The sequence below is a fragment of the Erigeron canadensis genome, chromosome 3, assembly GCF_010389155.1.
Source record: "Erigeron canadensis isolate Cc75 chromosome 3, C_canadensis_v1, whole genome shotgun sequence".
NCBI lineage: Eukaryota > Viridiplantae > Streptophyta > Magnoliopsida > Asterales > Asteraceae > Erigeron > Erigeron canadensis.
Genome location: NC_057763.1, coordinates 16399604 through 16471692, shown reverse-complemented (window position 1 = coordinate 16471692; position 72089 = coordinate 16399604). Strand labels below are relative to the sequence as shown.

The window sequence follows — 72089 nt, the reverse complement described above, 5'->3', positions numbered from 1 at the left end:
ACAGGTAGATCTTCAAAACCTTTTGAAAAAAAAGTCTCTCAGTTTACTAGTTACTCTTTACAAAAGGGTAAGAAGTACGCTAAGAAACCAAATTTTGATGGAACACTACTTTAGTGGATTTTCTATCCTTCGAGGATAATTCAGCACACATTTCTCAAGCCAAATCTCAGTTGACTAAATCTAAATGGAAACCGATTTCTAAAGATAAGTCAGTTGAGTCAAAATCATTCAAATATTCATTTTCTGAGCTTTTTGATCTTGCACCAAAACCTGTGACAACAGTTGTGCAAAAAGTGAATGATTTTGCTTCGAAAAATAACTTTTCAAATCAATCTCCCAAGACTAACAAGTTTCCAAAGAAATCAAATGATTTTTCACTGTTGCTTCCACGAAAACTCTTTTCAACTAAACCACTGGATTTTAGTTCTCCGTGGAATGGAACGTCAGTTCATCAAATCGATGAGACTTACATTTGGTCTTTTAACAAGTCAAAAACCACTGAACCCAATCTCAATTGGGTTCCAAAAGTGATTTCCAAGTGATTTGATGAATAAGTAGCTTATGCACACATCAGTGTATAACCCGTGCTAAAACTATTTTTGTAATTTCTTTATGTTTAGAAAAATACAAAAATATTTTCATTTTCTTAACTTTTTTAAAAATCCAAAAATTTATTTATTTTTCTTATTTTCGGAAAAAACCAAAAATATTTTCTCTTTTCATCATTTTTATATATCTTTTCTTTTAGTTACTCACAAAATATTAGGATGAGATGCAAGGCATCGAAAGCCTTTGTGTACTGTCTTGGTAGTCTCATTTTTAATATTTGTGAACAACTTACAATCATTTTACTCACCCTTTATATGCAAAACAATTTGTTCAAATGATGCATATATTTAGGGGGAGTTTGTTTATAAAACCAAAGCTTCCAAGTGTTCAAACTCTTTTGTCATATTATTAAACACTTTGGATGAGTTTTAAACCATTTTCAATCATCTCTATTAAAGTTCGGTGTTAGATTTGCACACGAGAATTTAGGCCACTCATAAAAACTCCATGATCTTGTCATCGCCGATGAGATCTAACCCCGGAGTTAAATTCTCAATTCTAGATTGTGAGGGTATATGAGTGTGATGATGTTTGTGCAAATAGGATATGAGGGAGTAGTCGAAAAGTGAGAGGTTACGGTGAAAAAGATGATATGAGAAAGGGCTAAAAGAAATAAAAAGCCCTCCCTAAAATTCTCAAAAATCCGGGTCAACACGTTTCTATCGGATTTCATTTGTTGCTTTCTTGATATTGAAGAAGACTTCATGGACCCAGTGAAGCAATGCACATCTTTTCCTCCAGTGAAGCAATGCACATCTTTTCCTAACCACTCAAGTATTTCTTAACAAATACTTGTTTTATTCTCACGGAGATTTTCACAATTCTATTGACTCTTCATTTGGAAGATGTTGATATTGAAAAAAGGGAGACACTCTGCTCCGGTCCCCGACTTCATTTGATCACTATTGAGTCTAGAGCGTTCTTGATATATATTTCATTTGACTAGGACACAATGATTCATTATATGTCTTTGTGACATTGCATAACTTTGTGATATTTCCGGAGCATTCGTAGTGATATCATATTTTTGATATTCCACAATGATCGAATGGAAATCCTACCAATGCTAACATCTTTTCCAACGTTAAACCTAGGTCCCACATTTTCATTTTATGAATTTGTTGAGTAAACGAGAAGCCTATGTGACCTCGGATTTATTTCCCAAAAGTCTTTGAGGATAGTAAGACATGGTTATCGAACGCCTTTGTGACACTGACCATGAATTACATTCTTTAGAGCAATCTATCGGATGAAAAGCCATAGATCGAATCATTTAGAGATAAGTTTTGTGCATTTCTCAATGATAATGGGAAGTCCTAAAAATAGTAATCGTATTTTTTAGGCCACACCATTAATCCTTTTGATTTTTGGTTGTGATAACGGATCATTTTTATCCGGATTTCATTTCTCTTCGCACAAACACAAAGAACACAAACATAAGGGGGAGAAATGATTATATGATGAAACCGTTTCTCATTTTCATTATTGTATGATGAAACCGTTTATGCTATCAATCATTATTGTATGATGAAACCGTTTCTCATTTTCATCATAAGGGGGATAAATGATTATATGATTGATAGATAGAGTTCATGGACATAGGTAGAATTTGATTGGCAGAATTTGTTCGAGGATGATTGTTGTGTTTGGATGTTCAAAGGATCGTTAGTTTAAGTGAAGAGAGTGAATAATTATTGTGCTAAGTTGAGAGATTATTTTGAGAAAGTTAAGGGATTGATTCTAGATCAAGGATATTTAAGATTTTAGTTATTGAAAGTATATGGTCGATTATGGAAAGATTTGTTGGATAAATAACCATTGTTTGATGATTACAAGAGTTTGAGTTGGAATAATGTTTTGAGAAAAGACAAAAAGTTTGAGATTAGTTGGAGATTGTATTTTTTGTTGATTATTGGATAGTTAAGTTCGTTTAAAGTGTTGATAAGATTCATAGTTTGAAGAGAATGTTCATTTGAGGGGGAGCAAGAGAAAACTCATGAATTATTAAACATGCTCCGAAATGATTGTTTGAGGGGGAGCAATAAATCTGAAGATAATTCGTTTATTTGATAGAAATGCTCCAAGATAGATGTTCGTTTCATGGGGAGCAAAATTGTTTGATCAAAGACAAGTTAGATCAAGAATTCAAGGATAAAATGCTCCATGATGATTGTGATTCAGGGACAAGTTAGATCAAGAATTGAAGTCTCATAGTCAAATCAAATTTCCGTGTTCCAAAACCAAGCTTCCGCAATGCCAAAAGAATTTAAAGTCAAACCAAGCTTCCGCAATGCCAAAAGAATTCAAGATAATCAAGCTTCCGCAATCCAAAAGAACTCAGTCAAAACCAAGCTTCCGCATGTTACTCAAAGATTCAACATACTTCTCCAAGCAACATCAAGTTGAAATCAACATTCAAAAGTTCAAGTTGTGAAAGCTCAAAAGCTACAAAGATTTCAAAGATGCTTCCAAGTATTCAAAGTTGCAAGAGAAGATCAAGCTTTAGAAAGTCATCGTCAAGAATTTAAGACAATGAGAAAGCTTCAAAGTCCAATCAACATTGGAGATTTTCAACAAATGGGTTCATCATGTTTATTTAAAAACCAAAGACGATGCAACATTTACAATTCAACACCAGGGGGGAGATTGTTAGAATTATAAATGTGGTGTTAAATTGTAAATTTCCATTAGTGGAAGGAGTATTAGTGATTATAGTGAGATTAGTATAAATACTCCTTAGTTATTTTGTAATAAGCCTTTAGACAATAATTCCATACTTCCTTCTCTCTAAGTTACTTTCTCTTTCTAACTTCTCCTTCAACCTCCCATCACCCTCACACACTCAAACACACACATAACCCTAATTCCCCCATTAAACCTACACTTAAGCTCAAATTATAATCATTACAAGAAGAGTTATGTTGGCCAACACCCCCAATGTGGCAAGTGTAATCTGCACCATCTGGCAACTTCACCATGTAAAACTTGTTTCAACTGTCAAAAGTTTGGTCATCTTGCAAGAGATTGTAGAGCACCACGAGTTCAAGCAGCACCACTGAATGTTGTACCATTGAATGTCATCCCACCTAATGCCAGAAACCCTCAACGCAACCTAGGGGATTGTTATGAGTGTGGGAGCATTGACCACTACCGTAACCTATGTCCCCGACTTAACCGTCAGCCAACCCCAGCAGCAGCGAACCCTAACCAGCTTCAAATTGCCGGTCCACCTCCACCAAGAGCAAACCAAGGACAACAAGCCAGAGATCGGGTCTTTGCCTTAAATGCTGTGGAAGCTGCTAATGATCCTAACGTTGTTACTGGTACATTTCTTCTAAACGATCATGATGCTACTGTGTTATTCGATTCTGGAGCCGACTATAGTTTCGTGTCTACTAACTTTTTGTGTAACTTAAATGTTCCAACATGTTACTTGCATACTTATTATGAGATAGAGGTAGCTAGTGGTCAACTGGCTAGACTAGATCGTGTAGTGCCTAAATGTATTCTTACTCTTGAGGGCTATTCGTTTTACATTGACTTGATTCCGTTTGGAATGGGTAGCTTTGACGTTATCGTTGGGATGGATTGGTTGTCCCGTGTTGATGCATCTATTGTTTGTCGCGCAAAATTCTTAGAATACCTATGAGTGATGGGCATGTACTAGAGATTCATGGTGAGCGAACCGAAACCATTGACCGACATCTTATAAGTGCTACCGAAAAAGTAGTCAAGCTAGCTGAAATTCATATCTTGCATGATTTCTCCGATGTTTTTCCTGATGATGTGGTGGGATTACCCCCACCTAGACAAGTCGAGTTTCACATTGATCTTATACCTAACGCTATGCCAGTAGCTAAGTCACTGTACCATTTGGCTCCTTCCGAAATGCAAGAACTAGCGACACAATTGCAAGAATTATAAGATAAAGGATTCATCTGACCGAGTTTTTCGCCTTGGGGCACACCTTTATTATTTGTTAAAAAGAAGGACGGGTCCTTTCGCATGTGCATTGATTATCGCGAGTTAACCAAACTAACGATCAAGAATCTATATCCATTGTCGCGCATTGACGAGCTATTCGATCAGTTGCAAGGCGCTAAGTACTTCTCGAAGATTGATCTTCGTTCGGGTTACCATCAGCTGAGAGTACGTGAAGAAGACATTCCAAAGACAACTTTTAGAACGAGATATGGGCACTTCACATTTTTAGTGATGCCCTTCGGATTGACGAACGCGCCTGCTATTTTCATGGATCTCATGAACCGTGTATGTAAGCCTTATTTAGATCAGTTTATTACTGTATTCATCGATGACATCCTCATCTACTCAAAGACCAAGAAAGAGCACGAAGTACATTTGAGGCAAGCGTTAGAGCTTTTGAGAACTGAAAAGTTGTACCGAAAGTTTTCAAAATGTGAATTTTGGTTGGAAGAGGTGAAGTTTTTGGGTCATGTAGTTAATAAGGATGGAATAAAGGTTGATCCCAGCAAGATAGAAGCAATGGAGCATTGGAAAGGCCGGAGACACCAATAGAGATCAGACAGTTCCTTGGATTAGCTGGCTACTACCGACGATTCATCGAAAACTTCTCAAAGATCACACAACCCCTAACGTTGTTGACACACAAGGATATAAGTTTTGATTGGGGCGAGAAACAAGAAGAAGCTTTCAGACTATTGAAGGAGAAGTTATGTCATGCGCCGATCTTAAGTCATCCTAACAGATCTGATGACTTTATTGTTTCTTGTGACGCGTCGGGACAAGGATTAGGGTGTGTATTTATGCAGAGAGGAAAGGTTATTGCATATGATTCTCGACAGCTGAAGATCTATGAGAAGAATTACACGACTCACGATTTGGAGTTAGGAGCTATTGTATTTGCGCTAAAGTGTTTGAGACATTACCTATATGGGACGAAGAGTGTGATATACACAGATCATAAGAGCCTTCAACAAATTTTTAATCAGAAAGATCTTAACATGCGTCAGAGATGATGGTTAGAGTTGTTTAGCGATTATGACTGCGAAATCCGTTATCATCCAGGGAAGGCAAACGTGGTAGCTGATGCCTTGAGTAGGAAGGAAAGAGTCAGACCAAGACGTACGGATTAGAGTTATGAGCATGGGAACTTGCAACAGATTGACTGCGTACTGGTTACTTGCTTTCTGATATCTTTTGTAGCTTGATCTGGTTGCTAGCAGTCAGGTGAGTTTCGTAGCCCCTCTTTTAATATGTTTTGGGGTGGAAGGATACTCGTACCTTTGTGTCTATCATCATTTATGGCTATTTGACTGTATTGTATGATGTGCACTGTGATACTTGATACTTGACACTTGACACTTGATACTTATGTTGGAGTTTGAGATGCTTGATACTTCATACTTATGGTGGAGTTGGAGGCACCAGATACTTGATACTTGATACTTGCACCTTAGGCCTGGTATACCGTAAGTGCTGGTGGCATAGAGATACTTGATTCTTGCTATCATAAGTAAGTTGATAGCCATATTGTTGTGTGGATCTTGATGATATTTCAACCTGGCACCATACTTGATACTTGTTTACAAAACCTACGAACTCACCAACCATTGTGTTGACGCTTTTGAGTATCTTTTCAGGTGAACATGTGAACCGCATTAGAGGTGGCTAAGGAGCATAGCATGGTGACCTATAGCAGACCAGACTAGCGTTTTGGAGCTGCATATCTTATGTTTTGTTATGTTTGCTATATGTTTAGACTATGACATTATGCCTAAGTGTTAATCCCCTGTGTGGGAGTTTTATCTATGTTTTTATTTAAATCTTGATTTTATGTTGGATATGTATGTTTGAATTCTATGAAATGTGTGTTAATTAAGTATTCATGTAGCTACTCTACGTAATATCCATGACGTGTGTACTATGCGTCGCATCCCGAGTTTTCCGCCTTAGTCTGGGTGTGACAGGTACTAACATACGGTATAGGGGTGTCTAGTGTGCGATCGCAGAGGGGTTTTACTTTAAAATAATAATAATTATATTATTAATAATATTATTGGAAGCTTTGCGCAAAGGTACATGTTTCAATTCTCTCTTTGTTAATTAATTTGATTACATATTTGTTTCGATTCTTTCGTTGCGCATACTCTTGATTATATGTTTGATTATATGCATACAATCTAACAGTGGTATGACGAGCCACATATAATTAAAGGAGTTTTTTCTTATTTTCTTTTTAATTAAAAACAATTTTAATTAAATAAAACTAGGGTTTTGTTTAATTAATTTGACCTAATTCAATGGTGGATTGACACCCTCAAGCAAGTTTTGAGTTAATGTGAATTGACATGATTTATGTGTTATAAATTGCATGTATGTGTATCTTTTTATTTAAAGTTGTTAAATAAAAGGTAAAATCACAAGTGATTCATGCAAGATTACTTGTGATTATTACCACTATATAAAGATATAAATTGCAAAGCATGATAGTCCAATAATTAGGGTTTATTGTGTGACTATGTGAATTTTTCGTGTGATTTTCCTGGTTTACGACAGTTCACTAAAAACTTCATATCTTTTAATATATAAAGAGTTGGAAACTAAATGTTGGACTGTAGATAGTCGACACATAGGGCTACAACTTTGTAGTTCTGGTCGAAAGCTGAATCGGACCAGAAACAGGTCTAAATAGGTCGTGAAGCTGCTGAAAATTTCCAGTCAGCATGTTTATGTGTTATTACTTGGTAATTAAGTTGTTTAAAGGCTTACGCAATCAAGGTAACTTGATGTATGTGGTCCTCTTCTTCGGAAGGGGGATCCGGGTTTAAACATATGCATGAACCATAGCGACCATGTTTACGTGGCCCACCTTAACTTGTTAAGTAGTTCGGTAATTAGTAAGTTTATTAATTTTTGTTTGTTTATAAGTTGTATAAAGGTGATGCAAAAATTGTTTTCTTGGAAAAATATAAACTTGACTAAGAACTATCGAAATAGAGATTTCATTAATAAAATTGGAGTCTTACAATCTTGAGATACACCGGTTCGCCCATTTGTACAAACTCTAAGAGAGGTATAAGCCGGAGTGCGTTAGCCTTCTAAAAGGGCGAGTTTTTAATTGCGTTCATCGCAAACCTTTGCCCTTGCGCTTCTTTGTGCGTTCAAATGGAGCTACCGAGCTCTCTTGTGTTGTTAAGACTATAAAAATGATTTTATTAAAACATTATGTTATGAAGATTATGCATGAGTCTTCATACATAAACTTTTGATTCACATCAAATGCATTACCCGGTCAAAGTAAAGTAATTTCCACCCACTTTGATTAGAACACTTGCCAATCTTTTCGCTCCTACGTGAAACCGTAGGCAAATTGCATCTCTTCAAGGTAGATTACCACTCCGTTGTGAGACCAGCGGTCGACTATCTACATGTTCTTAATTGGGCGACTTAAAACGAGTTAAGAGGTGAGATCCTTAACCCGTGACATAAGATGGGACAAAACATGTTTATAAAACACTTAATACCCATTTAAAGTGTTGTTGTAAGTCCCATAACTCTAGGAGTTGCATGAATGCAATTATCGATCCTGGATTACCTTTTGAGTACCGTCATTTCTAGCAGATCAACTGATGAAATGATTATATGTCAATTGGATCCTAGCCTTAATGAAAGTAATTGTTAGATGAATTTAACAAGGGTAAATTACATTTCTTAAGGAGTATTATCGTAAATACCAATAATTGAACTTTTGTCTATTTTGTAAATGACAACAAATCCTGAACAAAACATACACCAATTGGCTTTCAGGTCGAGGCTAGAAAGGAAAAGACAATCTGGAACCAACTTCAATGACTAGTTTAGTCAGCTAAGAATAGTTCTAAGAACTGAAAATAAATATCAAGTCCTTGAAGAGCAGAGACCCGTTGTTCCGAGAGAGAATGCTTCAACTAGAGAGTTGGCTGCATACAATGCTGGGTACGATAGACATAATGAGGTTGCATGTTTGATGTTGGGAAGCATGAATGCCGACCTTCAAAACCAATTTGAAAATTATTTTCCTTGTGATATGATTAACGAGCTCAAGTCTTTGTACAAAAAACAAGTCGGGGTGGAGTTTTTTGACCTAGTTGATACACTTCATGACTTACGGCAGGAGCGAGGAGCACCGGTTAGTCTTCATATCCTCATGATGAAGAGGTATTTTGAGCAATTGGAAAGGTTGTACTATGCTTATCATCTGCCTATTACTATTAGTATGAACCTAAAAATGGGATTTTGTAGCGCTTCGTGCGCAATCATAATATGCATAGCATGAGTAAAACCATAGCTGAACTTCATGCCATATTAAATGAGTATGAGAAAGAGCTTCCAAGGAAATCTGCTACACCCCAAGTTCTTATGATCAAGGGGGAAAGGTTCAGAAAGCAAAACAATCGTAAGCTAAGGGCAAGAACTTAGGTAAGAGAAAACAAGGTATGTTAGTCTCAAAACCTTTAAAGGCCCTTTCGGCAAAAAGAGCATACAGCTAAAGTATCTAGCTGAGTTGAATGCGAAGAAGAAGCAAGTTGGTTCGGCCAGTGCTTCAAGTATCTTCAAAATTGAATTATATGTGTTATACATTGTCATCTTGTTTAAATTTTGTCAAGAAACGCATTTAAAGTCTTCAATGAAAAGAGATCTTACAATCAAATGATGAATCATTTGATAAATGTGTGTATTTGACATTATTGTTAGCAAGAAACATATTGAAAGTTTTCAAGTAAAGAGATCTTACAATCAAATGATGAATTGTTTAATAAATGCATGTTTTTGGAATTGTCATTAGCAAGAAAAGCATTAAAAGACTTCAATATGAATGAATCATTTGGCAAATGCAATTCTTGAGGTTTTCGGCAAAAAAAATAAATAAATAAAAATAAAAAATGACAAGAATACCTTTTCCGCGTAAAATCGGAGAGGGATAAGGAACTACTTAGACTAATACACTCGGATGTATGTGGCCCATTTAGGCTTGTGTCAAGGAAAGGTACTATCTACTTCATCATTTTTATGAATGATTTTATTATGGTTATGTTTGCTTGCTTAAACATAAACATGATGTCTTTAAAACATTCAAGGTGTTTAAAAATGAAGTAAGAAATCAACTCGGTAAAACCATCAAGATTCTTCATTCGGATCGAGGTGGGAAAAACTTAAGCAATAGTTTAAGGATCAACTAAAAGCTTGTAGATTTATCCAAGAGCTTTCTCCTTTACATGGGTATATCTGAAAGGAGAAATCGAACCTTGTTGAACACGGTGAGATAAACGATGAACCTTAAGACTTTCCCATTTCATTTTGGGATTATGCTCTAAAGATTGTAGCATGCATTCTCAATATGGTTCCAACCAAGAGGGTTGACAAGACACCGCATGAATTGTGGTGTTAAGTGCATCTTTGTAGGATACCCAAAGGAAACGATGAGTTACTACTACTTTCCTACGGAAAACACTGTCAAGGTACTTCGATTTGCTGAGTTCCTTGAAAGGAAACTCATATCTCAAAAAGACAGTGGGAGGATTGTTGAACTTGATGAGGCTCAAGAAGATGTGTCAACTTCTGAAAGCACTAGAAATCTTCAACTTGGGGGGGGGGGAATGTTCAAAGAGATGAATCTCAAAGTGAACTACAAGTTGAAGATGAAGCGAATCCAATTCGTAGGTCCTCAAGGACAATACATGCTCGTGAAATATTAAACCTTATGGTTGAATCTGAAGAATATGTATTAGGAGATTTGAATGAACCTTCTAATTTCAAAGTTTCATTATTAGATCCGGAGTCTGACAAATGGCTTGAAGTTACGAATGTGGAAATGAAATCCATGAAAGATAATCAAGTTTAGAGCTTGGTTGATCTTCCACCAAATGGTAGAACCGTTGGGTGTAAATGGATCTTCAAGAAGAAGACCGACATGGATGGAAATGTAAACACCTATAAAGCTCGCCTTGTGGCAAAAGGTTATACTCAAGTTATGGAGTTGATTATGAGGAAACCTTTTCTCGCGTTGCGTACATTAGAGCTATTAGGAACCATAACGGCGTACTATGACTACGAGATATGGCAAATGGATGTCAAAACCGCTTTCCTGAAAGTTTTTTCTAGAGGAGGAAGTGTATATGGTACAACCAGAAGGTTTTGTCGATCCGAAAGATCCTGACAAAGCATGCAAACTTCAAAGGTCCATTTATGGATTGAAGCAAGCATCAAGGAGTTGGAATAAAAGGTTTGATGAGGAAATCAAAAAGTTTGGTTTTGCTCAAAATCCTGATGAGCCATGTGTATATCGTAGAGCTAGTGAGAGTAATGTTACTTACCCTGTCTTGTATGTCGATGACATATTGATAATCACATTCCACTGTTGAAAGACGTTAAATCTTATCTTGGAAAGTGTTTCGCTATAAAAGACTTGGGTGAAGCGGCATTCATACTTGGAATCAAGATCTATAGAGATAGAAGTAAACGGTTGATTGGATTAAGTCAAAGTGCTTATATAGATAAGATATTGAGGAGATTCAAGATGGAAAATTCTAAGTGTGGGAATTTGCCGATGCAAGAAGGACTTGATTTATCTAGCAAGAACGGTGCTTCTACACCTTAAGAGGTGGAGCGTATGAAAAGAATTCCTTATGCTTCGGCGGTGGGTTCTATCATGTATGCGGTAAGATGCACTAGACCTGACATTACGTTCGCTCAAAATTTTATTAGCCAGTATTAGCAAAATCGCGGAGAGGATCAGTGGACTGCTGTGAAAAATATTCTTAAGTACATATGGGCTACTAAAGACTTATTCTTGGTGTATGGTTGAAATCCCGATCTAAAATTCAATGGTAATAGAATTTGTGATGTTGGATTTCAGGACTAATAAAGATGTTTTCAAAATGTTAGTCGGGATACGTCTTCGTTTTAAATGAAGACATGGTGGAATGCTTTGAGCTAAAAGCAAACCACAGATTCTATGTATGTGACAAAGTATTGAGTATATTGTCGTCTAAGAGATGACGACATGAAGGTTGTCTGTATTAGAAAGTTTATTTTTGGATTTTAACATGATAATCTTCAAATAACACACCTATGGATCTGTACTGTGATAATTCGGGAGAAATTGTCATTGCCAATGAACTTGGGTTCAAAAAGATGTCAGACATTACCAAAGGAGATATCGTTACGTTCGTGAGCAAATCGAATCGCGTGAAATCGAATTACTCAATGTTCACACAGATTATAACTTAGCGGATCCTTTTACAAAGGCATTGTCGAAGGGAAATCTCAATAAGCATGCCGAAGGCATTGGTCTTAGATATTGCTAGTTATATCATGTAAATCTGTGATTGGTATTTGGATAATGGGATGTTAAACAATTGTTATTTTAATAAATGAATTTTTATACGCAGCATAAGTAATTTCATTTTATAATAATTGTGTCCTATATTTGCATGTTTAGATCCATGAATATTAGTTGAATATTCTAAATGTCCATTGTCGATTAATTATATGAAAATATGATTAAAGTAAGACAATTGTGAGAGATTGGTGAAAATATTTAAGGAAATATTTTGAAGATTGTTGAGTCCCAATGTTAACTGTAAATTTGGTAATGACAAATCTGATATATAAACACTTAGAAATCTTTTGGTTCTTGTAATCTGACAGGTCAAAGTAAGCTGACACAACTTGCGATCTGTAACTGACCCAGATCATGCTTCATACTTTGTAAATGTTTATCTTATGGAAGCAAGTGTTGTTCAAGTTGCATCAAATTGTTATAGCATTCAATCCAAGTCGAAGAGGAGGATTGAAGATAGAAGAACAAGCTGGTAGTGGAAGTCAGCTTGGACTTAGCAGCCTGCTTGGGAACACTTAGACAGATTTGCTCTTGACAAACGAGCAATCTGTGTCTGACAATCAAGTGAAGATTACAGCCTGGATTTGTTGATAAGGACATATGACGTGACTAGGAAGGTTCCTAGAATCCGGGTTGGTGACAGAAATACATATGCGTGTCCATATTCTTATTGGAGGATCAAAATGACGTGCTGCAGGTTTTGGGGACCACAAGTATAATGAAGGCACGATCAAATATTCCTTTGATCATCCAACAGAAATTAAAAATATGTGGCTTATTTGGATACCAAGAGAAGAATGGCTTTCCCCTATAAAAGTCACATTCCTTGTATGTATATGTGTAGCATTGCTCAGTATCATTCTTCATACAAGTTCTTTCTGCTCTTACACACAGCTTAATCTGTAGGAAGTCAGCTTGGGTTGCTTCTCTTGAGCAAGAACTTCTTGATTGTTGTTTGTCATTTCAAGGGTTGTTTAGATATTTGTAGGTTATCTTGTTTCCACAACAACCTTGTAATACTTTGTATAGATTTAATCTTAATAAAGGATTACATTTGAAAACCACAATCTGTCTTCAAGAATGGTTGATTACTGCTTTAGTGTCTTATTGATTCTTGTCTCCTATATTATACATATCGCAATCTGAGTCTTTAATACATATTTTTTAAAGTGGGTTAAGAATTAAGGAAAAGTTGTATTCACCCCCTCTACAACTCTTTGTGTTTATTATACTTTGGTATATTGATACACTTCTGGGACATAATAAGTGGTATCAAAGCAGGGGTTAAGAATTAACTTGACTTGATCCTTGCTTATTTTCCTTAAGTAAAGCATAATGTCATCCTATGTTGATAATGGTTCTTCTACCCGACCACCTATGTTTGATAAATATCATTTTAGTAGGTGGAAAGGTCGTATGTCTTTGTTCCTTGAATACATCGATAACAATATGCCTGACATCCTGACAGATGGTTCTTACATTCCTACACAGACCCTTGTTGTAGATGCAGTGGTCAGAGATGGTCAACCAACCAATTCTACCACAATTAAAACCATTGTTAAGGATAAGGCAGATTGGGGGGATGAGGATAGGAAACTTGCAAACTTGGATGTGAAGGCACGTAACTTCATTTTCCAATCTGTGCCTAAAGACATTTACCATTCTATTAAAGTGTGTTCAACTGCTAAGAAAATGTGGGGTACTTTGACTGTCATGTTTGAGGGTTGCTCTACCTCAATGGAATCCACCATTACTACTCTCACTAGGAGGTATGAGAGATTTTTCTCTTTGAGAAATGAATCCTTGACTGACACTGATACCCGCTTTAATGCTTTGGTTAATAATCTAGCTGCTGTTGGTATAACTAAGAAAAATGAATTTTTGAAAAGCAAATTTGATATCGTACCAAACTCACATGATATTCAAAAGGTGAATATTGGACAACACTTAACGAATTATCATTTTATGGATCAACGTCATTAAATGAAATTCGTGAAATGGTTACTTTATTTATCCTTAGACTTGAGATGGAAGTGAGTTATGCATGTGTGGATTGCATTTCTAGGTATAGTTCTAACTGTCCTGAACAAGGTAGTAATAAAGAGCTATTTTCAGCAATGTTAAGAAACGACTTGGCCAGACACTTGTAGTCAATACAGGACTTGTAGTCAACAAAGGGATATTAAAGACTAAATCATTTCAAATTGGCAATTTAAGAAATTATTCTTAAATATTTACGGGAGCATTGACGTGTTGCTAGACGCTAACCAATGTTATTGCCTTTATGATAACATGCTCAAGTGGGAGCTGTTGGTATGTGATCACGTTATAATAATCGCATGTCTGGAAATAATTTAAGCCTACGGGGTCACACAAAATGATATAGTAACTCTATATTATTAATTAATATATATTAAAGTAATATATTAATTAATTTGATCACAAAATGATTAATAAACTAAATTAAAAGTATAATAGTGTTTATTTATTAAAAGGAGAAAGGCTTATGTGATAATTAGAAAATTAGTGTTAGACCCTAATTCCCTAATAAAGAGGGCCGGTTTTGAAAAGGCTTTTGAGGTATTGATTAACTTGGTCACCAAGCTATTAAACCCTAATTAATTCCCTATAGGTTAATTCTATAGGGTTTATTCATTACTTCACATAATAAAAAACCTTTTCTTTTTCCTCTTTAATCTATTCGACCGAAACCCTTTTTAAGGGTGTTCGGTTTGATTCCACTGAAACATATATACGTAACTACATAATTAATGCTATGCATTAATTGTAGTTTGTATTTGTTAGACGGATTCATATGGGTTTCGGATTATGGAGCTTTCGAATAAAGGGTGATATACAAAGGGGTTTGTTGATTATGATCGGGTACTAGCATACGGTATAAGAGTGTTTAGTGTGCAATTGTAGATAGGTTTTACTTTAAATTAATAATAATTATATTATTAATAATATTATTGGAAGCTTTGCACAAAGGTACACGTTTCGATTCTCTCTTTGTTAATTAATTTGATTACATATCTGTTTCGATTCTTCCGTTACGCATACTCGTAATTATATGCTTACATTCTAACAAAGATAGTGTGCCAAATGACGAAACAAGCTATTGGATATCATTAGATTCTTCTTAGTTTTTCCTGAATCAGGTTGCAAATTTAACTTGAGCAGATCCCCAATTAGGAACAATAAACTAGTAGCTTTAATGTCAAAAGCTGCTGCACATACCTTGAGATCTTTCAACCGAGAGAAAGGAATATTTGAGTTGATAACTCAAAAAGAAAGAAATGTACAAGTAGTTAATTTGGAACAAAAGAAGTGCACGTGTGGTAAATGGGAGATTTATAAGTATCTTTGTTCTCACGTCTTAAGTGCATGTGCCAAACTCTCTATGAACAGTTGGCAATATGTTGATAGATGTTATTCTATTGCCGAGTATTGTTCTACTTGGGAATCTGAGTTTTCACCGCTATCTCACGAAGAATATTGTCGTGCTTATCATCTATTATAAAATTGCTTCCAAACTCGAATCTAAAGGATAATAAGAAGGGTCGTCCTCGTTCAACAAGGTTACGAAATGGAATGGACATTAAAGAAGCTAAAAATGCCAATCTTTGTGGAATTTCAGAAAAAGTGGCCCTAATCAAAAAACATGTCCTTCTAAACCTAAGAGAATGGATACTAATCTCTAAAACGTGCCAAGGTGATAAATTAGTTCTTTCAATATCATTCTATTACTCTTTTATTATTCTTTTATAAATTGCTAAATGATTAGTTAGATGGCATGATGATATTTTTTTATAAATCGAGTTTAATGGACTTTTTAAATGTTTCAGATATGCACTGTGATTCTACTTTAAATATTATTCTTTAAATATTTTTTGACAGTTTAAGTGCTTGAAATCAATACATTATATGTCCTTTTGGTATCTTTCAAAAAATGCAACTCAATATGGATATCATGTACTTGCTCAGTAGCATGTTCCATTTGCTTTAAATTTTGTAAATGTCTCTGTAAATGTTACATTTTACTTGAATCAAGCAGCTTAATTTTCTATCATGGTTATGTGGTCTTTGAACACCTATTTGGTAATTATTTTTGAACACACAACTCTTGTTTGGTAAATACTTTTAGAACTTCATTTATTTGGTAAATACTTTTTGAAAATACTACAGTTTGGTAATTTACTCCAATAAACTATGGGAACAATCTTATTCCATCTAGTCATGACATTCCGGATGAAAGCAGAAAAACATCAATAACTTTCACAGTAAAAGACAGATTTTTGAGGGACTATGCCCATCTATCCTCGACATTTGAGAATCTGAAACCATGGACCTCCAGCATGAGATCCTCAAACTCTTCCCTTTCTTGCTAATCTCTGACTTGTCTTCTCCTAATCAAAGACGATAGATAAACTGAACCATCATTTCTCAAATGGTCCGACACTTGTTCAATGACTCCAACGCAAAAGTCTAGGATACTTATTAACGGGATTGTGGGAATCCAGCCATTCATCCGACCAAATATATGTTGAACTTCCCCTGCCTGAACCTCATGTAAACAACGGAGAAGAAAGAATATTGATATTTTGTATCACTTTACCTGCATTTGGGAATCTTCTGCTAAGGGTAAATAAGGTGCTTTGTAACTTTAGAAAGACTGATATTTCAAGAATAACAAATGGTTATCACCACACTGCACCGAACATATTCAATATAAAGTAAAATAAAATGATAGAAGCACACCTTTTTTATTTCATATACCTTATTAGCAAAATGAAAAGCCAGAACAATTGTACTATCTACCATCACTCAAAAACCTCTCAACAGTCCTAGTGCAAGTAATATCCACAAAACATATGTATACATCTACTGTACAATTATGAGCTACACCCGAAGACTGATAACAGATACAACTTTTGTCTTGTGAAATCAGGTCAGCATGTCATCGTTCTGTATAGAGAAGAGTTTGGTAGGCCCTCTTTCGGTTTCCATATAATGTGGTCTAGTTTAGCACAAAAATCCTTGTAGAACTGCCATCAACACCAAAAGAATGGTTGATAAGATCCACATATCAAGTGGGGCAAGAATAATTTGCTCAAACTAAGAAAATGAAGTAACTTGCCTTGTGGTATTCTAGAGTATCACCGGCAGCCTTCCGAACATCAACCATGAAAAGGGATGGTGCAACTTCATAGACCTTGATTAGAAAGTTCCAATGTGTTGGGATCAATAAATAAACAAACATAGAAATAAGAAGAAAAAAAAAACATGGGTGTGTTAGTTTGCCTTATACCTACAAAGTGTTACAAAGATACAATAAAGATTCATCAGGGTAACCTTTTACCCAAAAGATACAATAAGATTCATACACAATGCTCTCATAAACACATGAAGACTGTTGGAATATTTGTAAATCAAAAATTGCAATAAAAAAAACCGGAGAAAATAGGAAGTTGGCTCAGCTGTAATAGTTGGTCTTGAACACTAATCAAAATGATAAAATAAATAAATATATAGAAACCAGAAGACCATGCCTCAATGCAAAGGAACAAAAAAAATCAAAAAGATTCAGAGTTTAAAATTAAATCTACCTCCAAAACAACAGCAAATTGTCCACCCCGATTCACAGATGCTCCCTCAAGCCTAGTCTGGGGTCATAATAAATTATTGAGTTGGGAGTACAAAATACGATTACAACTTTCATACATAATTTGAACTTCCGTTGCTTGTTTAGCAGATTCCCACAGGAACATTATGACAATTCTGTAAACCAGCAATATGGGATGAAAGGGGGCCCTTTTCATGCACATAGCACACTCAATCTATGAGATTTTATAGCTTAATTTGGCTCAATTCAATTGATGTATGTATAACCCTACAATATAGGGCTCATTAAAGGTTTTATAACAATCGACAGATTAAAATTCGTTATTTATGGACTGACTTGGTACCTCAAGTATTTAACGTAACTTTCAGAAGCCTGGGTGTAAATTTCAATACGTCTGAAATGTGATTTAAGGTTCTGAATAAACATGGATATTAACAAATGTTGTCTGATAGTATGATTAAGATTGAATAGCCAACCACCGGGTAGGTATCCATTATGCACGGTACCGAGACTAATACATTAGCTATGACTATAAAAATTTCATGTATGTAAGAGTGCAGATGTACCTTGTAGCCACGCCTAAGGACCTTGAAACCGAATAGTTCTGCCACCACTGTAATTGCAGATATTATATCTTTAGCAGGCTTTCGTGAAACAAAACGAGTTTGTCTCTTTACATGATCCTGTAATGGGTCAAATAAACCACCTACATTACAAACTAATAATTAATCAGCAGCATTTGAGCTATTAAATGAAAGACAAAGACGCCAGACAATAATCATGATCACGACATGTAGTCAAGACGTTTAAATAAAGAGGCTAGAATCAATCCTGATGCGAGAACCATATACCCATATTAACTGCATATGCTAGTTGCATGTGTGAACCACAACCTATCGCATCACACATAATATTATGTTTCTAATAGCCTACGAGAAACTATTAGCTTCACCAAAGGGCCTTTATGCTAGTGGTACTCGTGGTGACCCATCAACCAATAGGTTATGGGTATTGGTGACAAAGTATGAATAACTGTCCAGTATATATCTGCCTCTTAAAAAAAAGGGTTACTAACTTTACACTTCCCAAGAATAAGAAGAAACTGCCAACGAAACATCCTAGCATGAAGATTGTTGCAGCTTTCATGGGAAGAAGGAAGCATTTTTATATAGATTAGGGTCAGAAATGGGAAGAGATTTATCACTGACATTTTAGACAACTCAAATGGCTCAAAAAAATAACGAATACTTTTGGAATGGTGAATTATTATTATTTCCCTTATTTATGATTGATTCCTCTTGTATCCTCAACTTTGAGCTGTTTATTGTTTTAATCTCACTTTTTTTGGCAATATATATCATAGACCTTTATTACCATAGTATTTTTAAACCATCAACTTTCAATCGAAATACATTTTAATACCTTGACCTTTTTAGCAACTTTCTAACAATCAAATTATTTAATTAGCATTTAAACCTAAAACTTAAAAAAAAAAAATTGGTTTCAACCAGCTCAAGAACGATTTTGCCATCTCAGGTAAGCAAAGTTTATCATATTAAATATTGCCACAAAAATTAAGTGATTAAAATGATAAACCTCAAAGTTCAAAGATTAAAACAATATTAACCCAATTATATATAGATGTGTTAAAACAATACTAACCCAATTATATATAGATGTGTCTGATTTGAATGGAGGTGAATTTCAGTGGAGAAAGCTGGACATGCCCGTCTTCAAAGGTGAAGAGGCATATGGTTGGCTTTATCACATGGAGAGGTACTTTGAGACTTCGACATTCAAAGAATCAAGATTATGGAAAAACTATGGCCAGCAATTTTGTGCATGGAGGGTTGGCCAGTGTCATGGTATAGGTAGAGTGCAAGGAATACACCTTTTTTGTTCACGGGGCAGTCTGAAAAGGTGACTTCTCGAATATGACAGTTTCTAACCATCAGTCAAGATGAAACAGCACAAGATATGTTACCTCCTTCCAAAAGTTGGCAGGACAACTGGTAGATGTCACTGAACCAGTATTAGAAGGTACGTACATCTGAAGTCTCAAAACAGAACTTTGATCCTTTGTTCGTGTTATGCAACCTAAGGGTTTAAATCATACTAATGATTACCGATTTCAATCGAGGCTAGCAAGATGTTTAAGAATGCTTCATGAGAGGAGGGTTACCATGCTGGCAAGTCAGCAACTAGTTTCTCGTCTAGCAACTAGTGGAACGGGTTCAACTGAAGTGCCTCCAACAAAGTAGAGAGGGAGTAATTCAACTTTACAACATGGTCAGTTCAACAAATTTTATAGATGCCAGATGGCTTAGAAGTGATCTAAAAGACATTAATTGGGTTTTATGAAAAATACGAATCATGTCATCGACAGAGTAGTAAAGCAGCTGATACGAACCAAAATAAAGGGGCTTAGTTACTACTCGTATTATACTTAAGATAATATCCAACTCCATCCAACAACGATATCATGGCCAAGGATGTACTACACAAAGATACATGTCATCGAGACAGTAGTAAAGCAGCATAATACGCTTATCAAATTGGCGTTCTGAATGAACCAACCCTCTCCCATACCAGATTGTAGAATGTACGAACCGTGTACCAGTTTCCGTTCCGCATACTGCAACGCACCACAATCCATGTGACTGTGAGGTGAACTCATGGAGTGACAGAGATCTACTGTTGACAACCTTATTCACAATTATTTCCTTCTGTTATTGGACACTCAAAATCTTGAACTGTAGTAATGACATTTTTTTTTGTTTGCAATCTTTCAGGTCTAAATGGTAATGGCGTATTTGTCTCATATCATGTTTATACTTATACTATGGTTGATATGCAAGTCATAAACTGAGTTGGATGTGTAACATATAAAAGTACTAAAGATATACCTGACGTCTATCAAACAGGGCAGATAGATTCAGTCCTTGAGAGAGGGTGATCATCTCAAATGCATTCATTGTTAAAGGGGCAATTTTCTCCTCAGATTTTTCCATCACATATTGATCCTACAAATTTAAGACCACCAGCAAAATACATATTCAATTGTCAAAGAATTTCAGCATACTACAAGGCAGTCAGGCCCACAGACAAGCTTGCTGTTTGAAGTTTTTATGATTAAGAAAAAAAAACAAAAACCAAGATAGTTCCTACCTCAATGTCCTCGAAAACTGCACGAACATCATCCAAACACACATCACATTCTTCTCCCTGGCTGATTGAAATATAGTTCATCTGGAACCACGGATGTTTCCTTATCCCATCAATCCGTATACGCTGTTTAAGATTATTAAATTAAAAATAAAAGAAAAAGCTTTGTGTTAGCAATCCAGCAAGACACTGTGGCCGCGCAGTGTGCTAATACATGGCAAGACAAAGAAGTGATAGCAACTTTCAGCTAAAAGAACATAAAAAAGTATCTAGTAGTTTCAACTATATGATGAGATAGAAATAAAATAAGAATTGGGTTGATTATTGTATTAAACAGATGAAAAAAAGAGGGAAACTGCTTAAATGAAAACCAATATAATTTACAGTTATATGAAATCAAAGGAGCACATATTCATTTAAGGTAATATTGCTAGTAAATGTAGCAAAACTTTGAGATGGAATGCTGTTACGATCAATGAACCTTGGGTTGTTCCAATATAATTCCCGTTTACCATGTAGATCCTTATCCCAAACAAACTATGTTAAGATAAAAAGCTCAAAACAGATAATTAAGCAGAAGCCACAACAATTGGCCAATTATGTAACTACTCTTGCCAACTTTGAGTTTGAGTAGATTATGATGTAAGGTGGACGTCAAAGATTTTAGGAAACAGTCTCTCTACGTTTCGGTAGAGGATGGCTGTCTATATCTTACCTCACCCATACCTTTGAGTAACATATCTGTGGGATTGGGTATTGTTTTTGTGGAGGTCAAAGATATTTTAGCAACTAGAATAGTAATGAGTACCGCACGTTATTGATGTTATTTAACATCAGCGATATCTATGAAAGCTACTGAAAGCAAAATACTACTAATGACTCATTTAATCCCAAAAGGAATCCACTTTAAACATTCAGAATTATCATTTCCACGCTTCTAAAAAATCCTGTACATATACGGCGGGGTGTGTAAGAATAGGGTATGAATCCACAAATACTGAATGAAAAGATTAAATACATTACAAGAATCCATAAAAAGAACATTGATGTAATTGGGAGTTTGGAACAAGTATCTTGCCAGAAAGTGAGCTGGCAATTCATATCTAGCTATTTGCAACTTGAAAAATTAAACAGATACTCACTGTTTTGGGGTTTGGATCAAGTATCTTGTCTATTAAAGACTTTGCACCAGAAGGGAACCAAAGCGGATATGAAAACTCGGCTGCACTGACCTGTGTTATGAGGAAAGACAAAAGGTAAGTAGTAGCAGATCTTGAACAGTATAAATCTGAGAACTCATAGTCAGAGTGGCTCAGGAACATGCAGACACAATGGATCTTAAGAGTTTCATCTACCATTCAAATAAAGTAATAAACACATCATATTTGTACAGATGATTTTCAATGTCAGGTTGCCTATAATAGATTATGGGCAAGATTAACATTACAATGTGATGTTGTTTTGCGTAGTGTGGTGCTTATTCAACATCCATTATACAAATTATTGATTCTACATCCCTGTATGAAAAGAAAATAATTTTGATGTGCGCTGAAGTCTGGGAAGTTAACCTTTTTATACAAAGTTGGAAGATCTGACTCCTCAAATGGAAGATATCCAGTCAATAGGACATAAAGGATGACTCCACATGACCAGATGTCAGCAGCAGCACCGTCATATCCACGCTTCCTTAATACCTAAACGTGAACTATGGTAAGGACTTTATTCAATGCATAGAGCGAGAATGATATATAAGCCTAAAGATAAGTGTAATCCATTAGATGTTTGACATGTAGCTTGCCATTTTTCTCTTTCCTCATCTTTGTCATTGATCATGCCATGTGTCGTCACCATATTCTTAGGCCTATTTTTAGGCAAACCAATTTGGCTTATCTATAATGTATTTCTCGTCAGAAATAACAAAACAAAGATGCATAGCAACTGATACATGGAGGGATCGAATTTATATACAAAACTTAAACGATATATGTTAGTTATTGCGAAAGCGGACTTAAGAAATAAAGGGGGCACTTTCTTATTATATTCTGATTAAGATTTCTTCAAGTGGGTTTACCTCTGGTGCAATGTAATTTGGGGTTCCACAAGTGGTATATAGAAGTTCAACACCCTGAAAATTAGTTTTTATATTAGAAAAAGAAGTGCCAAAAGAAGCAATATATACAGACCCTGTCAGCAGAACAATGCCTACTTCTTGTGACAGTGCACTGAGTCCAAAATCAGAAACCTTCAGCCTTTCTTCGGCATCAAGAAGAAGATTTTCTGGCTATATATGAAAGAACACCGTTAACAGTCAACAAAAACATGTAATATGAAATCCTCCTAGATACCATCAAAGATCTAGTCATGCCTTAATTTCTTCCCTACTCACCTTTAAATCCCTATGGTACACACCCTTGGAATGGCAATGGGAAACCGCATCAATAAGCTGTTGAAAGTATCCTCTAGCATCTTTCTCTGAGAGCTTTTGTTTGTGAACCTGGCAACCAAGCAAAAAGATTGTTCAGTTCTGCTACTTTATTGTGCTTTCTTGGCCATGTTACATAGTTATGAGTTATAACAATCAAGATGAAAGGGGAGGGGAATTTTAATTTGGATAAAAAAAATGTGTGAAAGATGTTAGGATATCTTGAGCCCTCTAAGATCTATTAGATGGAAAAGGAAAAATGCATGTGTCGCAACAGATTATTTTCCATTAATTGCATGAATGCTACATGTCTTGGGCACATGGGATAAGATATATTGAGATCAACCAACTTATATGAATAAACTACCATTATGTTTTCCACCTGCTAGTGAAAAACAGTCCCTTGACTAAGTGGACTAGCAACCACACATGAGCTTCTATGTCTATTCATTTTAAATCATCTGTGTATGATGCAACTTTAGGCTCACTATTTACTTTATAAAAACAGCTTTTTTTGTACAACTTTTTGGTTCCAGTTCAGGCTTGCACCATTGATGGAACGACAAAAGGGAATATCACGCAAACAACCTAAAGCCTGGCATCCCAAACTTGTAGAAGATAATGACACATAGTACGGAAATTGGATTTTTGTAAAAATTGGGAGAAACTGTACACCAAAGAGTATGTGTGGTAGTAAAAATATCTCAAGTGATTCAGGCAATCTTGAAATATTTATATGAATAATTTGTTACATAAGATTCAGCTAGGGTCATTAGACAATCATTTAGATTAGAAAGATCTTATTAGATATAGTGAACTCTCCGGAAAAAAAAGTGTAATCGGAATGGTTATAACTTTTAAGCTTTTTTGAAAGAATTAGGTTACATAGTGTGACTTTATTATTACTGTATGTGATGCCCACATTTAGAAAGAGTAACTGCTGTTTAACTATGTGAACACACTTTCACTCTCTTGGTCCCTGACTCCCTGCAAGGATAGACATTTCTATTCTTCTTCACATTCTTTTAGACAACCCTTTATAACCTTGGTCAACTTCGACTTCTCAACCAAGCTTCAGGCCCTCAACATAAGTATTTCAAGTAAAAGCCATAAGAATCACACACATCATTTCAATAAAGTAACTCAATAGACAACTTCCAAGGAAATAAATGATAGCATCTCTTCGGTAAAATGAGATAATTCACTTTTCAATAAGCCAAAACAAAGAAACTCAATAGTTACAATGCCAAGCTTAATGATTATTAAAAAGGGTAGGGTGTGGTTTGTGGGTTGAGGTATATGGGAACCATCAACATGCCAACTCACAACCCGTCAACCCAAAAACAAGACAACTATCACCCCTATCTGTAAGTAAGCATGCATAAGTATAATACGTATCTTGCGATAACTACTAATTACTTGATATGGATTAAGCAAGTAGATCCCGGTAATCACATATATCTACAAGGACAACCAAATGCAACATAGTCGAACAAGGAGAACAAATACTTTTAAAAGGAAATAAGAAAGTTCTTGATGATATAGATGCTCAAATGATAATATAGAAAATAGAATATAATGTAAGTGAATATTGATATGTATCCATGTACTAACAAAAGTAGACCTTACAATTCTGTCAAAAAGCTCCCCTCCAGAGACAAATTCCAGTATTATATATATCTTTGTATGGCTAGACAAGACCTAACAGAAAGAAAGGCTGTGTCACTTATATGTGCTTTAAAAATCATATCAAAATATTAATCTACTTGGAAAAATCAGTAACATACACAGAAACATTAATGTTCCAATGATTCGTACCATACCTCATGCAGTCTCACAATATTGGGATGTCTCACTATCTTCATTATGGAGATCTCCCTTTTAATCTGCAAAGCAACTTACGGATATGAATAAAATGAAATAATTAGACAAAAATAAATTACAAGCATCTTATTTGTTTAGCAAAAGTCTGCAAGATGTCAAGAATAAGATGGATCGTTCTCTTGCTCACTGGATAAATCTAGATACCTCTTCTTAATTTACCCACACTAATGAAGATACCCATTGAGTAGAGTCAAACGAAAGACCTCACACTTATGAGTTATCTTAATCAGTATCACTAGGCCACTCCATACTCTTATTAACAAAATGAGTTCTGGCAGTAAGAATCAACTTGAGACCATGATCATCATACAAACTCCAAATTTGAAGTATATAAATGTTATGTAGTTAAGGACCGAAATTTCGGTGTTTTGGTCAAGGACCGATATTTGAAATTTTAGAAATTTCGGTGGGACTTCAGTGGGATATTGGTAATATATTATCATGCAATATCTATATATATAATAAGAATTAATACTTAATAATACTTAATCAAAATATCAAAAGTCAAGCTTAAAACCCTAAAATGCTCTCCCCTCTTGGCGATTTTCGATCCCATGGCTGCCCTCTATTGATTCGATTTCTTATTCCTTGTTAATGTGTCCCTCTCCCTAGTTCTTGAGTCCTTTGGACTTCTGAATTCGGTGATGTGCATGTTAGAGGTGTAGTGTCGTTTCAATTTAGGGTTTTCTTTCCGTTTTTCTTTTGATTGCCGAAATCCTAAACGTTCTCTTCTTCTAATCTTTTAGCAACCTTTCCAGATCGCGGCTAATTGTTTAGTTCAGCTAGATCGCCGGCCATCTTGCTAACGGATTAAGGTTAAGTCGATTGTTTTAGGATTTCTTAGGGTTAGGGTTTCTCTTTGCTGACGTTTTTCTTGCATGGTATTATGGTAACCTGATTTATGAAGAGAGCTGGTTCAATTGATTTATCGGATTTACTTGGTACTTTTGATAGAATTAAGAGTAGAGCTTCTGATCGTATGAATATGGATGATGTCCATAAACCAGTTAGGGTTCCTACTTCTTCTAACCCTAATTCTGGAACTTTTTCTGATGAGGGAAAAGATAATGGGGATTTGAAGAAAGCTTCAACTAATGAAGCTGGTAATGATGAGTCGTATGCAAAGTCTGAGATTCCACCCATGCCTCCTCCTCCTTCGTATCAATCATTTGATCAGAATCAGAAGGGTACGGAGGAACTAAGCTCTGGTACTGGGTCTTATGCTTCGAAGTTGAAGAATGATACGTCTCATTCTTATGCTTCGACATTAAAGAAAAATAATATGCAGAAAAAAGTTAATTTTAGGTACATTGATACTGAAGCAGGTAAAGATGGGATAGATTTGGTGCTACCCATTGAGTCGGTAAAGGAAGTGAACAATAGGTTTCTCAATTCATTGTATGGTTATTTCCTTGGTACTCGACTGACATATCCTGCGGTGGAGAATTACGTGAAAAATGCCTGGGCCAAGTTCGGATTGAAGAAAGTAATGATGAATAGCGTTGGTTTCTTTTTCTTTCAATTTGAATCGGCAAATGGAATGAAACAAGTATTAGAAAAGGGTCCATGGATGATTCGCTCAACTCCTTTATTTTTGAATGAATGGACTCCTAATACTTGCTTGACTAAAAATGAGCTGAAAAAGGTCCCTGTTTGGGTGAAACTATACGATGTTCCTTTAGATGTTCCTTTAGCGGCATATACGGATGATGGATTGAGTATGTTAGCTTCGAAACTGGGGAGACCGATTCTCCTTGATTCGTATACCAGTCAAATGTGTTTGAGTTCGTGGGGGAGACATAGTTATGCTAGAGCTTTAATTGAGTCGGATGTTTCTCTTGAATGGAAGGATGAATTGGTTATTGGTATTCCTAGTTTGAATGGGGATGGTATAACAAAGGAGGTAGTAGGAGTGGAATGCGAATGGGACCCTCCTCATTGTCAACACTGTAAAATTTTTAGTCATGACGATCTAGGCTGTCCTTTACAAATAACAAAATTAAAGGAAGCAAAAGGTAAGGAAGTTCAGAATGATGATGGTTTTACTGTGGTTAATCGGAAAAAAGGGAAATCCAAGGAAAAACAGATTGGGGGTGTCAAGTTGAACAAGCCTAAGCCTAAATGGGTAAACAAACACAAGCAACAGAATCCTTCGGATCTTAAAAAGTCTCCTGTGAATGTTCCAAATCAGAATAAAGATAACTTGCATGCAAAAAAGGATGATCCGGGTACTTCAAATGTGAGCACTAGTAATTCTTTTGCTGCCTTTTCTGATATGGTGGATGATGTCCCTGGTGATAAGGGTGGGGGACCTAATTTTCAAGACTCCTGGTGATAATAGGGGTGGGGGTCCGAATTATCAGAAGGATCCTAACAGGCTTTTGATGTTCCTGATTCAGATGATGATGAAGTTGAAGATGGATTTGATGAATTCAAGCAATCATTTTCTTTTGGCACTACAGGGGCAAGCACTCCTGATTTAGGTGTGCCTAATGTATAATATTGCAACTTGGAATATTAGGGGGATGAACCAAACCCCCAAGCAAAAAGAGGTTCAACAGGTACTTATAGATAATCATTTGTCTGTATGTGCTATTTTGGAGTCGCATGTTGCGGCGTCTATGCTAACCAATGTGTGTAGTCGAGTTTTTCATAAATAGAGTTGGGTTTCTAACATGGCTGTGTGTGTGGAGTCCTAGAATTATTATTGGCTGGAATCCGGATGATGTTGACCTTATGGTTCTTTCTTAGTCAGATCAGGTCATTCATGCCCAAGTGTTTTTTAAAACTGATAATAAGAGTGTCTTTTGCTCATTTGTTTATGCACATAATAGATATGTTCAACGTAGAGAGCTTTGGGATAATTTATCTTTACATAAGAGATTTGTAGGGGATAATCCGTGGTGCTTAATTGGTGATTTCAATGCTACTTTAACTCTGAATGATCATGCTAGTGGTACCTCGGCTATGGATATTGCTATGAGGGAATTCAATGAGTGTGCAAGGGATATTGAAGTGGTTGATGTTAATAGAATTGGCCTTCAATTCACGTGGAATCAGAAACCACAGGGAAATCATGGTGTTTTGAAGAAACTGGATCGGATATTAGCTAATGTCAAATTTCAGAGTGTCTTTTCAGGTGTTGTTGCTATTTTTCAACCTTATAGGATTTTTGATCATGCTCATGCTTTTTTGAGGTTTCCTAAAGCTTCTAAGTATCGACCGAAGCCTTTTAAATTTTCCAATGTCTTGGTTCATCATGATAGATTTAAAGAAGTTGTTGCTGAAGGTTGGGCTCTTGAAGTTGTTGGCCACCCTATTTATAGAGTGGTGAGTAAGCTGAAGGCCCTTAAAAAACCTTTTCGCGAATTACTTTATAATAAAGGTAATCTGCATGAAAGAGTGAATAAACTAAGGGCGGATTTAGATGAAGTACAAATTGTTTTAGATCGTGATCCTTTTAATATTGAGCTTAGAAATGAAGCAGTTATGTGTCTTCAGGCGTTTAATGAAGCAGTTTTGGATGAAGAACGGTTTCTTAAGCAAAAGGCTAAAGTTGATTGGCTTAATGTTGGTGACTCGAATTCTGCTTATTTTCATCAAGTTGTTAAAGCAAGAACAGCTAGGAGTGGAATTGATGCAGTCATGGATTCTAAAGGAAATGTCAATGATGGAAATCAGGTCAATTCGGCTTTTCTTGATTATTATCTTAATTTTCTTGGTCAGGCTGGTGTAGTTAACTCTCTTGACACTTTGGATCTATTTGTTAATGTGCTATCTTCTGAGCAAGCTTTGGAAATGATAAAGCCGGTGTCTAGAGAGGAAATAAAGCAAGCCATGTTTTCTATGGGGGATGATAAGTCTCCAGGCCCTGATGGTTTTTCTGCATGTTTCTTTAAGCATGCGTGGGATATTCTTGGGGAGGAAGTGATTCTTGCGATTCAGGATTTTTTTGTTAGTGGAAAGCTGTTGAAGAAACTTAATCATACTGATATTGCACTTATTCCTAAGACTGATACTCCTTCAAATATTACTGATTATCGACCAATTTCTCTTTGTAATGTTCTGTTTAAGTGTATTACAAAGATAATTGCTAATCATATAAAGGATTCTCTGGCCAAGCTTGTTAGTGTCAATCAATCGGCATTTGTTCCAGATAGAAGAATCTCGGATAATATCCTCTTGACTCAGGAGCTCATGCATAACTATCATCTGGATAGAGGCCCTCCTCGTTGTGCTCTTAAAGTTGATATCCAGAAAGCTTATGACACTGTTAACTGGGACTTCCTAAAGCATATTCTGATTTGTTTTGGATTCCCGGAGCAAATAGTTGGGTGGATTATGGAATGTGTTACTACAACCTCTTTTTCTCTTAATATAAATGGTGTTCTTCACGGTTTTTTTAAAGGAAGAAGAGGTTTGCGTCAAGGAGATCCGTTATCTCCATATTTGTTTACCTTGGTCATGGAGATGCTCACGTTGATCTTGCAACGAAAAGTGAGACAATCGGAGGATTTTTCCTATCATCATCATTGCCGTGAACATAAGGTTATTAACTTGTGTTTTGCTGACGATTTGTTTATATTTATGCAGGGTGATGTTAATTCTGCAAAAGTCATCATGGAGGCTTTGGAGGAATTTAAGCTTGTTTCAGGTCTTGTACCTAGTCTCCCTAGGAGCACGGCTTATTTCTGTAATGTATTGAATCATGTTAAATTGGCTATTTTGAGCATTCTTCCTTTTGAAGAAGGTACTCTACCTGTTAAATACTTAGGGGTACCACTTATCTCGTCCCGATTAATGATTAGGGACTGCAAAGTTTTGGTTGACCGTGTAAAGAAAAGGGTGGGAGACTGGAAAACTAAGTTCTTATCTTTTGCAGGAAGGCTTCAATTGATTTCGTTAGTGATTTCTTCTATGCATGTCTATTGGGCCTCAGTTTTTCTCCTTCCTTCGAGTACTTTAAGTGACATTGAGCAAATTATGCGAGGTTTTCTGTGGTGTCAAGGTGATCTTCAAAAAGGTAAAGCTAAAGTTGCCTGGGAGATTGTTTGTTTGCCTAAAGAGGAAGGTGGTCTAGGTCTTCGCAACTTGAATCAGTTTAATATTGCCTTGCTTTCTTCTCATATCAGGCATTTGTTGTCTCGTAAAGAGTCGCTTTGGGTTAAATGGATTCATACTTATAAATTACGAGGTAAGAATTCTTGGCAGGTTCTTGGAGTTGGCGGAAACTACTTCAGTGTAGAAATGTCCTAAGGCGGTTTTTTGGTTTTAAATAAGGAATGGAAGATTGGCATCGGCCTGGTTTGATAATTGGCATCAGTTTGACCCTTTAATATCCTATGTTTCTCCATGGCAAATTGCTAATGCAGGATTTGGATTGGATGCTACTGTGCGAGATATTATTCAAGAAGGAGTGTGGAAATGGCCAGATTCGTGGAATGCCCGACTGCCCAACTTACAGCCTCCTGTGATGCAAGAACATGTCTGTGACTTGGTGGTTTGGAGGGACGCTAATGGTGCTACTCATGAGTTTTCTGTTGCTCGTGTTTGGGAATCAATTCGGCACTCTTCTCCAAAGGTAGACTGGTTTCATTTGGTGTAGTTCAATCAGCGTATTCCTAAGCATGCCTTCATTTTGTGGTTGGTGTTCAAACAAAAGCTTAAAACACAGGATATGCTGAGTTCTTGGGATGTCCATTCGCTATCGGTCCTTCCTCAAGTTTGTGTATTTTGTGGGCTGCAACCGGATTCCCATAGTCATTTATTTTTTGAGTGCTCATTCTCTTTACAGGTATGAAATGAGGTGTGAATTAAGGTTGGCCAGGCTAATCAGTCAGGTATTTGGAATGATATTAAAAATGAAATCCTTCCTGTTGCTAAGAAAAAGTCCATGTTTAGTGTGGTCGCCAAACTGGTACTTGTAGCTTCTGTTTACTATATATGGCGAGAAAGGAATGCACAGATCTTTAAAAAGAAACGAAGGTCATGCAAAGAAATTGCTACATGTATTGTTTCTACTGTTCGATTGAAGCTTGCTACTTGCAGATACAAGAGGACAAGACAAGTGGAGCATTTTCTCACTTCATGGGATCTTCCATTTTCATTAACTAAGTCTTTGTAATTTTTTTGATTGCGTCTAAATTTTTCTGTTTTTCTGAACAATTGAAAGTGGCATGTCACTTTCTTTTGGTTGTTGCACGTTAGTGCATGGGTTGTAAGTCGTCTTTTACCGAAAAAATAACCAGGGGTGACGGCCTTTTACCGAAAAAAGTGTCAATATTTGATAAATTAGTGTTAATACTTGCAAAAATTAGTGTTTCTTATGTTGTTTTTAAGTTTGGACAAAACAAATATTAAATAGAAGAAAACGAAAAACCACCGAAATTACCGGTACTGAAATTCTAGAAGAAATCTGAAATACCACTGGTATACCGATATACCACCGAAATTGACTACATAATGTTAATGGTATTCGGATACCCAATGCATAACGCATAGTATCAAACAAAGCCTTATTATAATATAATTTAATCTCAATATGCCATCACTCACACTAAAAATGTACCCTTGAAGGTAAGTAAATCAAAATTTATTCTATGATGGAATAGATTCTCAACTATAAGCTCAATCTCAGAGATACATTTCACTTAGATTTGGTGACATATGACAAATCACAGAACCACGGAATAACATTTTGATCAACACATTAGTACGGAGAATAACATCTTAAATTAGTACGACATAAACAGATGTAACAGAACGTAAATGAAAGAGAAGGAAGCCATATAATTCAACATATGTCCAGATTTTTACAACTTTCTTAGGCCTCCCAGTCTTAACTTCTAGTCACAATAAAACCTTATAGCATTTATCTTTTAAAAGAAATAAAGATTACTTCTAGTATAATTCCATTTTCCATATTCGAAAACAAAAAGTATCATTTCATGCCTTTTCCATATTTCAAAACAAAAAGCATCATCTCATGTTACTTCAACTTATGACAGTATCAAGTAGATTAGATTAGAAAGTAACTAATAACGAAATGTTTATAGCGGCATGATGCCATAATCTTATGGTGAGCATGAGCGGACAAAACTGCCAATCAAAAAGTAACTTCAAAATACCCAGCATTAATCTTTAAAGAAACATGGCAACTGATAAACACCCTTGGAAATGTTTTGATTTTTCAGGTTTTCTGTTTTAATCAACTAACATGATATCTGTGTAACGCATCAAGGTGAATAGTTTTCAATGACTTGTAGATATGTTTTATAAATTACTAACAGTCATTAATAATTTTGAGTACTTTCAAAAAAATTATTGACTTTCAATTGTTTTTGGCTCACGTCAACAGATTTTGGTAGTTATCGAAGTGTCTGGATAGCGGTTGCAGTAATGTGTTTAATTTGTTCACCAACGTTAAAGCAATAAAATTTGATTCATCTTTGGACAACCTACAAGAGCATCTGTCGGGTATTACAACTAACATTTAATATTGAAAAGAACATTTGTTATTTATAGAAGGGAAAAAAAGGAACAGCTGAACAAACAAACCTGATCAACCATTTTATGCTTCAATATCGTAGTTTTAGCCAAAACCTTGACAGCAACAGCTTCACCGGTCTCAGTATCTTTGGCAATCTTGACCTTCGCAAACGTTCCCTCACCGATGGTACGACCAATCTCGTATTTACCAACCTTCTTCGTAACTCTCTTCATCATTTCTCAAACCTCACATCCACAATTTTTCTAACCACTAGTGTGTGTATATATACATAGAATTATATTATATAATCAATTTCCAAAAAGTAAGTTGTGAAGTAAAATGCACAATAACAACATGCACTTGAAAATGAAAACTTTAACCTAACTTTCGGATAGTTTCACACGTATATCACTTGACATGAAATTGACATACACTAACAAAAAAAGGGGATAATTGGCCTAAAAGAATTGGTCATATCATCAAATTGAAATTTCTATGACTACAAACTCAAAACACAAAACAACTTCGTAGAAACAGCTCAGAATTATTATTTACAGACAAACAGATAGACGTGTATTGTATATACCACTATTATAATAATATATGATAAATAATAACAATAATAATAGTAGAAATGAACGGGCACTTACATATAAGAAGAAGAAAAGAGCAGCGATTGACTGGAGATGAAAACAAGTGAGTTGACTCGGCGCGTTTCGAGAGGAAGAAAGGAACAGAAATGTGTACGCCAGGTGGCTCTATACTAGCTCAACTTCAAATCGAAGTGTAGAAAAGAAAGAAAAACAAATTGTGATTCTCCGCTTCTTACCTTTATTTAATAAACTAAAACAAATAATTATCTCCCTTTTTATAATAATAAATTACCTAATTGGTGTATCTAAAGATATACCTAATGATAAAATGATGACATGTTAAAAAATCAAGGGGCAAGATTAGAAAAGAAAATTAGTGCAATCCACATGTCAAATTGTTAACGTTTTAGGTTGATTTTTAAGCATATGAGTTAGGTTGATTAATCATTTTCCTTTTTAAAAACCCTAAATAACACGTAATATTTTTCAAATTCAAACTATTTTTAATTTTAATATTTTCATCTAATATATCTATAATATACTTACATCTCTTTAAAATTTAAAATAACTACACTATCATTTACATCAATTATTTTTAAAGTAATAACCACCATTACCGCCACCACCACATATCACTCTGTTATCGCCGACGCATTGTGCTGTTATCTCTCTCCTTCAAAAATTAATAAATATTATTTATTTTACTAATTGATAGTTAGATATCACAATTTAAAATTTTAATTTGCTTTATAGATCGAAAATATCCTAATCCATATAAAAAAGTATGTAACGTTCAATAGTTTTGTAATATTGTGGTACAACAAAAATTTTTATTTATTTATGTTTTTACAACAACAACACTTAATCGTGACAAAAGCAAGATATAAAGGAGACACCCTTATCCCTATTCAAAGGTAGAGAGACTGTTTGCAGAAAGACCTCCGGCCAGTGACGGATCTAAGAGTGAAAATCATGTGTGTCGAAACTTAGTTTGGGCAAATAAATTCCCCCCCCCCCTATTCAATAACAGGTTGGGTCGAGTTTTCACAAAACATCCTATTTATTAAATCAAAATTCTTTTGCGAAGCGGGTTCTTTCAAAATGTACCTATTAACAATTAAGAGAAATTTTCATAAGATATCCTTATTCTACTTTGTCATAACATTAAACTCAACTTCTATTCCGACCATTATTTTTACTACGAAAAATTAAAGCGGTTTTTATTATTGGAATTTATTTTTGGTGAATGTTGTTTGATTTCTCCTTCCAATCGATTTCAAACTTCCTCCCATGATTACTCTTAAATCTCGCTAAATTAGTTTTTTGGGGTATTATTATTACATAATAGCACTACTCAAAAAACTTGAGGTTTAGCGTTTACAAAGATTAGTGTTTTAAAGATTAGAGAGTAAGCTACTAATAAACTAATAGAATAATACCCGTCTTTTAAAAATATGGATTCTTAAAAATATTCGCCTAATGGCGTCAAAACATAGCGAAAGCCTTAAAGGAAAACGTTTACAATTCCCACTGGAATTGTCATTTATTAAAATATGGTGTTACTAAATCCGTATCATAACAATAATCAGGAAAATCAATGGCAACAACATAAATGTCAAACACTTCTACATAAGGACAAAGTCGTAAACATCTAAACATAATAAACGAATGTCTATAGATAAGGCTATCTTGGGTGACTAAAGCTAGCTTCAAGATCATCTACCCACGCCTCGCATTTTCTCACATCTACCTGCTCACTAATGTTGGACCTGAGGGCACATTTAAAAAGAGCAAGTGTTAGCTAACGAATGAGCTAAGTAAGATAACACATAGTTCTTAACGAATTTGTCCATTTCAATATTTGAAAAAATACATTATAATCATTAAGGCACAAATCATAGCACATCATCATCTCACGTTACATTTCACATGTCATGTTATAAAGCACAAGTCATTTCAAAGCATCACGTCACATTACATTAATTGTCATAGGGTTTACAATCCTAATTATGTCTATCATCATTCACTTTCACTTTTCACTTTAAAATTTTGGTAGATATCAGTCACCTATCACATGGAAGGTGGGGATTGTGTGTAGGTGGTCCTAAGACTTGACAAGGAACCTCACACCCGACATGATGGGTATAGTCCATCAGCGTCGTTAAAGAAAGACATAGTCAATCCATGAGTATACTAATTATGCCTTTGTGCATTTATTGGTGAGTTACTCCACCCGAAAAATACTCAAACACGTACTCTTCGTCACAAGGAGCCACCCAAGCGACCGCATGGCACACTAGCCTACAAGAAGCTAATGCGGGTTAAGCTTAACACTTTCTTTACACTTTGCTCGAGCTACACTTTATATTTAGTTCAGGTGTTCACATTACCTAAACTACAATTTATCACTTTTTACGTTCAGGCCCTTAAACGTGCGCATGTCATGACATACCTAGTATGTTTAGTATGTTAGGTGTATAAGCCATGAACTAATCACGTATATTCATCACAAATCATGTCATCGTATAGTATGAAAAACTACATCATGACAACATTATAAGCAGCAGCATCATTAACATTTTGTTACACATCATAATCACATCATAATGTTGATCACATTATTATTACTCTAAGTATCAAATATTATAACATATCATCATTATCATCATCGTCACTTTAGGTATTATGATCATTCCTCTGTTCATATCATACATATTTGCATATCATACATATTTGCATATCGTGTATCATTGCATATTAGTTTTCATTGCATATCATAGTTCATCATCTATAGTATATTAATGCATATAATCTATCATTACATATGATAACATTACATATCATTGGGGTAGCATGTCAGGCTTCGATATACATCTACATAGCCCATATCATCTCTAGTGTAATCCCGAATACCCATATGATAACATTGCTTGTTCAGTAGAACTCTCAAATGGTTTGAGAGTTTCTTAGGAACAAGCAAAAGTATGCTTGTTCAGAAGAACTCTCAAACAGGGCAAACCCTTATGGGCTTGGGCTGACACAGTAAAACGCAAATCCAGCCATGTGCCTATATATAGGGGTGTGTGTTTGCGTGGTAAACACAAGAGTATAGAGAGAGAAACGAGCAAAATCTTGAGAGAGAAACCTCTAGAGCTAAGAACACACAAATCTAGTAGATCTTGTGGTGTTACTCAACTCACGCATTAACCACAAAACACACAACCGATTTGGTTGGCTTGTAGACTTAGATTACCACGTTGGTTGGTAAGGTTCATCCGGAAAGCCGCCTCACTATATTAACCAAATACGAGTGTTTATGTTGACATATATATATATATATCCTAAAAGGTAGATATAAAAACCGTAGGTTATCTCGTGGGATTTCGCACCTCGACATATCTTTAGTCAATCTCGTTTCGACGGTCCGACAAACGAGGTCGACCCGTAGGGGCTTACAACTGTTATCAGAGCCAAAGGTTTCAACACCTTGGTTCAAGATTGAGTCCACTTTTGGATATCTCCTTATTCGCGTGTTCATAAGGTGGAGATTGTTTTTAGGTGATTTTTTTTGAAAGAAAGGTTCAAACTTAACACCAAAATAAGACACATCTCAATCCTAAAAACTGTTTTCTCAAGGTTTCGACGATCAAGTAACAATACCGGGTTCAAGATCTAAGAAAGATTGAAATACAAGTTTGAAATTCTAAACTCTAATAACCAAAGTAGGTTAAGAGCTTTGGTGGTTCAACAACAAGAAGGTTCATATGAATAGGGTAGTATTGTTGAAAAGGTCGACAATGTCTATCTTGCTGAGATAAGTTCAGATGTGTCGTCAGATTCGGAACCAGATATTCCGAAAAGTGACGACACTAGATCATTCAAAAACCCTGAAAAATCAATAGTTGTGAGCAGTTCAAACAAAGTCAAAGATCAAAGACATTACTTGGTCTGGTGAACTTCATGACAAACATAACTATCACAAGGTATCTAGTTTCAGTAGAAGGACTGACAATATGTGGAATATCGATACTGGATGTTCTATTCATGCCATTGGAGATAGTAGTGTTTTGTCAGACTTTGTTAAGATTGCTGATATTTAGGTGAAATTTGTTGGACCTACGCGGGGAATCGCAACTGGTCATGGTAAAGTGAGCATCGCTAATCTTCTTTACACTAAGGCCTTTGATCGATCGCGTTTTGAGTTGCTAGTCCAATTGACTAGAATGAGAAACCCTTAACTACTGTCTCTCAGGAACCATAAAATCAGAAAATGAAACACAAAAATAGAATAATGGTTTAAAGGGGAGTCGTTACTGCAAGGGACATGACGAATTCATGTGGCATTTAAATTTACTCATTTGCTACATCCGATCTCTTTTATAGTAATTAGTCCTTCTAACGCTTGTTCAATATACAGTATTAAGCATGACTATTATAAGATTTGTTACAGTAATTTTGATTTTAAAAATTACTGTAATCGAATTTATAACTTTATGCTCCGTCATGTATATTGTGAATAAAAGGGTTTCATTGCACGAGAGATAATGCTAAATAGAGTATTTGGTTTCTAGGGGGACTCAACTACGTTCTTATTGAACATTGAATAAACGTGTGTCGTGATAAGTATGTATTGTAGTTCAAGACTCTATTTTGAGTGTGTTTGGTACACCTTGATTTAGGTCTTTCATGTAAATTGCTCAAAAGATTAAGTTTGATAGTTGAGGTTTCGGTCAAAATAGGTCAAACTGAGTCACTTAGTTGATATATTTGACAGATATTTTGATTTGCAATTTACTTTAAGCTGTTGAATAGAAATTGCTTATTGTATGATTTAACATGATAATTGCTTAGATTCTAATCTTAATTGGGAAAATCTATTGTTTGTTATTTGTTATATTTCTGTTTAAGTGTTTTCGGGTTCAATTATTCAATTGAGATGAATACATGTACTGTATGGATCTGTAAATCAATGAAATTGAGCTTTAGCGTGTGTTTTAGTGTGTGTTAATGGTGGTTTGCGTGTGTGAGAGTTTGAGAGAGAAAGTGTGTGTGTAAATGGATGATTAGATTGCTTGAATGGTGAAAGGTTACAATACATGAGTTATGGAGGGGGTTTATATACTTATACACATTTTACACTAAGCCCCTGTCAGGTCGAAAATCGACCAAGTATAATTTGTTCAGAAATATTGAAGCTCAGAGAAAATACTTGTACAGAAATTCTGAGACATCCCTCAAAATTAGTTCTCTGAAGCTTCACCTCAGATCAAGATCAACATATCTGAAGACGTTCATTCTGAAGTCGAAGACTGAAGACTGAAGAAGGGAAACTTCTAAGGAGCAGAACTCTAAGAAGATTCCACTTGATTGAAGATCTGAAGGCTCTCAGTGAAAAAGTATTTACAATACTTTTTCACTGATTACGAGGAAGTCTTTTTGCAGGCTTTAAACTACCTTTACCCGGTTAATAACTTTATACCTGGGATTGGGATAGTTTTAGCAAAAGGTTGGGAATAAAGTATGCCAAGTCATATTAAAGAAACTTACATACTTTACCTTAAACAAACATGTTATGGATTTGTCCTACAAATCCATAAAAGCACCCAACCATATTTGTACGGCATTTGCCATGTCATCAAGACATGTTTGCCTATAAATATAAGACTTCTCACACGTGCAAAAATGCTTGGAACTTTGGCATTGCAACGTGTGATATATACTTTAAGTATTCTTACGAGTATTTCCTTGTTGTTTAGATCATTTGTATTTCTAGGTTGGAAAAATACATCTTGACTCTTTGCCATAATACTTGATTATACATAATATTTATATAGTTTCAAGCACTTGTTCTTATTTGATCACATCCATATCTGGATCGTAATCTAAACTAGTCTTTATCTAGATTAGTATTACTTGCCAGTCGGGTTACTTGATATAATTGTTATTATTATTTACACTTATTATATCCTGTATTCGAATAACATCTTGTGTAGGTGGACTCACATTTGGTATCAGAGCCTCCCAGGTTAAATCATTAAATTGTTATGCCTGTTTTAGTCCTACAAGATGTCTGAAACAGAACAACCAAACCCAAACGGTAACCCTAATGCTAATCTCAATGCTACTCCACCACCACCATCATATCCCAGTGTTCACATACACTTTCCTAACAACCCTGTCCCTAAGTTCAATGGGGATAGTGACTCATTTATCACATGGAAAGCATGCGTGCTCAAGTATATTGATGGGGTTGAGAGACATTTGACCTCCATTCTCTTAGAAGGACCTTATGTACCCATGAATGCCTCGACTGTTGTTTTTAACCAAGATGGGACCCCTAGAATGACACCCAAAGAGAAAGATCACTGGTCAGAAGAAGACCATCGATTGGCTGTCCTTGACTCAAAACTTCAAAATATGATTCTCTTTGCTGTCCCAGAAAGTCTAAAACCTACTCTTGTTTTACTTGACAATTCTAAATTAATGTGGGAAGAGTTGATGACTCAGTTTGAGGGTACTAAGGAAACTGTTGTCACAAGAAAAGTTGCTTTGAACAAAAAATATGAAGCCTTCTTTGCATTACCAAATGAAACTTTGACTCAAACATATATTAGATTTACAAACTTGGTGAATCAATTGAAAGCTTTGGGTGTTGATAAAGATAAAGAAATTTTGTTGGAAAAGTTTTGTGATATACTACCTTCTAAATGGGAAAATTTGATCATGGTTTTAAGACAAGGAAAAACCCTTCACAGTCACACTCTAGCCTCTTTATACGGTGCTTTTAGATATACTGAGGAAAATAAAGCTGAGAGAGCTGTGACTGAGCAAGATGCTAAGAATCATGTTTCTACCAGTTCTGCCCTGGTTCATTATTCTGAACCTAATGACTCTGCCCTACTATCTTCTGAGAGTGATCATTATGACTCTGTGAAGAAGATGGTAGCTGAATTGATGAAAGCTGGTATTTCTGAATATGCATCACATGAATGTGATGAGGATGATGATGATGATCTTGTTGCAATGATTGCCAAAACTTTTAATCGTTTCAAATTTAAATCAAAAAGAAATGGCAAACAATTTTGTTCAAATAATTCCATTGACAAGTCCAATTTAGAGTGTTTTAAATGTGGAAAGAAAGAACATTTTATGAAGGAATGCAAATCATCACAGCCCTCCTCATCACAAACTGCCCCTAACCATTCTATCTTTCAGAAATCTGATGATGGGTACAAAGCTAAATACAAAAAGTTGAAAGCCCACATTGCACTTATGGCACAAGAAGAATCCAACAAGAATAGTTGCATAGTAGCAGACTCAGAAAAATGGGAGGATTCTGACGTGTCCTCTGATGATGAAGAAGAAGTGAGGGACATGTGTTTCATGGCTCGTGAAGATCAAGGTCATGTTGTTAAGTCTGATGTGGAATCCGGTCGATGGGTGGATATCATCATGAAGAAGGTTAGTGCTTTTGGTTTTGAAAAAGATGAGGAACAAAAATTAGATCTTTTAGTTCTGATAGAGGCCGATATTTCTTATGTTGAAACTGTGTGTTCAGAAAGTATTAAAATGTTTGAAATAAATTCTTCTGAACTGAACGCCAGTCAGGCAAGGCTAAAGGAACTAAAAGATGTTCAGTTGGCTTTAAAAAGTTATCAATCTCTGGTGTCCAAACTTGAACTTGAAAAGGAAGAATTAAGGATTATTTTAGAAAAAGAACAAAAAATAATCAAATCCTAGATGAAATCACCATTTCCTGAAGCTGCCATTAAGAAAACTTTTGAAAATCAAAGAATTGCATATGGCACAGGTGATCTTCATCTTGCATCTGTAATAACTGATTTATATGCACTTCTGAAAGAAATGAGACCAGATATAATTTTCAAAGATTTTGGTAAAACAAAAAAGGTAACTGAACAAGCCCAGGAACAACCTGAGGGAAAATCTGAAGCACGTCAGACTAGTGCTTCAGACAAGAAAGTTAAAACCAAGAAGCCTTCCCCTCCCGGAACTTCTTGGTAGTGGCTCCCCTCCATGCCTCATTTCATAGGGAACCTCAAAGTGGCTCTATTTCATTATATTCCATCCATATCCCAATTCCATTCATTTAATACCCCTTTGGTGTCATTAACATAACAGGTGTCATTTCTAGTCTATCTCTTTCTATTTCTTTTATATATATGGAAAGTTTCAAAATCATCATATAATAATCCAGAAATTGCAATAGAAAAGAAAAAGGGAGGTTTGTGATGATTTTGAAATCTTTTCTACTAGGTAATCTAGTATCCTTATGCATGAAGATAATCAATTCGGTCGTTGTGGTCGGACTCTATTATGGATTTCTGAGCACATTCTCCATAGGACCCTCCTATTTCTTCCTTCTCCGAGCTCACATTATGGAAGAAGGAGAAGAAGGAACCGAGAAGAGGGTATCAGCAACGACTGGTTTTATTACGGGACAGCTCATAATGTTCATATCGATCTATTATGCGCCTCTGCATCTAGCACTGGGTAGACCTCATACAATAACTGTCCTAGCTCTACCGTATCTTTTGTTTCATTTCTTCTGCAATAATCACAAACACTTCTTTGATTATGGATCTACTACCAGAAATTCAATGTGTAATCTCAGCATTCAATGTGTATTCCTGAATAATCTCATTTTTCAATTATTCAATCATTTCATTTTACCAAGTTCAATGTTAGCGAGATTAGTCAACATTTTTATGTTTCGATGCAACACCAAGATGCTATTTGTAACAAGTAGTTTTGTTGGTTGGATAATTGGTCACAGCCTTCATCTAAGGTTTCTAAAAACCAAAAGAAGAAGAAAAATGACTCCCCTGCTGAGCCTTCTACCTCAGATTCTAGTAAGGTTCAGGTGTCTAATGAAGAATCTGTTTTGTTAAGGATAGAAAGTCAATTTTAAATGTTGGCCAGGCAAGTGCAAAGTTGTAATGCACGATTGAAAAATGTTGAAAGCACTCCTCAGAATCCTAAACAAAACCCAAAACCTTTTTCTAAGAAAATCAAACAAGTCAAAGAAAAATCCGAGAAGAAAAAGGTTGAAGAAATCGTCAAACCAACTGTTTTTATCTCATCTGAGATCATGACTGACATCCCCTTTGATCCTTCTATTCCATATATACCAAAGAAATCTGCGGCTGCTAAGGGAGAGCCCAGTAGACCCATCAAAAGATGGGTTCCCAATAAGAACTAATCTTTGTGTATGTGCAGGGTGACCACAAAAAGAATATATGGTTTCTGGACAGTGCAGCTGGCAGAACCATGACTGGTCACCAGACCTTGCTAGAGGAATATAGGGTGCAAGAAGGGCCCTCAATAACTTTTGGAAATGATGAAAATGGACAAACTGAGGGATATGGTGTTGTGAATAATGGTCAAGTTAAATTCACAAAAGTTGCATATGTGAATGGTTTAACCTGATCAGTGTCAGCCAACTTTGTGATGATGGCTTTAAGGTATTATTTGATGTTTCACAAGACACCATATTCAACAGAGATTGGAAGGTAGTGATGATTGCACCAAGGAAGGGAAACATTTATATTGTAGATATGAATATTGCTACTTCAGAACAATGTTTCTACACAAAGGCAGATGAGGACACAAATTGGTTATGGCACAAGAGATTATCCCATCTGAACTTCAAAAATATAAATAAGTTGTCAAGAAAACAACTAGCTGATGGGATACCTGCAATGTCTTTTAACAAAGACAAGCCATGTCCAGGTTGTGAAATGGGAAAGAAGAAGAGAGCATCTTTCAAGACCAAGCAAAATTTCAGCATCACTGAACCACTTCATATGCTTCATATGGATCTATTTGGACCTGTGAACGTGTAGACAAGAGCTGGGAAGCAATACACTCTGGTGGTAGTTGATGAATATTCAAGATATTGTTGGGTGATCTTCCTCAAAACCAAAAGTGAAGCTGTTGCTGAAATTATTGCCCTCATCAAACAAATTGAACTCAAGTACAAGCGAAAAGTTCGTCAGCTCAGAAGTGACAATGGCACTGAATTCAGAAATTCCACTCTGGAAACCTTCTGCACTGACACTGGCATATCTCAAAACTTCTCCTCAGCCCACACACCAGAACAGAATGGTGTTGTAGAAAGAAAGAATCATACGCTGATAGAAGCTGCCAGAAGTATGTTAAATGAATCAGGTCTTCCAAAATGCTATTGGGCTGAAGCTGTTGCAACTACTTGCTACACCCAGAATCATTCAATTTATGTCAAGAGACATAAGAAGACTGCCTATGAAGTACTCAGAAATAGAAAGCCTAATATTGGATATCTCCATGTATTTGGATGTCCAGTATACATTCTGAATGATTCCAACAAATTGGGCAAGTTTGATGCCAAGGCTGATGAATGATACTTCTTAGGTTATTCAACAATTCGCAAAACCTTTAGAGTCTATAACAAAATACTTGAAAAGGTTGATGAGTCAATTCATGTTACCTTTGATGAATCAAATTCTGCAATCTCCAATAAACCTGTCTCTAAACAACCCTCAGAAAGTCCTAACAGTTTTGGTGAATCTGATCACAATGATAAATCTAATCAGTCACCTGAACGTGTTTCTGATCATCTCAGTTTAGAACCAGTTAATATTCAGCAAAGTAACACTCCATTTTATCCTTCAATCACTTTCAAACTGCCTTCTGAAATGACTATTGGATCAGATGTGCGTGCTACTACTCCTCAGATATCAGTCTCCGCTGAAATACCTTAGAATGAAGAATTTCATGATGCAAATCGTGATTTACAAGATGATGAAGATGATGAAACTGAAAGAGTCTATTCTGAAACATCTCCAGAAGTAAGCTAGAGGAGTTCTTGCACTGATATCATTGTTCATCCTGGTCATTACTCTAAATGGACTCGATCACATCCAATTGATCAAGTTATTGGCGATCCAAGTAGAGGGGTTTAGACCAGAAGAGCCACAAGCGATCAATGCTTAAATGTCAGCTTCTTATCACTGATAGAACCGAAGAAGACTGATGAGGCTATGAAAGATCCAACTTGGGTTGAAGCCATGCAAGAAGAGCTTAACCAATTTGAAAGGAACAATGTTTGGGAGCTTGTTCCATGTCCCAACAATCTGAAGAAAGAACCAATTGGGACAAGATGGGTCTTTCGTAACAAGGTGGATGAAGATGGCCATGTAATTAGAAACAAGGCAAGACTTGGGTGGATGAAACCTAGTTGCGCATCTCTCTAACTACAGGCCTCCACTTTCGGAGTAAATAGTAGTGTACCGAAAGAAAACGGGTTGACAGAACTCAAGCTCATCATAAAACATTTATCACATTGAACATACGAAACAATTTCATTTCATAATCATAATATCAAGAATCATTTCATATATATATATATATAAAAGTAATTTAATTTATATATCATGCTTTTCACTCCGATAGTTAGACACATAAAATAGTTTGAAAGGGGGCTATGACTCATCTTGATATGCCACATATTATACTCATCTATCCAAAATGGGTACTTCTCATCTATAGCCTCTTTGACCATATATCCAAAATGGGTACTTCACATTATGTTCCTCCATCATATTTCAAGCCAAGACTATCCCTACGATAGGACTAAATATACGTAAGTTCCTACCTCAATCCATCACTTAGAAATGTCATTTTCATTATGTTGCTATCAATTGTGGGATCCAAGTATATTGGTAACACTCGCATCGTTTTGGTTGTAGAGATTGATGGTGTAAAAGGTTACTTTTATTACATGCGTAGTTATAAGTTGTTGGGTTCTCGGTAACTTGGCTTTATTTGTGGTTTCACTTGGCATATTAGGTTATCATATAGAAATGCCATATTAAGTTATATTATCCTTATTCATCATTTGATGTGTAACCGATTTTAGCACGAATTAGCATTTGTGATATCAATATATAGTTTGGTTAACATAATTACTTATGTTTATCTCACTTAATTATCTTTGTTTTATTTTGATTACACTTATCTTCAACTCATATATTTCTCGATTTGTCTTGCGATTACTTGGTTCATGAAATTCGTTTAAGTGTTATGGGCCATTATCATTTAGGCCTAAAGTGTCATGGGCTTTTAAATGTTTTGGGCTTACATTAGTTGTTGGGCTTCACCTTATTTGGGTTATGTTCTTAATGGGTTATATTGGTTATTGGGCCATATACCTTATTACTGATTTGTGGTTTTATGGGTTGGTTATTTGGGTCGGGTTAGCCCATTATGGTTCTTAGTTCATTACATAGCCCATTATGCCATTTATTAGATTACTTACAAATTTTCTGTTTTATACTTTATTTTTACGAAATGTTAGCTAATATTTTAGGGTCAAGACGAATTATTTGAACCTTCCTGATTTTTTGTGTAGCAACCTATATGTGTCTTATAATTTTGTGAATTTTTACTCAATTTTTAGACATTGTTTTCTACCTCTAAAAATTTCCAAACTAAAACTGGTCAGAATGGTTGCTGTTGTGCGACTTGAAATGTTTTATAAAAGTTGTTAATGATATGACCTTCAGAAAAATACCACAAATTTATTTTAAGTTATGGACACATTGAAATTACTTTCCACCAAGTATGACCTCCTGGAGCATTTTGGTTTAGGGGATAAAAATTGTCAAAGTTCACAAATATTCAGACAAAATTATAGTTTTGACCATTTTTAGTAGAAAAATCATATCTTTCGTTTGGTTCAGTATTTTTGATTAATTCCAGTTGGTGGTTATTCTTATCTCGTTCCTCTACAACTTTTATTTTGAAAGTTTTTCTTGAAAATGCCCTTACATGCCCAGTTTACCCGTTACAAGACAGAAGATTAATTCTGTCAGATTGTTCTTGATTATATCAACTCACCAATAGGCTTTCTTGCTTAATTTACAATTTATTTCACCTCTAACATGTTTGATACTCCTTTTCCTATGATTTTAACACCAAATACATAGATTTCTTATCAAATTCAAAGTCATCATTCATCCATCTCATATCCCAAATCAAAATCAACCAAAACTAGTGCAAATCTTAACATGCGTGTGATGATCTAACACTTTTACATTAAATTCATTATTATCTCTTGCATTCTTAATTCTTTCTTTAAAATCAGTATTTTAAATGTGCATTCATGCATAGATCTATGTGTTTTTAGTTTAATAAATCAAGGATTAGTAAGGTGAGATTCAAGAGAGTTGAAGCTAACAACCTTTGAAGATCAAAACAAGAAGATCAAGAGTGTTGTTGGGTCTTGTTCTTGATGGCTGCCCAAGAGTTGTTTGTTGGCTATCGCAAGCTTGAAAAGAAGGGAATATGAGCTGCAAAATGTAAGAAAGGATGATGAACAAACAAAGGAACAAGTTGGGTACCCTTTGATGATCAAAAATCAAAAGAAAGAAAGAAGATTGGGCTTGTTTTGCTCCCGTTTCTGCTGCTGTTCGATCAGCCTCTTAGAGGGCTGATTTCGTGACCTTGTTGCCTCCAAATCGACTCCATGCTTCCCTCATTCATGACTCTAGTTGTTGGATGATCAAGGGAACTTATTATTGCATTAGATTAGTTTTATTGAAGCTCCATTTTACCTTGTTTAAACTGAAAATGAAGAGGAAGAAGTGCAGAATTTTTGAGAGACTTGGAGAGAGTGTTCTTGCATGTGTGTGTGTTGGTTTGAGAGAAAAATCTGAAAATGAGAGAGGGAGGGGGAGAGAGCACGTGATTTAGAGGAAGAAAAGAAGCTAGGAGTGAGCTAATTGGTTGTGTGGGGTGGTGTAGTAGGTTAGGAGTGAATTCATTGGCTAACCCAAGTGGTATGTGTTGGGTTTAAGTCCTAACTAGTGTTTATGTGTATGTATATGTATATGTGATGTATATTTATGTGTAAGTGTAAGTGTAAGAATAAGTGGGTTAATTGTATGTTGATTGGTGAATTTTACAAGAGTTTATGTACACATATATGTATATTTTAAGTTCTAATGTATTTCCCATAACTTTGAGACTTATGTGAAAGTTGTATATATATATGTATGTCGTGTATGTATGTATACATATGTAATTGAATTGTAAATTTTATCGATGCACATTGTTATTAGTTGAAATGTTGATTTGTTTGCCTTCTGAGATGCTTGATTATTTAATTTCCATACTTGTAAGGTTGTTATTACTCAATCTCTTTGAGTTTATCTTGGATAATTATAGTTATTGTTAATGGCATTTCTAAAGCATCTAGCTATCTTTTGGTATTCTGTTGAACTAGAGGCAATTACGATTTGTCTTAAATGTCTAGAAGGTTGATTCTCTTAATAAACCTCTAGGGATAAATACCTAGATAAATATAAGTAAGTAATCCTAATTATAAATTGAGAGTTGTTACATCATTACCCCCTTAACATCAACTTCGTCCTCGAAGATTGCTCGTTCACACGGTGATAAAATGAATAGATTGACACTAAGGATAGCTTCACGAAGTCTTACAATGTGAGGGTTCATATAGGTTTTATCACCACCTCTTTTTGTTACTTACAAGATTTTGATCTCCGTAGTTGGGGGCATCTCTTACTTGTTGCCATGTATATCACTTGATTAGAAGCTTTAAAAGAGTTATAATTGTCGCTCACTTCTTGAGACGACTTGAGATTAATCGTAAGAGATTATTATGGGCTGTCCATCTTGCCTAGATCAATGTTAAGTAATGGGATGATGACAAGAATATTAATACAGAAACGAGCAAACGGTTCGTAACATGAGTTATAACAAAAATAGTAAGAGACGTTGGAATTTCGATCGTTGGTGGCTACTCATTTCCCCAATAAAGAATCCTCCACTGGCTCCTTGCCTAGTTTTATCATTCTTTGGTTTGATGTTGGACACACTTGCCGCTACTATAAATTATTGACTTCGTTTGTGACAAATCACTTGTTAAGGGATTACCCCCTTAACCAGGGTGTTGCTAATCTGGGTTGCCAAATTGCATTAAAATTTGCAAAGGTACACCTCCATAATACCTCATTCTATGGTTTTCAGTTCGTCTTTATTGTCTCATGGCGTGCAAGGGAAATCGGTCATGTAATGCATGATGATAGTTCCATCTTGTTCCCCATACTTACCTTTGTTCTTTCAATTTCGCCCTTATTTTCCCAAAGCCACCTTTTTCCGTTATTTGCTAAGTCACATTGTTAATAATTTCTCTTGCTCTTGCCAATATTAGCTTGTAAATCGTTTTATGGCATCTTTATTTCTTCCTTTTTAACGTAGAAGTACCACCATCTAAGACATATTTCCGGCTAAACTCCTTGTCAACATTGCACGTATAACCTCTTCCAATTCTATTCTATGCCTACGCATTCCTCGGATAGAGTTTACACAATCCTTATACTCACAAATAATCATATCACATCCTCACCGTCTTGGCAAGACTAACACTTCAAGCCCTCATTAGTATGAATCCCTTCTCAAGGACATTTCTTCTTGGGTCCTTTCAGGCCTCTACAAAACTCCCAATGACCTTGCCCTCTAAAGCCTCATATCTTTTTTTGTTTTTGTTTTCTAAGCTAAGCTTCTTTTCAAGTACACTAGTCCAATGCTCTTAGGAATCGTGATGTAACATAAGTTAGGTGAAGCTTCACACCTCATCCTTCTCTCAACCATCTAGTTTTCTCCATTTCTCTTTCGTGTTCTTATGGATAACCATACTCCTTACCGTTTTCCACTTGGATCCATCTCTTACTAGATAATTGTTATTATGGATGACACACGCGCAGTCGATAGTCCTTGGAGTTTATCTCAGGGGTACTTGCGAGATCATAGTGATAGGGATCCTTGGATCCTAACTCATCACAGATGTATGTTATCATTATCACGCTTTCGTTCCAGTGTTTTGTAAATAGCTCTTTATGGAGTTTGTAGTTTCTTGAAAGTTAATTTAATGACCAACTTCATTAATCGTTGTGGTGGTATGTGCCTGAACTTCTAACGTTGTATTCCTTATTTGCTTTCACTACTAACTTAGCGATTTCATGTTGTTTTTGTTCTTCACTTTTCTTGGTAGCACCACTTCATGGGTCGATGGTTCTTGACTGTTCACCATGTGTTCTAAAATTTTTATTTTTAGTTTTTTTTCACTCGGGTTCATCTCATTTTAGCTTACCTCTCTCTACAAACGTTGACCTCGAGGGGTTAACCTTCATAACTCACGTTGCTTCTAAACTCGTGTGTTGAGCATATACCGCTTTCTCTTGGCTTAGTTGATCTATTCTATTAATAGCTTGGTTTTCGATAGTGGTTTTCCAAGTGGTATTCAAGAATAACATGAGGAGTGCCATAAAGATAAATATCTCCGGAACTACATCTTGTAGATAAAGTCGATGTCCTCACTTTACCGTTTGGGTTAAATCGCCTTCCTTTACTTTACTCCCTACTCTACATCACCTTCAATGATGCTACTGAATAACTCTTCCTGAACGATAAAGTATAGTCTTGCGCTTCATTCTCCATGTTCGAGTATCTTCCTTTGTTGATGATTACCCCCTTAACATTTTTCTTTTAGAAAAATGTAAGGGATTTCCATGCTTTTCGTATCATCTCGCTTTCTCCTCTAAGCAAGCTCATTAGCTACCTTCTTAATTAGGTTCCTTGAATTACCTTACTTTCTTGCGTTCTTTGGCAGTCTTCAATCCGCCGAAGCTTCTTGTCATTCTCGACGACCTTCAATTTGCCAGATTTCCTAATCCCAATTGTAACTACTCTTGTCCTCCAGAGTAGTCCCAAATCATTTTTCATTTATCTTCAAATCGCGGGGGTTACATAAGTCTTATATTACTTCTTATCCTCCTTAATTTTGCATCTTCGCTCCAACGGTAACTTTGGAATTTCTTTTAATTTCCGTCGAGGCTCCATTTTACATGGATAAAAGGACCTTTAATTCCTTCATCACTTTGAGGCCTCGGTTCAATTGCCACTACACTCGCTCACATGTAGACCATATCCAAGGCATCGCTTTCATTGGGTATACTAGTTTATAGTATCTTCTATACTATATTTCTCTGACTCGCTAGTTTCTTGAACTTCCTTGTATCGAGTGAGTCCTTCTCTTAACGTCGTTGCGAGTGGGTGGTGTTAGTTATTTGGTCTCACCACTTTTAGGTGTTGTGTCAAGTCATCCGTGGATTAAGGGAATCGTAAATCTTTGGAAAAGAATAAGGACCATGCTTTCATCATGTTTGGTCCTCGAGTTTGTCAAAATTCACTTGGCTATCTTCAATGTGGAAGTGAGGAGTAAGAGTTCGTAGCGAGAATAAGACGTCAACCCAGATTAATATCTTTAGGTGAGTTAAACGGAAGGTTTCAATGTCGCTTGCGTAAATTTGCTTCTTTGTACTTTGATTGACATACAACATATCTTCCATGGCCTACGTTATGTTTGTGATCCAATAGCATCTTCTATCCTATATATTTATCCCAAGCATTTCGCTTTTGGACAATTGATGACTAAACGTCATTCGCACCTCTTGATGTCGCAGCGGGAGTAGGGTATCACTTACTCGATTTCGCTATTTTTGAGTGTTGGGTAAGTGAGTTGTATGTTGTTAGGTTATTAACTTTTGAAGGGAAGCGGTGGTGATCAATACTTTGAATTATCAAGAATGTCAAGGATATAGAATTTGGTTTCGAATGAATGAAATAACGATATAGAAACAAAAGATTCATTAAGACTCGAATCAGACTCTTTGCGCGAGTTAAAGAGATCACTTCTATGTGTTATGTTGCCCATTGGACTCCAACTTTCGATGACGTCAACATATGTCGCACCGACTTAGATAGTATAGATAGATGTTCGTGTATACGTATTAAATTAGAAATATTGCACCAAATTTCGAGGCTACATTCCTCACAGTGTGTCATCTAGAATGTATGGGTACGTGTTCGACTGGTTGTGCGTAGATATCTTCAAGTCGCATCATATCTTGGGACTATAATCCTTAGAGTATATCGTCAAACGCTCGTGAGAGGATGCTTTATAGGTGATATCGCGTCGTTGTATGTAAATAATGAATAGCGGTGTCATAAGAAAAAAGATATTGAATAGTTTCAAAAAGCACGAGTGAACGAATAACGGAGGGGTACTTAATGACAACTTTCATACTTAGAAAATTTCTAGTTTATAATGAATTTCCTAAGGGCAATCACTAGTTCTCAAGTGGTTGAATCTCAACATAAAATATCTATCTTGATAGTAAGAACTAACCATATTATCATCATATCAAGCGATTACTAGTTCTCAATAGTCACATCTTAGAGCATCATAACTATCTCATAATTAGGCACAACTATATAGTCATTACATCATCTACGCACTAGCCCTTATATAGCTTAACCTTAGGGTGCAATAAGTATCTCAATAGTAAGGTATGACTACATAATCATCGCAATATTCACACGCTAATTTCAAATAGCTCAATCTTAGAGAGTAAGGGCTCTTATATCCATATTTCAAATAGTCCAAACTTAGAGAGTAAAAGCTCTTATATCCATATCGACTATAGAATTTCATATTACTCGTCATACCTATATCCCCTTTCAGTTCATTCTTAAATAATCAGTCTCATCACCCAATAACTTAAACAAGTCATATTCGAAAATAACTTCATGCTTCATAATAATCACATTATTTTATAGTGCATATGCTACTTAAAGTTCAACATCATAGTTCATAAATTTTTTACGCATGCATTTCTCACAAAATTTTCACATTGCACCTTTAAACTTTCACATAGACAATACAAGCTTTCACATTGCACATTACAACTTTCACATTGTACCTTATAACTTTCATATTGCAATTAAATCAATCATGCCCAAGTTTGCATGTAGCATAGAGTAGCATGTATCAACAAATATATATTTCAATCTTAGATTCGTTTCACTTCTAATGTGCAAGGAGAGGAATCCTACCAAGCTAGCATAATCCTCAACTAAAGCAAGTCTCGAATCCTTATATGTGATTAGGTGAATGTTTAAATGCAACACGTATGCTCATAAAAACGGATTTAATAAAGATCTCCTTTTTTTTTTGAAAAGGAATCCTTTTGAACATAAGTCCAGGTGGTCGTTTGAGTTTCACATGGTTCTCTCATAATTAAACGTAGATTCATGACTCTATGTTTAATTAGGGTCCTACAATGTAAAGTTTAAACTAATCCACTTAACCTCATGCTCGACTCGACTATAAAAATCGTTTTGAAAAGTGGCTATAATTTTGAAATTCCCGTAGGAACTCCAATGTTCTCTATAACCTTGGCTTTGATACGATTTTCTGTAACACCCCAACTAAGGCGGAACAATGAGATGTACCGAAAGTCGAGTATTCAAAACAAAGGATTATAAATAACATTCACCATAACTTTATTTGATAAAAAGAATTTACAATGTACAAACATGTGAACCAATTTCCAAGTACAAATGCATCCACCATACTTGGATATTAAGTCCACGAACCAAATAACAAGCACATGAAATAGTAAACTACAATTATCAAGGCGAATTCCATTACCTATCACAAGGTTTGATCTTTAACTCCAAAGTGCAATGCAAATAATCATGGAGCATATAAATCCTCAATGCTTATGCTTATTTCCTGAAAAGCATGAAGAAAAAGTGTCAACTACGAAAACGTAGTTGGTGAGTGCATAGGTTTTTATATAAATCTTGGTACATCACTGTTTTAATACTTAGAGAACCAATTACTATTACATTTCGAAATATCTAAACCATATGACCGACAAAATTTTCATATCATGTTATGAAGTTTCCAAATACCATAATGTCATATCAAGACTTGGAAAAATCCATAGTAAAATTTCAGGTTCTCATTTGTCAAATCATCGGGTAAAAGGGATTTACCCTGGTTCGATTTATATTAAAATAAAAAACAACTCAAAGTTTAGGCATACTAACTGAGTGTTAGTATGACTAGTTACAAATCATGCACATCATGCAACAACCAACATCAAAACAAGTGACTAATCACTAATCAATCTACTCTAATATCTACCATCTAAACACATATAGATCAACTATAATTTGAAAATAGATAACGGAAGCTTCCAAGTATCCATAAGCCTTCCCATTTGAGGAGTCTTCCAGAAATGACATGAAAGTAGCTTTAGTCTAACAGTCGAATATATAACCTCGATTAACTGATGGACCGTCCTTCTCTGTTGTTGAAACAACCTGAAGTTTCTCTCTTGCCAAATGAAGTAAAAAGACGCTCCAAGAACTAGTTTAGCAATGATAGCATCCGCCTTCTTTATTGTAGCAATTGAAATAAAGCTCGCTAACACTATATCCCAATCATCAGAATAAAAAGCCAAATCCACGCGATCACACATGCCTTTCCAAATTTGAGCAGAAAAATCACATTCAAAGAACAAATGACTATGCGAATCTAGCTGGGCATCACAAAAAGCACACGAAGCAGGACCATTCATCTCCCAATATCGCAACATATCCTGAGTTTTAAGTTTCTTCTTCACAACTAACCAAATAAGAAATGCATGCTTCGGAATACATTGTTTAAACCAAACAACATGATACCAATTAACAGTCCCATCATTTGGACGAATAGCTTCCCAAACCTGTGAGACCGAAAATGGTTGAATCGACCCAAATTTATCCTTCCAACATAGAGAATCAGGTTGGTCATGAATTAAAACAGGCACGTCAATAGTTGGAATAATTTTACCCCACTCCATAGGCCAACTCCATGTATTATCATGTATAAGATCAGACACAGAAGTTGACATAAGAAAACCTGCATTAGAAATAACACGAGATAATAGGTTAGAAAGAGGACTCGCTTCACACCAGCTATCAAACCAGGCAGAAACAGAGTGACCATTTCCAATACGATACCAAAAATGATTGCGAACTAGAGGCCTAATTTGCAACATTTTCCTCCAACTCCAAGATAAATTACCACGACATGGAATTTCCCAGAAATTTTTATTCTTAATCTTGTACACACGGACGGAACTATTAAGGGACAAAGGGGGGTGTTAGCCCCCTCAAAATTGTCTAGTGTTGCTATAGAGTTTATCTAATTTATCTTAAAAATTATATAAATACGATAGTTCAGCCGATGATAAGTAGTTTAGCCAATGATAAAGGTTTACATTGCTTACCAAAAATAAAGTATGTTGACTTGCTGCACATGAGAAAGAATTTATCTATTTTATGTTTTATCTATCTATATTTAGTTTAAATGTTTTTAGTAACTAATTAATGAGTGTGAGTTAGAAACAATAAGAAAAAGCTCTATGCATTTTATGAGCATAATATCATATCTTTTATATTTCATTTATAATTTTATGTTAATTTTTATTGTTTATCTTGATTATAGTTCATAAAAGTATTATTTTCACATGAAGAATTAGTATTTAAGTTATATATATACATCTTTTAAAATCATATAAAGATTTTAAAATAACTAATGTATGTAGATAAAACTATCTTTTATAAACAAAAATTATATATTACCATTAGTAGTTTCTTGAAAAGAAAGTTTATTTGTGTGTCGATAATCTTACTAATAACTTCATGGTTATCAAAGGAATTGTCTAGAATTTTGGTTAAAATTCTATAAACAAATATTAAAAACTTCATGGTCGTTAAGTTGTATAAGAGCTTTTGATTTATTTTTATGCTCATTAGTGTCTTTCGGAATTATATAGTGTGCCTTTTTTTTCCCGCCCCCCTAACAAGTATGTTCAAGTTCCATCACTGCTTTTACATATGCATCCATTTAACCCACAAAGATTCCTTGTGAGCCAGTAAATTCCATATATGAACAGCCATGAGAGCGACATTAAAATCATGTAATCTACAAACCCCTAGCCCTCCTTCACGTTTAGGAAGACACACAATCTCCCAAGCAACCTTCGATCTACTATTTTGCCATAGAAAAGACCTCATTATCTGTTCTACCTCATAAATAACTCGAGAAGGTAACATGAACATCGTACTCCAATAGACACTCAAAGAGCCAAGAACCGAATGTATTAATTGAAGTCTACCTACAAATGATAATGATTTGTTCTTCCAATCTAATACACGATTCCTCACCTTTTCCACCAATTCATTACAATCCCTATAAATAAGATGAGTAGAAACAAGTGGTACTCCCAAATATTTAACCGGTAACCTGCCCTCCTCAAAAGGCAAAGCTGACAGAATCGACAGCTTCACATGATTCAGAACATTACAAAAATAAGCCGTACTTTTTGGAATACTAGGAGCTAAACCTGAAGCATTCTTAAATTCCTCCAGTGCTTCGATAATAACCCTTGCTGAATTAACATCAGCATGGAAGAATATAATGAGATCATCTGCAAAACAAAGGTTAATAATATCCAACTCTTCACACTTCGGATGAATAGTAAAAGAAGCAGTCTCCCAAGTATGGAGAAAGAGGATCACCCTGTCTTAAACCCCTCTTACCTGGAAAGAAACCATGTAAATTACCATTGATACATACCGAATAAGAAGTAGTAGCAACACAAGTCATAATCCAGTGAACCATTTTTGGGTGGAAACCAAATTCAATCAGAATTCTCTTCAAAAATATCCAATCTACAATATCATACGCCTTCTGAATGTCTACCTTAAAGGCACATCTCGATACACCCCTATCCAAATGATAATTATGCACCAATTCTTGGGTCAATAATATGTTATCAGAAATACATCTTCCAGAGATGAACACGGATTGATTGATACCAACTAGACCTGTAAGAAAATCAGATTTCCTATTTGCAATAATTTTAGTAATGCATTTAAACAAAACATTGCAAAGAGAGATTGGTCTATAATCAGTAATACGACTAGGAGCAGCCACTTTTGGCAAAAGAGATATAATAGTATGGTTTACTTCCTTCAAAAATTTACCACAATGAAAAAAGTCTTGAACAGCCTTCACAACATCCATACCAACAATATCCCATGCATGCGTAAAGAACGCCGCATTGAAACCATCAGGCCCCGGAGCCTTATCATCCCCCATATCAAACATAGCCTGTTTTACCTCTTCACTCGTCACATTTCTAACCATAAAATCAGCTTGCACATATGTTAGCTTAATAGAAAATAAATCAGAAAAATCAAGGTTAGAAACAACACCTGGTGAACCAATAAAAGCTCTATAATGAGCAACAAAAGCTGCCGGGACATCCACACCATCTAAATGATTTCCACGACTATCCACAACCGAGTCAATGCGATTCCTAGCCTTACGAGCTTTAACAACTTTGTGGAAATAAGCTGAATTCAAATCACCTACCTTAAGCCAATTAATCCTGGATTTCTCTTTTAAAAATCTTTCTGTAACAACCGTACTTTTAATATTATATATGTGCTAGTTAGGTTATCTATGTTCCCGCAAGCCATAGTTATACTTGAAGCTAGTAGGTAATGCCCCAAATTAGTAATCTAAAGCTAATAATATGTATAAGAATTTCCTAACGAAAATACCTCGGAACGAAAATTTTTAGAGGTGATCAATCGATACGATAATAACAACTTAAGACTCCCAAATTGAGATACCAATCAAAAATTCCTATGGAATGCCCAACAAATCAAAAATAAAACCAAATCAAGAAGATATGATCATGATAAATAAAAATTTTCAACTAAAAATATAATTGGAAGAATTATGTACGTAAAAGCGTCGAAAACTTAATAAGTAAGCATATAAGCTTAAAAATTAATACAAATCTACAACCAATGACCTATGTAATCAACTAAAAATACAAAATATATCCATACACATAAATATACATGACTTATACACATATATACATATTCCTAACTAAAACAACCAAATACTTACATTTAACTAACTAAACACCTACAAAACAAATACAAAATTTACATATACTTACACTTATACTTATACACTAATTTTATACAAAAAAAAAAAATAAAAACTCTTCAATATTTCCCCCCCATGGCCGGCCCCTTTCCCCCCTCTCACACTCCACATTTTGAATATTACTCCTTCCAACTCCCCCTTGAAACTCACACAAAACACACTCTTCACTTTCTACACACACCAACTTTATTTTCTCTCTCAAAAACTCTCCTCTCCTCCCTCTCTTCTTCTTGATTTCGGCAGCCACAAAACAAAGGGAAGAACAAAGCTAAACTCATCTAAAAACTTGTTAATAATAAGGGTTTAGATTAGATTAAGCAAGGGTGGTGTTAAGCTAAGGTTTAAGGGTTAATATAAGGTTGAATCAAGGGTTATTTGGTTCAAGAAAGGCCACGATTTTCTGCCATCTTTTCTTCATCTCAAAGTGTTCTTCAAGGGTATATATCTTCATCTCTTTGTTAGATTAATCTTATTCTAGTTCATATTAAAAAGGTTTATCAAAAGTCCATGTTTTCTTCATGTTTCTCTTGAATATACACTTGGTGAGGGCAAAGTTGATAGGATCCTTCTTTCCATGCTCATGCATGTTGAATCCATGAAGAAAGATCCAAGGATTCAACTAGTTAAAGACCCAAAAGTGTAGTTATATTATATAGCTTTTGATATGATTTTTCCTTTGAAAGATGGATATATTCATACATATTATGAAGTTAATATTTCTGGAAATATTTATAAAAATATAGATTTTATTGATAAAGTGTTGGATCTATGAAAGTTAGCATCAAAAAGGTGGATATGTGTTGATTAGTTGTAAAGTAACTTTTTATATAAAAAGATGAACATATTTTATATAATGTTTATGTATATTTCTGGAAAATTTCATAAAAATACATTTTTATGTTGATGGATTGTTGTTGGATAAAGATTTGTTGTTAAAAATGATGAGATGATTACATGCATGCTAGATTTAAGAAAGTTGGATGGTTGTTTGGACTATGAGGTGAAGCTAGACTTGTGTCAACTGAAAAATAGGTTAAAAGTCATGCAAATATTCTGGAAAAATTCACAAAATATCAATTATATAAAGCTTGGGTCAAAACAAGTTAAAATATGCTTGAAATCGAAAACCGAAAGCTTGTTAAAATGCATTTTGAGCACACACATGCACCATAACTTTATGACCATGAAAATGTGATGAACATACTGGAAATATGACATATTAAAAGTATAAAACTCAATTCATTTGATGCATGGCAAGAATAAGCTCAAAAACCGTCTTTTCGGGTCAAATAATCACTAACCGAAAGCACTAAATTGCACATATCACACCACCACCACCATCACGACTTGAACCACCAAAATATGATGAACTTACTGTGAATGTTGAATTTAGGATGAAAATCCATTTTGAAGTACCTTAATAGCCTAAGAAATGAGGCTAAAATCACTATTTCGGTAAACGATTTTCAATTATAAAATCCTCAATTTAAGCAAGACACAAGAGAGGTTGAATGGTTACAGATTTTTATTGATAAAAGGTGCCTAAAAAGGGCTGGATTTTTGGACTAAAAATCTTGTGGTGATTTGTAAGGATTTCTATGATTTAATGAATTAAAATGGTAATTAAGAGGTATATAAATTAATAAATAAACTATATAAACCATGAATCTGATCAAAGCCACTTAACCAATGATAAAAGTGACCAAAACCTACTGGGAAAAATAACTACAAGCAAGGGAACAAGAACTATACAATTTAAAAGTAAATTATTAAGTAAAAGTCACTAATTAATCATTATGATTAAATAAATAGAAATAAGGCACAAATAAATATAAGAATCACAATGTTACAAATAAAAAGGCTTGAAAATCAGTAGATAATCCATCTATAATTATCTATGAATTTTAGAGGTAATTTAAGGACTTAAAAATAATTATAAGGAATTGTTTAATTAATAAACCAATAAAATAAGTAAATAAATTAATTAAATAATATTAAATTAAAGAAATAATTATAAATCAGTAACATATATTAACATTAATATTATGAGAACACAAATGTCAAATATGGGTATTAAACAAAGCATGCAATGGAAAATATATATAATACAAAGTTAAACTACCGAAATTCCAATAACCGAACAAAATCGTATGAATGACCTTTACTACCAAATGTCTTCCAACCAAATGAGGCGAACAACATAATGTAATTGAATTCCATAATTTAAACGACAACCAAAGTTGGGCAAGTCTACTAGCATACATCTCATGATCTAGTTTACTAGTCATGCGACACACACTTACGTTGTGCATATTTCGAATACCATGGTTTAGGCTTGCTTGAGGAAAGACACCACTAGCCGGAGATCTCACTTTTGATCAGCCCTCTTTCACTCTCAATTCAAGTGAGTCATAGCCCCCTTTCAAACTATTTTATGTGTTTTAACTATCGGGGTGAAAAGCATGATATATAAGCTAAATTGCTTTTATTATTACAAATATATGAAATGATTCTTGATATTATGATTATGAAATGAAATTGTTTCGTATGTTCATTATGATAAATGATTTATATGATGAGCTTGAGTTCTGTCAAACCGCTTTCTTCGGTTCACTACTATTTACTCCGATTATGGAGGCCTGTAGTTAGTTAGTTGCGCAACTAGGTTTCGTCCACCCACCCAATTGTGTAACGGTGGAAGGTTGGTTGTCTTTGTGACAACCTCCACTTCCAGTCCGACCACGGGTGTTCTAGCTACCTTACTTAGGTCGTCTCCATGGCACGACCCCTTTTTATTATTATTGTTACGGCACTTGATTGACAGCTCGTGCAAGATTTATCTATTTATTATTGGACTTCGAAAAAAATGGTAGTAGTAGTGGCTCAAGCATTTACTCATCAAGGTTGATTGAATTATACCCTCGTGGTTATATGATAGAAATTTTACTACGTTGATTATAGTAAGTGGAACATACGCTTTCCAAATGCGACATTGGAGGTATACATGGAAATTTTGGTGACTCTCAAATTTTTGGTTATGATGGATATATATATACACTTTATGTTGTTAGTTAAAAACCTATGAACTCACTCAACTCTCGTAGTTGACACTTCTTCTTCTTCATGCTTTTCAGGTTAAAGATTTAGGTGCGTAGCGTGGACCACCCTTTTGGACTCTAATATGCTTGTATGGTTGGACGAGTATTGCAAACATTTAATCATTTTAATTATGAATTTGGTTGTGTAATGGATTTGGACGTCATCTTTAATTTGTAATCTTTTGGATTTTGAATGTCATTTGAAAACTTGAGTTGATGTTTTATATTTAAATCTTTTGTACCATGTCGTTCTGTGGCATCTCGTGTTTCCGCCTTAGTCGGGGTGTTACAGAAAAATGGTATCAAGAGCCAAGGTTATAGAGAATTTTTGCTATAACCTACGTATTTTCAAAACGAGTCGAATATTTCTTAAACAATTGAGTTGATCATAAAGTATTCTTGTTTTACTTATGCATAGCCTGATCAACTATGCCTAATTAAAAATTTAATATGGAATGATCGAAATAGTTGTTTAAGGAATATTCAAAAAGGAGTCTTTTGAAAATAAAGCTTTAAAACGATTCTTGGTGCAAAAGATACATAACCAAATCCAATGGTTGCATTACTTATTAGAACCCTTAGTTAATACCCCCACTTGGCTAGCATTACTTTGCCTATTTAGACATAATGCACAAGTTAAATTCTAGTCATTTCGTTGATTCTAAATGGTCGTGTGGGTCATGAGTGTCGAGTTGGTCGTTGATAGTCTTACTAATTATTGTTGGGTACGTCGGTGGTGGATGTTCATAATGTTGTTCGGTTGTCAAGCTTGTGAGTCGTAGGTCGAATTGGTTGGTTGTCGTCAAATGATTAAGGTCGTCTCGGTCCGTCAAGTCGTCTTGCTGTCCGCAAATGGTCACATGGGTCGTCAATGGTCAAGTCGGTTGCAAATGGTCGTCTAAGCGTCAAGTGGAGTCGTCATCTTATGCTTTATGTGACTTGTGTAGGAATATTATGTCGCAAAGGAGTGAAGCCTCAAGAAACTCCAATCAAGTAAGGGACATTTATGCATTCGTGGACATGGTCAGGGAGAGGCGACAAGAACAAGAAGAAAGCGAGGAGACGGAGCCCACAATGGACTCCCAACAGCCCCCACAACGAGAGGAGGAGGAGGAGTCCGAGCCCACGGAAGACCCATCAAATGGTGGTGGTGCTAGAAGCGTTGCTTCTAGCCAACCGGTACGTCGTTTGCCTACTCCACCACGGCCACCATCAGCCCCTAGAGCTCCCACACCGCCGAGACAAAATGCGGCCATGAATGTAAGCGATGGACGCTTCCCAACTCACGACCCATACTTCCATCCACGCCTCCCCCGCGATCATCCTTATCACCTTGGGCCAAGACTAGGAGAAAACCCCCACCGTCCTGTCTATGGAATACCCCCTCCACATCCCATGGGTATGACTCGGGAGGAAAGGGAACGAGTGTGGGACATAGCCGGTGGGCTAAGGGATGCCCGAGTGAGGGTTCGACATCAAGAAGTCATGATGGAAAGAACCTTGGGAGCCATGAGGCGAATGGGAGAAGATACCGGCATGGTAATAGATGGAGTGCGCCGGATTTATGAAGTGATATTCATAATGGGATGTATTCTTGCAGCGGTGTGTTCCATTGTGGTAGTTCTTGTGCTTAGGAAATGACCCTAAGGATGTTTTGTTCATGAACTTATTCGGTAGACAATTATTTGTACTTTGTTGTGATTTCCTTGAACTTGTTTGTGATTGTGTGACTACGATCACTTGTTTGTGGGCTTATGGCAATTTTGTAAACTGATGCTGAATCATTGGAATGGAAGCTTGATGCCTTTTTGCTTTTATATGATGTGTTAATCTATGTGTGTTATGGTTATACTTGTTACAAAGTGAAAAGTTACAGCAGGAAATCAGTTCTGACCACTTTTGGTAAAACGGCCATATCTGGAGTTCTATTTGGTCTTTTGACCTGATTCCAATTGGAGATGAAATCTAACTCATGGGGCTACATTTTATATTTTATGAGTTTTGCCCAGTTCGTCCATCTTGGGTCACATTTTTGAGCTTCAAGTTCGTATACAGATTCTGGAAAAATCTGTCAAAAGGCCCAAAAACAAGATGGACATGCTTTAAGCTTACCCAACCACTTGTAATTCATAATGATAAGTAGGTTGTGATTAAAGGAAGGAAAATGAATTTAGGAATATATAGGTATACCTATGCATACAAACGTGGCCTTATTACACTAAGTAACCTAAACGAACACGTGTGAGATCGGAAGTTGTGAGTCGGGTCCATGTCACATAATCCTTTATACAAATGACTAAACTATGTTCTCCTTTGTAGAGACATGGCACCACGAAGGACCGTTGAAGAGACAAGCGCTGAGGCTAGACGCCAAGAGGAAGAAGCTCAACGAAGGGCTGAGTTGGCGACTCTCATATCTCAACAAATCAATGCTGCCATGCCAAACATTGCCACTCAAATCGCTGAGAACGTGACTGCTACCATCAACTTGGCAAGAAGGCAAGAAGGTGGAGGAAACGCCACTGACCGAAATGCTTACAAGACTTTTACGTCTTGCAACCCCAAAGAGTTCTATGGGACGGAGGGTCCCGTTGGGTTACTTACTTGGTTTCAAAGCATGGAGGCAATCCTAAATATCATTGATTGTGCGCCAGCCGACCGCGTCAAGTTTGCGGCAAGTAAGCTCCAGGGGAGGGCACTCACATGGTGGAACCTCCAAGTCACCACGAGGGGTGCCGCCACGATGAATGCTTTGACCTGGGAGCAGCTCAAGGAGGAATTGAAAAGGGAGTATTGCCCTAGACCTGCCGTCCAAAAGCTGGAAATTGAGTTTTGGAACCATGCCATGAAAGGAATGGAGTTAGAGACATATGCGATTCGTTTTCACGAGTTGTGTGTGCTGGTACCTGATATGGTGACTACTGAAGCCAAGAAAGTTGAGAGGTATATTTACGGATTGGTACCGGAAGTAAGATTGATGGTCACGGCAGCAAACCCCACCACACTGGAAGAAGCAATAAGTTTGTCAACAAGATTGGTTAATGACTTGGTCAGGACTGGGAAATACTCGCGAGGCGAGTCAAGTTCAAGGCAAGGAGGAGGAAGCCGATTTGGTGATCGTAAGGGGAATGGGCCTGATAAAAGGCAAAAGATTGTAAGGAATTATGGAATCACCAATGGTGCGGCACAAAGATGTAACCGATGTGGCAACACCCATCAGGGGGAATGTAGGCTATGCTCGATTTGCCGCTCATTTGGACACCTTGCTGCCACTTGCCGTAGGGGAACAAGAGTTGGAGGAAACCGGGGAACTTGTCATGAATGTGGAAGCACGGAGCATTGGAGGAATGCTTGTCCTAGGTTGGGACGAGCTCAAGGCAATCGAGGGAATGGAAATGGAAACCGTGGCAACTATAGGAATGTTGGAAATCGTGGGAACCAAGCAAACCGAGGCAATAATGGGAATCAAGTGAACCGAGGTAATGGAGGAAATCAAGCAAACAATGGGAATCAAGGAATCAATGCCAACCAGAATCGTGGGAACCAAGGAGGTCAAGCTAGAGGACGCGTGTATGCCATGGGTGCGAATGAGGCACGTGATGACCCAAATGTCATCGTAGGTACGTTTCCATTAAATAATGTTTATGCCTCTATGCTATTTGATTCTGGAGCCGAAAGAAGTTTTATTTCTTTTGAATTTAAGGAAATGATTGGTAAGAAACCTAGTGAGCTTGATGAAACTTACTATATCGAATATGCTAATGGAAACGAGTATAAGGCCAAGGAAATTATTTTTGATTGTATGTTGACTTTAGACGAGGAGGATTATAGTATAGACTTGATTCCCATTGAGATAGGAAGTTTTGATGTGATAGTAGGAATGGATTGGTTGTCTAAGATGCGTGCAGAAATACTTTGCCATGAAAAGGTCATTAAAATTCCCTTAGATAATGATGAGGTGCTTATAATACAAGGCCATAGGGCGGGGGTCCAAACCAAGATAGTGTCATCTATGAAAGTAAGGAAATATTTACGTAAGGAATATCACACATACTTGGCACAAGTAGTGGATAAGCAAGTAAAAAGTAAGGACCCTCATAAGGTCATGGTGGTTAGGGACTTTCTAGATGTGTTCCCTGACGAACTACCTGGACTCCCACCCACGAGGCAGGTGGAGTTTATGATTGATTTAGTTCCCGGGGCAGCCCCGTAGCTAAAGCACCGTACAGGTTAGCGCCCTCCGAGATGCGAGAACTTTCTGAGCAATTGCAAGAATTGCTTGATAAAGGCTTAATCCAACCTAGTTCTTCGCCATGGGGTGCTCCAATTCTTTTTGTCAAAAAGAAAGATGGATCTCTGAGGATGTGCATAGACTATAGGGAGTTGAATAAGCTGACGATCAAGAATAGGTATCCGCTGCCACGAATAGACGATTTGTTCGATCAACTTCAAGGAGCGTCGCATTTCTCGAAAATCGATCTTAGATCCGGCTATCATCAGTTGAGGGTACGAGAAGAAGATGTACCTAAAACGGCTTTCAGAACGCGCTATGGGCATTACGAGTTTCTGGTGATGCCATTTGGTCTCACAAATGCGCCCGCCGTTTTCATGGATCTAATGAACCGAATTTGTAGGCCATACTTGGACAAATTCGTCATAGTATTCATTGATGATATTTTGATATATTCTCGTAGTAAGGATGAACATGAGAAGCATTTAAGAATAATATTGCAATTACTTAGAGACGAGAAGTTGTATGCTAAGTTTTCTAAGTGTGAATTTTGGCTCCGCCAAGTTCAATTCCTTGGACATCTCGTAGACGAAAAAGGAATTCACGTCGACCCATCTAAGATAGAGGCGATTAAGAAGTGGGAGGCACCAAAGACGCCAACGGAAGTGCGTAGCTTCCTAGGATTGGCAGGTTATTATCGAAGATTCATCCAAGGATTCTCTAAAATTGCGGTACCTCTGACCCAATTGACCCAAAAGTCAAGAGAATTCATATGGGGTGAAGATCAAGAGCAAGCGTTCCAAACGCTTAAGAACATGTTGTGTGAAGCACCCATACTAGCGTTGCCGGATGGAATGGAAGGATTTGTGGTATATTGTGATGCGTCGAATAAAGGACTTGGATGCGTGCTTATGCAAAGAGACAAGGTCATTGCCTACGCGTCTAGACAATTGAAGCCACATGAGAAAAATTATTCGACACACGATCTGGAGTTAGGAGCCGTAGTATTCGCCTTGAAGATATGGCGACATTATCTCTATGGCACTAAATGCACCATATTCACCGACCACAAAAGCTTGCAACACATCTTTGATCAAAAGATGTTGAATATGAGGCAAAGGAGATGGATGGAGCTGCTGAATGACTATGAATGTGAAATCAAGTACCATCCGGGGAAGGCAAACGTCGTTGCCGATGCACTTAGTAGGAAGGTGAATACTAAGGTGCCAAGGGCAAGAATCAGCTACTTACAAGTAAGAATGTCTCTAAGAGATCGTTTCTTAGGAGACCAAGCAAAGGCCTTTGAAGGGAAGAACATTAAGGATGAAGCCTTGTGCGGTATGGAAATGAGGTTTGACAAGGATGATGAAGGAATCTTATACTTCAAGGGAAGAGCTTGGGTACCGAAGGTAAATGGTTTAAGGGATGTACTTATGAATGAGGCTCACAATACGAAATATTCAATTCACCCAGGCGCGGATAAGATGTATCAAGGCCTAAGAAAGGATTTTTGGTGGCCTGGAATGAAAGGGGACGTAGCCCGATATGTGAGCCGATGCATGACTTGTGCGATGGTCAAAGCTGAGCACCAAAAGCCATCTGGTCTTTTAAAGCAGCCAGAGATTCCCGAATGGAAGTGGGAGCAAATAGCAATGGACCTAGTGACAAAATTGCCTCGAACAAAGAAAGGTCATGATGCTATATGGGTGATTGTTGATCGTCTTACGAAATCAGCCCATTTCATCCCCATCAAAGAAGATTGGAACACCGAGCGCCTAGCTCGCTTGTACGTCGAGAAGATTGTAACACTACATGGCGTGCCTTTGTCCATAATATCCGATCGGGATGGTAGATTTACCTCACGTTTTTGGGGTCACGTGCAAGAAGCTATGGGCACAACACTAGCATTAAGCACGGCTTACCACCCTCAAACGGATGGACAAAGTGAGCGAACAATACAAACGTTGGAGGATATGTTAAGAGCCTGTGCATTAGAATTTAATGGAAGCTGGGATGAGCACTTGCCTTATGCTGAATTTACATACAATAATAGCTATCACTCTAGCATACAATGTGCACCGTTTGAAGCTTTATATGGACGCAAGTGTAGGTCTCCGATGTGTTGGATAGAGACGGGCGAAAGAAGTCTAGCTACCGTCGATTTTGTCCAAGAAACAACGGACAAAGTAGCTATCATTAAAGAAAAGCTTAAAGCCGCCAGAGATCGGCAAAAGAGTTATGCGGATCAAAGAAGGAAGCCCCTAGAATTTGAAGTCGGCGACAAAGTGCTCCTAAAGGTGTCGCCATGGAAAGGAACAGTGAGATTTGGTAAGAGAGGAAAGTTAAGTCCTCGATACATTGGGCCATTTGAAATTGTGGCTAGAATAGGCCCCGTGGCCTATAAGTTGAAATTACCCCAAGAAGTGGGAGATGTTCATGACACTTTCCATGTGTCAAATTTAAAGAAATGCGTGGCGGATGATTCGAAAGTAGTTCCACTCGAGGAACTACGAGTGGAAGATAAGCTCCAATTTCGCGAGGAGCCAATAGAAGTTCTTGACCGCGATGAGAAACGCCTTAAGAGGAGCAAGATCCCTATAGTTAAAGTCAGATGGGATACAAAGCGCGGACCCGAATTACATGGGAGCGCGAGGACTTCATACGTGAGAAATATCCGCACTTACTCCCTAAGCAAACTCAAATTCCGGGACGGAATTCTTCTAAGGGGGTAAGGATGTAACAACCGTACTTTTAATATTATATATGTGCTAGTTAGGTTATCTATGTTCCCGCAAGCCATAGTTATACTTGAAGCTAGTAGGTAATGCCCCAAATTAGTAATCTAAAGCTAATAATATGTATAAGAATTTCCTAACGAAAATACCTCGGAACGAAAATTTTTAGAGGTGATCAATCGATACGATAATAACAACTTAAGACTCCCAAATGAGATGAGATACCAATCAAAAATTCCTATGGAATGCCCAACAAATCAAAAATAAAACCAAATCAAGAAGATATGATCATGATAAATAAAAATTTTCAACTAAAAATATAATTGGAAGAATTATGTACGTAAAAGCGTCGAAAACTTAATAAGTAAGCATATAAGCTAAAAATTAATACAAATCTACAACCAATGACCTATGTAATCAACTAAAAATACAAAATATATCCATAACATAAATATACATGACTTATACACATATAATATTCCTAACTAAAACAACCAATACTTACATTTAACTAACTACACTACAAACAAATACAAAATTTACATATACTTACACTTATATTATACACTAATTTTATACAAAAAAAAAAAAAAAACTCTTCAATATTTCCCCCCCCATGGCCGGCCCCTTTCCCCCCTCTCACACTCCACATTTTGAATATTACTCCTTCCAACTCCCCCTTGAAACTCACACAAAACACACTTCACTTTCTACACACACCAACTTTATTTTCTCTCTCAAAAACTCTCCTCTCCTCCCTCTTCTTCTTGATTTCGGCAGCCACAAACAAAGGAAGAACAAAGCTCACAAACTCATCTAAAAACTTGTTAATAATAAGGGTTAGATTAGATTAAGCAAGGGTGGTGTTAAGCTAAGGTTTAAGGGTTAATATAAGGTTGAATCAAGGGTTATTTGGTTCAAGAAAGGCACGATTTTCTGCCATCTTTTCTTCATCTCAAAGTGTTCTTCAAGGGTATATATCTTCATCTCTTTGTTAGATTAATCTTATTCTAGTCATATTAAAAAGGTTTTATCAAAAGTCCATGTTTTCTTCATGTTTCTCTTGAATATACACTTGGTGAGGGCAAAGTTGATAGGATCCTTCTTCCATGCTCATGCATGTTGAATCCATGAAGAAAGTCCAAGGATTCAACTAGTTAAAGACCAAAAGTGTAGTTACATATATATAGCTTTTGATATGATTTTTCCTTTGAAAGATGGATATATTCATACTATTATGAAGTTAATATTTCTGGAAATATTTATAAAATATAGATTTTATTGATAAAGTGTTGGATCTATGAAAGTTAGCATCAAAAAGGTGGATATGTGTTGATTAGTGTAAAGTAACTTTTTATATAAAAAGATGAACATATTTTATATAATGTTTATGTATATTTCTGGAAAATTTCATAAAAATACATTTTTATGTTGATGGATTGTTGTTGGATAAAGATTTGTTGTTAAAAATGATGAGATGATTACATGCATGCTAGATTTAAGAAAGTTGGATGGTTGTTTGGACTATGAGGTGAAGCTAGACTTGTGTCAACTGAAAAATAGGTTAAAAGTCATGCAAATATTCTGGGAAAAATTCACAAAATATCAATTATATAAAGCTTGGGTCAAAACAAGTTAAAATATGCTTGAAATCGAAAACCGAAAGCTTGTTAAAATGCATTTTGAGCACACACATGCACCATAACTTTATGACCATGAAAATGTGATGAACATACTGGAAATATGACATATTAAAGTATAAAACTCAATTCATTTGATGCATGGCAAGAATAAGCTCAAAAACCGTCTTTTCGGGTCAAATAATCACTAACCGAAAGCACTAAATTGCACATATCACACCACCACCACCATCACGACTTGAACCACCAAAATATGATGAACTTACTGTGAATGTTGAATTTAGGATGAAAATCCATTTTGAAGTACCTTAATAGCCTAAGAAATGAGGCTAAAATCACTATTTCGGTAAACGATTTTCAATTATAAAATCCTCAATTTAAGCAAGACACAAGAGAGGTTGAATGGTTACAGATTTTTATTGATAAAGGTGCCTAAAAAGGGCTGGAATTTTTGGACTAAAAATTGTGGTGATTTGTAAGGATTTCTATGATTTAATGAATTAAAATGGTAATTAAGAGGTATATAAATAATAAATAAACTATATAAACCATGAATCTGATCAAAGCCACTTAACCAATGATAAAAGTGACCAAAACCTACTGGGGAAAAATAACTACAAGCAAGGGAACAAGAACTATACAATTAAAAGTAAATTATTAAGTAAAAGACTAATAATCATTATGATTAATAAATAGAAATAAGGCACAAATAAATATAAGAATCACAATGTTACAAATAAAAAGGCTTGAAAATCAGTAGATAATCCATCTATAATTATCTATGAATTTTAGAGGTAATTTAAGGACTTAAAAATAATTATAAGGAATTGTTTAATTAATAAACCAATAAAATAAGTAAATAAATTAATTAAATAATATTAAATTAAAGAAATAATTATAAATCAGTAACATATATTAACATTAATATTATGAGAACACAAATGTCAAATATGGGTATTAAACAAAGCATGCAATGGAAAATATATATAATACAAAGTTAAACTACCGAAATTCCAATAACCGAACAAAATCGTATGAATGACCTTTACTACCAAATGTCTTCCAACCAAATGAGGCGAACAACATAATGTAATTGAATTCCATAATTTAAACGACAACCAAAGTTGGGCAAGTCTACTAGCATACATCTCATGATCTAGTTTACTAGTCATGCGACACACACTTACGTTGTGCATATTTCGAATACCATGGTTTAGGCTTGCTTGAGGAAAGACACCACTAGCCGGAGATCTCACTTTTGATCAGCCCTCTTTCACTCTCAATTCAAGTGAGTCATAGCCCCCTTTCAAACTATTTTATGTGTTTTAACTATCGGGGTGAAAAGCATGATATATAAGTAAATTGCTTTTATTATTACAAATATATGAATGATTCTTGATATTATGATTATGAAATGAAATTGTTTCGTATGTTCATTATGATAAATGATTTATATGATGAGCTTGAGTTCTGTCAAACCGCTTTCTTCGGTTCACTACTATTTACTCCGATTATGGAGGCCTGTAGTTAGTTAGTTGCGCAACTAGGTTTCGTCCACCACCCAATTGTGTAACGGTGGAGGTTGGTTGTCTTTGTGACAACCTCCACTTCCAGTCCGACCACGGGTGTTCTAGCTACCTTACTTAGCTACCCCTTTTTATTATTATTGTTACGGCACTTGATTGACAGCTCGTGCAAGATTTATCTATTTATTATTGGACTTCGAAAAAAATGGTAGTAGTAGGCTCAAGCATTTACTCATCAGGGTTGATTGAATTATACCCTCGTGGTTATATGATAGAAATTTTACTACGTTGATTATAGTAAGTGGAACATACGCTTTCCAATGCGACATTGGAGGTATACATGGAAATTTTGGTGACTCTCAAATTTTGGTTATGATGGATATATATATATACACTTTATGTTGTTAGTTAAAAACCTATGAACTCACTCAACTCTCGTAGTTGACACTTCTTCTTCTTCATGCTTTTCAGGTTAAAGATTTAGGTGCGTAGCGTGGACCACCCTTTGGACTCTAATATGCTTGTATGGTTGGACGAGTATTGCAAACATTTAATCATTTAATTATGAATTTGGTGTGTAATGGATTTGGACGTCATCTTAATTTGTAATCTTTGGATTTTGAATGTCATTTGAAAACTTGAGTTGATGTTTTATATTTAAATCTTTTGTACCATGTCGTTCTGTGGCATCTCGTGTTTCCGCCTTAGTCGGGGTGTTACATCCAAGATCCAGGGTTAATTGGTAGCCACAATCTACGTCGTTTAAACAAAATCGCATCGAAATCGTCGTTTTTGATCAAAATGCGTCCAAATCCCACCGAACAGGTCTAGCTCGACCTCTACCTGGTCTAGCTCGACTTAGGCAGGTCTAGCTCGACCTAAATCAGGTCTAGGTCGACCTCTTCTGGTCTAGTTCAACCTCTCATAGGTTTTGTCGCTTAAACGTCTCGTAAAGTTACTAGCTTGACCCGAAATGACTTGTTTAACTCTCGGACCCTTAAGTATTGGGGGAGAACTCATTTTGACCTCTGTCCAGGTCTAACTAGACCTGTCATGGTCAAGTTCAACCACTTCCCTACTCATATAATCGATTTCTTTGGCCCTTGTGTCCATACGCGCTTAACGGTTCTAAAAATGACTAATTTTCTCAAAAAAGTAGTTTGGTCCAATTGATTAACGTATGATTAAAGGTTTCAAATAAACTTTTGGGCTGTAGTTGGTCGAGTTCAACCATAAGGTGAGCTCCACCTCAACTCGTTTCAGTTTCGTAAGCTTCTCGGTTAAAATCTCCGGTTTCGTCTAATTTGATTAAATTCGAGTAAAACTTATTTTGGGCTATGTAATGATTTCAAATCAGGTTGTATTGATAAAATAATATATTTTAAACTTAAGAAAGGTCATTGGTGCCAAATCCAGACTCTTGTTCGGTTTATTCGAGTCTCGTAAATTTTAACAAACGTCATTTTAAAAGTTAAATAAAGACATATGGATTTAAAGGCATCCTAATAGGCTAAGACTTAAGACAAAAGACTTTCATTGTGACTTGCCATGTACTATTGATAGGGTGTTGTCGTGGACTTTGATTGTGCTTGTCGTGCTCGTTCGTTATACTTTCATAACACCTTTCAAGTGAGTTTCGTAGCCCTCTTTTTACAAGTTTTGGGGTGGAAAGTATACTTATTTTCAAACAGTTTGTCGGTTTTGTTTTGTGTTCAATATCGAGCCTGTGCATATAGAATTACTTGTGCCATTTGACATG

At 35.9% G+C, this 72089-nt stretch overlaps 3 protein-coding genes and 1 long non-coding RNA gene across 6 annotated transcripts; 2 read left to right on the top strand and 2 right to left on the bottom strand.

The window, feature by feature from the left end:
- Nucleotides 1–16703: 16703 nt before the first annotated feature.
- On the bottom strand, nucleotides 16704–33369 carry LOC122592527 (CBL-interacting serine/threonine-protein kinase 24). Of its 3 annotated transcripts, XM_043764776.1 has the most exons (15): nucleotides 33208–33363; nucleotides 32626–32827; nucleotides 25008–25070; nucleotides 24814–24885; nucleotides 23149–23256; nucleotides 22969–23043; nucleotides 22834–22887; nucleotides 22331–22456; nucleotides 21905–21994; nucleotides 20766–20888; nucleotides 20504–20620; nucleotides 18164–18280; nucleotides 17581–17637; nucleotides 17112–17186; nucleotides 16704–17019 (listed from the first exon to the last, which is right to left on the bottom strand). In XM_043764776.1, exons 2-15 carry the CDS (start codon nucleotides 32791–32793, stop codon nucleotides 16924–16926), a joined length of 1341 nt encoding a protein of 446 aa, XP_043620711.1. In that variant the 5' UTR covers nucleotides 32794–32827; nucleotides 33208–33363; the 3' UTR covers nucleotides 16704–16923. The 3 variants fall into 3 exon arrangements, with proteins under 3 accessions (XP_043620711.1, XP_043620712.1, XP_043620713.1); XM_043764777.1 differs by lacking the exon at nucleotides 17581–17637 and having other exon boundaries at nucleotides 33208–33364; XM_043764778.1 differs by lacking the exons at nucleotides 16704–17019; nucleotides 17112–17186; nucleotides 17581–17637 and having other exon boundaries at nucleotides 18187–18303; nucleotides 33208–33369.
- A 7985-nt stretch (nucleotides 33370–41354) lies between these two features.
- Nucleotides 41355–41960, top strand: LOC122594253 (putative protein TIC 214 N-terminal part; the record flags this gene model as incomplete). The annotated part of the gene is made up of 1 exon (XM_043766726.1): nucleotides 41355–41960. A coding segment is annotated over exon 1 (561 nt), but the record flags the coding sequence as incomplete, so codon positions are not given.
- An 11289-nt stretch (nucleotides 41961–53249) lies between these two features.
- On the bottom strand, nucleotides 53250–54125 carry LOC122591569. The gene has a single exon (XM_043763830.1). The coding sequence runs from the start codon at nucleotides 54123–54125 to the stop codon at nucleotides 53250–53252; it is 876 nt and encodes a 291-aa protein (XP_043619765.1).
- Nucleotides 54126–59464: 5339 nt separating this feature from the next.
- LOC122590903 lies at nucleotides 59465–60362 on the top strand. Its single transcript, XR_006322626.1, has 2 exons — nucleotides 59465–59504; nucleotides 60235–60362. It is a non-coding gene; the product is annotated as an uncharacterized LOC122590903 (long non-coding RNA).
- Nucleotides 60363–72089: the final 11727 nt, after the last annotated feature.

Coding starts and splice junctions, on each gene's coding strand:
- LOC122592527 (XM_043764776.1), bottom strand. CDS start 32,793: ATGATGAAGAGAGTTACGAAGAAGGTTGGTAAATACGAGATTGGTCGT. Junction 22,457..22,833: donor CAAATTACATTGCACCAGAG/GTAAACCCACTT, acceptor GTTCACGTTTAG/GTATTAAGGAAGCGTGGATA. Junction 18,281..20,503: donor CCCTGTTTGATAGACGTCAG/GTATATCTTTAG, acceptor GACCCATTACAG/GATCATGTAAAGAGACAAAC.
- LOC122591569 (XM_043763830.1), bottom strand. CDS start 54,125: ATGTTGCAAATTAGGCCTCTAGTTCGCAATCATTTTTGGTATCGTATT.